The sequence below is a fragment of the Arachis hypogaea genome, chromosome 18, assembly GCF_003086295.3.
Source record: "Arachis hypogaea cultivar Tifrunner chromosome 18, arahy.Tifrunner.gnm2.J5K5, whole genome shotgun sequence".
NCBI classification, from domain to species: domain Eukaryota; kingdom Viridiplantae; phylum Streptophyta; class Magnoliopsida; order Fabales; family Fabaceae; genus Arachis; species Arachis hypogaea.
This window is the reverse complement of record NC_092053.1, coordinates 23,265,062-23,337,150: the sequence shown is the minus strand read 5'-3', so window position 1 is coordinate 23,337,150 and position 72,089 is coordinate 23,265,062. Positions and strand designations below refer to the sequence as shown.

Below are 72,089 nucleotides of genomic sequence, written 5' to 3'. Positions count from 1 at the left end.
ATGTTATATTATTTTAATTTATTATTTAAGAAAAGTATGTTTAATATTATTTTAAGAGTAAACATATTTAAAAGAATAGAAAAAATGAATTTTATTGATATTTTTTTAATAAATAAGCTTTTAAAAATATTTTTGTATTTTGCGGATATATCCGATATCCGATATCCGATCCGATCCGCAAATGTGCGGATCGGATCCAACCTTAAAAGCTGCGGATATTGGATCCGATCCGATCCAATAATTTTAATGCGGATCGGATCGAATTTTTGGCCATATCCGATCCGATCCGATCCGCGGACACCCCTAACTCCTCCGAATGAAATTCTTAAGTCAAATTCAAAACATAAGCTCTTTTCATATTTAAATCAACTTTAAAACATAAAACTCTTTTTTCTAAATAATTTAAAGTCGTAAAATAATTCTTTTCAAAATAAATCGAACTCAAAACATATACTTTTCTTAAATGAATTAAACTCGAAACATAAGTATTTTCTTAATAAATCAAACAATATAGCTTCTCAAATCCAATCTTTTTCTAAATAACATTTCAAACAAAGTCTTAAATTTTATAACAAAACTTCGACAGCATCTCCCCTAAAACTTGGACTTTGCCACCCTTCTTGAGTCCCATCCTAACTATTTCTCGAACTCTTTCAAATTATTTCCAATAAATCAAAACCATTTCTAATATCAAAACATTTATAAAATCAAACCAATTAAAAATTAAACCGCCTCCAAAATCAAACCATTTTCATATCTTAATCATATTATCAATTCATCAATTTATTTCTTATTAAATCTCAATGCCATCATCAAATTTCACTAATTCTACTTGATCACTAACAATATTCCAGTTCCGAATTCATCAAAATAATTCGGTTCTTGGCTGCATTTAAACCGACTAAATCCCAAATTAATCACAAATATCAATATATCACAAAATTCAACATAAATTCAGTCAAATTCAATCAACAATCAATCACAACATCACTTCACTTATCCAACACCAATTTAACTGATGATAAATTACCAAAACCATACTTCCGTATGAAATCAAACCAACGGGACTTTCGGAAAAATTTTATGACCGAGCTGCTAAAGAAGAAAACGTCAAGAATCGTCTGTGCCTCCTAAAACTTCGATTGACCGAATTCAAGAGTAAGGAGAGCTACATCACCGTCAATTTCTACTAAACAAAAGTGACACCAACACGTAGAGGAGAAAGATACAAATATTTTTATCAGATTAAATTTTTTATTGGAGTTACGAATCGCAAAAAATCAAAATCGAAAGCTCGGAGGTTTTACCGTTTTCCTCACCCACACTCTCGGTCTCTCTCTTTTCTTTTCTCCTAAGGCTCGGTTCCAAGGGAGAATGAAGGATAATAATGATGATTAATATGTAAGAGGTGGTTTAGTGTCATTGTTTTACATATATGTTTATATATATATTTAAATTCAAGCCACTTGTTGGCTTTCTTTCTTACTACTTTCTTAATATGGCCTTCGGCCAAATTAATAATAATAATAATAATAATAATAATAATATTATTATTATTATTATTATTATTATTATTATTATTAATTTTTATTTTATCAAATTATTTTTTGATAAATAATTCAAATTTAATAGAATAAGTAATAATTTGATTAAACATTAATATAATATATTAGTTCATAAATAACTAATTATTTAATTTTTAAAAATTCGGGGTCTTACATCTATCAATTCTGCTGTGATAATGTTGTGTTCTTTGAGTTTCACTCTAATAAATATCGTGTCAAATTCCAGAGAACCAGTGAAGTAGTTAACCAGTGAAGTAGTTATTCAGAGAGAAGTTGAAAATGGAATATACAAATTCCTCAATTTCAAACTGATAAACCACTATTTTATGGTTTATCTTGTGCTCAATTGAGTGGTTTTTATCAACTCTTTACCCACTTATTCATACTATTTGCATGGTTTCACATTTACCTTCCTAATTATGTGCTTTGATTGAAAACATGCTTCTTTGGCCTTAAGTTCCCTATGTTTAATCCTCTCTTATTACCATTAGATGCCTTGATATGTGTGTTAAGTGATTTCAGAGATTACAGGGCAGGAATGGATCAGAGGATGGAAAGGAAGCATGCAAAAGTGGAAGGAATACAAGAAGTTGGAGAAATCGCTAAGTTGTCCAGCCTGACCTCTTCTCACTCAAACAGCTATAACTTTAGCTATAGAGGTCCAAACGACACGGTTTTAGTTGCGTTGGAAAGCTAACGTCCGGGGCTTCCATTTGATATATAATATGCCATAGTTGCCCTGACTCTAGGAGACGCGACCGCGTGCTCCATGCGGCCGCATCGCAGTGACAAAAATCAGCGTCTTTGAATTCGCAACCAGCAAATTCTGAGCTGTTTTTGACCCGGTTTTCGGCCCAAAAAATACAGATTAGAAGCTATAAAGTGGGGAGAATGCATCCATTCGAAAAAAAGGCTTTCATATTCACAATTTTAGGAGTAGATGTAGTTTTTAGAGAGAGAGGTTCTCTCCTCTCTCTTAGGATTAGGATTTAGGACTTCTCTTAGTTTTAGGAGTGACTCACAATCCCAGGTTCAATGTTCTTTTACTTTATATTTATCTCTTACTTTCAGATACTTTAATGCTTATATTAGTTATGTTGCCTATTTGGCTTATGCTACATTCATGTTATGATTTTCTTTGAATTAATATTATTTGAGGTATTTCAGTTATTATTGCTTTCTTTTATTGACATGATTATTGCTTCCCATCTGAAGGCATTTTTATTCCAGTAGATTTACTTTTTCCCTTTTGGTTTTGGTTAAGAAATTAGTAACTCAGGAGTTATCCAATTCAACAGCATAATTGATAATCGTTATCTTGCTAATTAAATTGAACTTCAATAATCCCAACCTTTTCTTAGGAAATAAATAGGATTCGAAGGTCAGACTAATTAGTCCCTTGACTTTCCTTTGCTTTAGTAAAGGTCAACTAAGTGGAATTAAGATTCAACTTTCATTATTATTGATAAGAATAACTAAGTCTGAACTTCCAATTTCTCATACCTTGCCAAAAGTTTGCTTTACAGTATTTATTTATTTTTAATTGCCATTTAAATTATTTGTCATATTTGTTCCTCGTTCTTGAAACCCCCCAATTTACAAAATCCATAACCAATAATAAGAACATACGTCCCTGCAATTCCTTGAGAAGACGACCCGAGGTATAAATACTCGGTTATCAATTTTAAAGGGGTTTGTTACTTGTGACAACCAAAACGTTTGTATGAAAGGACTTTTGAAGGTTTAGAAACTATACTTGCAACGAGGATTTATCCGCAAAATTTCTAGACCACGCAAAAGTTCCTCTCATCACAAACCTTTCATCAAGTCTGCATATGCTTTAACAATGTGCAGCAAGGATAGCTTCTTGCTCTGGCACAATAGGTTGGGACATGCCTCCAATAGTGTAGTGTCAACTATTCTAAAATCTTGTAATATTCATCTTGATTCAAATAAGTTAGCCTGTGAAGTATGTTGTATACGAAAGTCACACCAGCTACTTTTTCCTATATCTGATTCTTCATACACAGCACCATTGTAATTAGTGTATTCTGATATTTGGGATCCTGCCCCCACCTCTGACACTAATGAAAATTACTACTTTGTTTTGTTCATTGATGCATATTCAAAATTTACCTGGCTATACCTTATAAAAGCAAGATCTCAGCTTAAATCAGTATTTAATTATTTTCAACATATGGTTGAGCTGCAACTAAATGCAAAATTGAAAATGCTACAAACTGATAATGCTGCTAAATATACCAGTTTGTCCAAAGCATTGTAAGCACAGGGAGTTGTACACAGATTCTCCTGTCCTTATATGCATCAACAAAACGGCACAGTGGAGAGAAAGAACAGACATGTAGTAGAAAAGGGACTTGTAATGCTTGCTGGAGCTGGTATGTCTACTAAGTACTGGGCAGAAGCTTTTATATCAGCAGCAAACCTGATCAACCAACTCCCTACACCAACTCTTGGGAACTGTTCACCCATGGAGAAGCTTTTTGGAAAGAAGCCGAATTATGATAGCCTAAAAATATTTAGTTGCCTCTGTTTTCCTCATCTAAGACCCTACAATAAGCATAAACTAGACTTTCGTTCTGTCCATTCCGTATTCATTGGCTATAGTTCAGCTCATAAAGGGTACAAATGCATTACTTAAAGTGGCAAAGTAGTGCTGACTAGAGATGTAATTTTTGATGAAAATAGATTCCCGTTCAAAGAAGAAAAATTCCTTATCACTTTATCAGAGAAAGGTCACTCAGAAACCAACAACCATGTTTCACCAAGAATACCTCTTCTACCAAGAGTCTTATCCTAAGAGCACCAACCTTCATCAGGTACCAACCGAAACCCAACTACATCTTCTAACAATTTAGCCTTACAGCCGAACTCCCTGATAAACCACTATTTTATGGTTTATCTTGTGCTCAATTGAGTGGTTTTTATCCACTATTTACCCACTTATTCATACTATTTGCATGGTTTTACAATTGCCTTCCTAATTATGTGCTTTGATTGAAAACATGCTTCTTTGATCTTATATTTGCTTATTATTAATCCTCTCTTATTACCATTAGATGCCTTGATATGTATGTTAAGTGTTTTCAGATATTATAAGGCAGGAATGGCTTGGAGGATGGAAAGGAAGCATGCAAAAGTGGAAGGAATGCAAGAAGTTGGAGAAATTGCTAAGCTGTCCAGCCTGACCTCTCTGCACTCAAACGGCTATAACTTTAGCTACAGAGGTCCAAACGATGCGAATCTAGTTGCGTTGAAAAGCTAACATCCGGGGCTTCGATTTGATATATAATATGTTATAGTTTCCCTGACGCTAGGCGACGCAACCGCGTGATCCATGCGGCCGCGTCGCAGTGACGGGATTCAGCGTATTTGAATTCTTCTCCAGCGAATTCTGGGCTGTTTCTGACCCAGTTTGTGGCCCAGAAAACACATATTAGAGGCTATAAAGTGGGGAAATACATCCATTCATAGGAGGCTCACATAATTCACAATTTTAGGAGTAGATGTAGTTTTTAGAAAGAGAGGTTCTCTCCTCTCTCTTAGGATTGGGATTTAGGATTTCTCTTAGTTTTAGGAGTAGCTCTCAATCCCAAGTTCTTTATTTTTATTTATTTTTATTTAATTTATGAACTCTTCCGTGTTACATACAATTTTCTTAATTAATGTTATTTGAGGTAATTCAGATTTAAGATTGCTTTGCTCTATTTATAAGTGCTTTCAATTTAACTTACACATTTTCTCTTTTGGCTTTGGTTGAGACCTTGATAACTCTTGAGTTATCAAACTCATTGTTGATTGAAAATTGGAATTAATCTGTCCACTTAACTTACCTTCATAGTTAGAGGTTAATAAGGTGGGGGGAGAATCCAATTCTCATCACAATTGATAAGGATAACTAGGATAGGACCTCCAGTTCTCCATACCTTGCCAAGAGATTTTATTATTGTTAATTTATTTTACTTGTCATTTAAATATACATGTGCACATTGCCCAAGCTCCAAATTTCTCGAACCCCCAAATTTACAATCTCCATAACCAATGATAAGAACATACCTCCCTGCAATTCCTTGAGAAGACGACCCGAGGTTTGAATACTCGGTTATCAATTTCAAAGGGGTTTGTTACTTGTGACAACCAAAACGTTTGTACGAAGGGATTTTTGTCGGTTTAGAGACTATATCTACAATGCGACTGTTTTTATGACATTCTTTACTGGCAAAAATCCTAACGTCAAAATGGCGCCGTTGCCGGGGAATTGCAAACGTGTGCCTTATTATTGGTTAATGTAAATATTTACTTTTTGCTTGTTTATTTGTTTTTATTTTTATTTTTATTTTTGCTTTTCCATAAATTAAGAGGTTATTTGTTTTTATTTAGTTATTAAAAAAAAATTCAAAAATTTGCCCTTAGTGTTCATCTTGATCTTCAAGTTGTTCTTCACGTTCATCTTGACCTTCAAGCTGTTCTTAGTTGTTTTCTTCGTTTTGATCTAAAAATTTGAAATTTGGTGTCATTTTATTGTTTTAAAATATTTTTAATTAATTTTTTTCAAAAAAAAATTTCAGATTTTTATTTTTAAAATTTTTATCTTATCTTATCTTATTTCAAAAATCAAATTTCAAAATTTCAAAATTTCAAAATTTCAAATTTAATTTTCAAATTCAAAATTTAAATAACCTTTTAATTTCAATTTGTTTTTATTTTTATTTTATTTTTTATTTTGCTACTATGAACTCTCACCCCTTTGGCTATGAGTCTGGTTACAATTATGTTGCAGGAAGAAGAAATTACAATGAGAATAGGCATCAAGGTTGGAACAATCAAAGATGGGAGGAGCCACAAGGATTTACTCAACCCTCATGGCAACAACCGCCTCCAATGGACTATCAACAACCATTCTGTGATGCATATCAAGGCAATGGCTATGGTGAGCGCTCTTTTGATTATCAACAACCACCACCATACGCCTATGAACCCCCTCCTCAACAGAACTTTGGACCACCAAACTCACAAGCCCCTTTCCACCATTCACCTCCATATGACCTCAACCCTCATCCACCATACCAACCACCTTATGAACCAAATGAACCCTCCTATCTACCCTAAACCTCCATGGAGAAAGCACTTGCCGATCTAAACTCCACTATACAAGCTCTCGTCGCCCAAATCAAACCACCAATTACCTTCAACAATCAACCCTCAAGCTCTAGTGCACTTCCTTGTCAACCACAGAATAATCTCTCCATCCCATCACCACCATCCATGGAAGAGCACCCACATCCATCAATCCAAGAGCAAGATGATCCCAATTATGCTATTGATATGGAACAGGAAAGAAGGAATCATCTTCGCGAATCCATACTTCATAAAGAGCTAGAGGAGGCCCTACGGGTAAGGGTAGGAGAGACCCTTGAAGATGAAAGAATAGTTAAAAGGAGTTGTCATAGAAAGAAAAATATCGAGGATGAGTACGATTTTATACTTAAACAACTGGACAAAGCAGCAATTATTAAAAAGGAAGAAGTGGTTGCGGACTTAAGAGATGCTGTACCTCCATTGGAAAGTCCAGTCACAGAGCCTCCTTCCACGATGTTTGATGTTGATGTTGAGAAGAGCGTACAACCTCCAAGGTAGATCATAGTTGAAGATTTTGTAGAGGTTGATCAAGAGGTAGAAGATGTCAAAGAAGAGCACAAGGGAGTGGAGCTTGAAATTACCTTGCCAAAGTTGTTGGAAACCCCTCCCCCTAAGTCGCCATCATCCTTCACAACATTCAAGTGGGTAAAATTCATATACCATAGCTTTCTAATCCCACTTGAATATGGGCTACTGGAGACGGATGGTCAACTTAGAGCTCTTTGTGGCATTAAGAGTAAGAGGAAGATGGCCAGTGGTAAGAATTGTCAAGCAAGGTTCAACATGGTTGTGTGCTCAAATTTTAAATGCAAAGGTTGGTGTAAAGCTCAACTGAATGGGTCTAGAAAGTTGTTTGGCTGCTTACGTGAGAATTCAGACTGCTTGCCACCCAGATGGAACAATATTGCTCAATCAAAAGACGGGTGCAAAGGCAAGGTCTGGGACCCCGGAATTCAATCTAGAAATCAGCACTCTTGGGGCCTTGTCACTTGCTTCAACTTGCTTGAAGGCTTTCTGCGCCTAGTTTGGGACCCCGGAGGTTACTGGAGATACAAACATTGGTGGAGATTCTTGGATGAGTTCAAGTACAAGCCACCATAACAGGAAGCTCACCAAATGTCCAACTTAAGGACTTTAACTAAAAGTGCTAGGTGGGAGACAACCCACCATCGTATGATCGTCCTTTTTCATTTTTATTTAGTTTTATTTGTTTTTGAATTTTATTTTATTTTGTTATATTGAACCTGGAGATTTGCATCACATTCATATCAACACTGCATTCTGCATTTTTCAGATTAGAAAAAAAAAAGCGAGCACGCGACGCGACCGCATCAGCGACGCGTCCGCGTCGCAAGGAGATGGGAGATAATATTAATATGAACAGAGAGTTACGCAGGAGCAGCGCTGGAGGCGTGCCAATGGCACAAATCGACCCACGCGACCGCGTCGCCGACGCGTCCGCGTCACCCACGCGGCCGCGTGCCCTGAAAATCGACGTAAAAAGGGTGCTTAGCCGAAAGTTGTACTGGAGTTGGGCTGGACTCGTGCTGGAAGCCCAAGCTTCCCACGCGAACGTGTGCCCCACGTGTCCGCATCATATTAAAGATAAGGCCATTCACGCGATCGCGTCGACCACGCGATCGCGTCACCCAGAATTTTGGCAAAAAGAATTTCGAATAGAGAGTTGTGCGACCGCCAGGTTGCACTCGTGCCACTAGCACAAATCGAGTCACGCGATCGCGTGCCCCACGCGTCCGCGTCACCCAACCTTATCGCGCACCACGCGACCGCGTCACCCACGCGACCGCGTCGCCAGCGTCGCACAACCTATCCATATTAGTGCCAATTTTCTTATCTTTTCTCTTCTAATCCTAATTTCTTCCTTCTCTCTCCTTTCTCACTTTCTTTTTCTACTTCTCATTCTTTTTCACTTTCATTTTATTTTATTTAATTTATCTGCATACTTTCATTCATTGCATATTTTTATTTTTCTAAAGTTATTATTGGTGTTCAAATATTCTTATTCAACTGTTACATCTTTTCTGGTATTTTCTTGGTACTTGGTGACTTGTTTAATTCTGATTGAGTAATATTATTTAAATCAATGTCAATCTTTTATATTTGTATTACTTTTGTATTGATATGAATTTATATTATCTCTCCTCCCCCACTCTTTTTCCCATTGTTGCAAATTTTGCACCATTGGTATGCCATGGTTTCTATTGTTTTCTCACTTACATGTTGAAGCTTCCATGTAAATGAGACCCTTATCATTTGGCATTAACCCATACTTCTTTTATTTTCTTATCTCTATTTCTGGGTTACTCCTCTCCCCTTTTTCTTTCAGGATGGCCACCCGGAAGGGAAGCGGAAGACATTTTACATGGGGAGACAGACAAGTCCATCTGCACAATCCTTAGAGAAAAGCAACAGTTGAAAAAACCCATCCACCTGCAAATCTCAGCATGCACTGAGGACGGTGCAATCTTTAAGTGTGGGGAGGTCGATACCGATCTCCGTGGGTTAGTACTTTCTTTTCAAACACTAATAATCTTATTTTCTTTATTTGTTCATTGTTGCATCTGCATATTTATTTGATTTTGTCCATTTAGTTACTAGTTGGTTAAAATAATAAATCTCTTTTTAAGATCCTATTTTTGAAAAAAAAATTCACTGATTTAAATAAAAATTTTTAAAAAAATTTTTTTATGTGTTAAATTTGTTTGAAGTTGTATTTGGAACATGGTTTTTGAGCTAAAAAACACACAACTTGTGAGATTTTGAACTTATTTACATGGTTACATTATTTAACCATAAATATTTTATTCTTATGTGTTTACTTTTCTATAATTGTGATCTTTACTTTGTTTCAGTCTATATGTCCATTATTTAGTGTATTTACATGCTTACATATGATTAAGGCCATTATTTGATTTTAGCTCACTTATCCCAAATAAGCCTACCTTTTAAATCACCCTTGTCAGCCACTTTGAGCCTTGAAATCCCCATTTGTTCTATATCTTACCACATCACTAGTCTTAAGCGGAAAACAAATTAATTATCCCAATTGAATCTTTGGTTAGCTTAAGATAGTGTATTAATTAAGTGTGGGGAAACTGTGGGAACATGGGTTAATAAAGGAAAAGTATAATGTTTCTAATTTATTTGAATATCAGGAATTCGGGAACCTACTCATAAAAAACCAAAATAGAAAAATAATAGAAAATCCATGTGCATTGATAAGGTATGTTTGTTTCTCTAAATAAAAAAAAAGAAAGATTAAAAAAAATTTTAAAAAAATTTTGGTACATGAGTATGGAAATTATACAAAAGTGAGAATTATGGGTAGCTAGGCATGAATTTAAAAGTATATAGAGTATATGTATATTAGGTGAGAGCTTAGGTTAATTGAAGATTCATATTATAGCTCACTTGGCCATACATATATCCTTACCTTTACCTCAGTCCCATTACAACCTTGAAAAGACCTCATGATGTTTGCATTAGTACATTAAATATTTGTTGATTGGTTAGATGAAGAACAAGGTTTAGAAAGCATGACTAGAGAAGAGTAGAGTGAATAACCCTATACACTTGAGAGATTAGAGTGATACACACTACCAGTGAGGGTTCAATGCTTGATTCTATGTTCCCTGCTTTCATGAGCTGTCTTCTTACAAGTTTACTTGCTTTTTATTGTATGATTTGAATTAGTGAAATCTGGTTTATGTTTGTCTTGAAGAGCTTATTTACTTTTAACCAAGTAGGTAGAAACATTTGTTGCATGTAGTTGCATTCATATAGATAGGTTCCATTTCATGCATTCTATCATTCCTCTTCATTTCTTTATAGTTTCTCTTGAGCTTAGCATGAGGACATACTATTGTTTAAGTGTGGGGAGGTTGATAAACCACTATTTTATGGTTTATCTTGTACTCAATTGAGTGGTTTTTATCCACTCTTTACCCACTTATTCATACTATTTGCATGGTTTTACAATTGCCTTCCTAATTATGTGCTTTGATTGAAAACATGCTTCTTTGATCTTATATTTGCTTATTATTAATCCTCTCTTATTACCATTAGATGCCTTGATATGTATGTTAAGTGTATTCAGATATTATAAGGCAGGAATGGCTTGGAGGATGGAAAGGAAGCATGCAAAAGTGGAAGGAATGCAAGAAGTTGGAGAAATTGCTAAGCTGTCCAGCCTGACCTCTCTGCACTCAAACGGCTATAACTTTAGCTACAGAGGTCCAAACAACGCGGTTCCAGTTGCGTTGAAAAGCTAACGTCCGGGGCTTCGATTTGATATATAATATGTTATAGTTTCCCTAACGCTAGGCGACGCGATCGCGTGATCTATGCGGCCGCGTCGCAGTGACAGGATTCAGCGTATTTGAATTCTTCTCCAGCAAATTCTGGGCTGTTTCTGACCCAGTTTGCGGCCCAGAAAACACATATTAGAGGCTATAAAATGGGGGAATACATCCATTCATAGGAGGCTCACATAATTCACAATTTTAGGAGTAGATGTAGTTTTTAGAGAGAGAGGTTCTCTCCTCTCTCTTAGGATTGGGATTTAGGATTTCTCTTAGTTTTAGGAGTAGCTCTCAATCCCAGGTTCTTTATTTTTATTTAATTTATGCACTCTTCCGTATTACATACAATTTTCTTAATTAATGTTATTTGAGGTAATTCAGATTTAAGATTGCTTTGCTCTATTTATAAGTGCTTTCAATTTAACTTACACATTTTCTCTTTTGGCTTTGGTTGAGACCTTGGTAACTCTTGAGTTATCAAACTCATTGTTGATTGAAAATTGGAATTAATCTGTCCACTTAACTTACCTTCATAGTTAGAGGTTAATAAGGTGGGGGAAGAATCCAATTCTCATCACAATTGATAAGGATAACTAGGATAGGACCTCCAGTTCTCCATACCTTGCCAAGAGATTTTATTATTGTTAATTTATTTTACTTGTCATTTAAATATACATGTGCACATTGCCCAAGCTCCAAATTTCTCGAACCCCCAAATTTACAATCTCCATAACCAATAATAAGAACATACCTCCCTGCAATTCCTTGAGAAGACGACCCGAGGTTTGAATACTCGGTTATCAATTTCAAAGGGGTTTGTTACTTGTGACAACCAAAACATTTGTACAAAGAGATTTTTGTCGGTTTAGAGACTATATCTACAACGCGACTGTTTTTATGACATTCTTTACTGGCAAAAATCCTAACGTCACTCCCTCACACAATGCTCAAATCCCTCAACCTTACCTAGCCAAATATCATCACCTACAGCACAACCTAGCACTCAGCAACATCACCATCAACATTTGTCACCAATGTCACAGCAAACTACTTCACCAGACATTCTACCAGTACCTACATCACCAATACCTGTAGCTCCATCCAGCATTTCAATTCCAATACCTATCTCTGATCTAGAAATTGAGATACCTGCAATATCAGATATAGCTCCACCTCAGCCAAGCACCACCAACATGCATCCAATGATCACAAGAAGTAGACACGAAATCTTCAAACCAAGAGCACTACAAGCCACAGTTGAACCAAGAAATGTTAGAGAGGCACTAGCTCATCCTGAATGGAAGAAGGCCGTGGACAATGAATATGAAGCTCTAGTGAGGAATCTAACCTGAAAGCTGGTACCATTGCCACAAGGAAGAGAGGCCATTGGAAGCAAGTGGGTGTTTAGAGTCAAGTATAATGCTGATGGCTCCTTACAGAAACACAAGGCCAGGTTAGTAGCACAGGGATTCTCGCAGAGACCTGGATTTGATTTTACCAAAACATACAGCCCAGTAATCAAACCAACTTCAAAAGAGTGATCCTGACAGCAGCACTTACAAATGAATGGAGTATTCGCCAATTAGATGTCAACAACGCATTTTTTCATGGTGACTTCAGTGAAGATGTGTACATGAGACAACCTCAGGACTATGAAGTTGGAGATGGAAGTTTAGTCTGCAAACTTACAAAAGCATTATATGGGTTGAAGCAAGCACCCAGGGCTTGGTATCACAAGCTCTCCACTGCGCTCAATCACTTAGAGTTCACTGCAACCAAATCAGATGTTTCGATCTTCTCAAGGTTCACAAAAGGGGCTAGCACTTTTGTTTTGGTGTATGTGGATGATATAATCATCACATGATTCTTAAATACAGAAATCAATCATGCGATTCACCAACTAAATAGCAAATTTGCACTCAAGGACTTGGGTGACTTGCACTATTTCTTGGGATTTAAGTCTCAAAAATTAACAAGGATGGGTTGCTACTCAGTCAAGAAAAATATGTCAAGGACTTACTCATCAAGGCTAGAATGGTTGGATGCAAGTCTTGTCAAAACTCCCCTTCCCTCATCAGTCAGGTTCTCTGCGTTCGGGGGAGCTAGCTTTGAAAATCCCAAATTGTATTGGTCAGTAGTAGGAAGCCTGTAATACTTAACTATTACAAGACCTGAATTAACCTATGCTGTAAGCAAAGTCTCACAGTTCCTTCAAAACCCCCTGCTTGAACATTGGAAGCTAGTGAAAAGAATTTTAAGGTATGTCAATGGAACCTGTAGCTATGGGTTACACCTGCATAAGAGCAGCTCCATGAAAATCACTGCATATAGTGATTCAAACTAGGGTGGTGACCCAGATGATAGAAAATCTACAGAAAATTTTTGTGTGTACTTAGAAAAAAATCTCATTTCCTGGAGTGCAAAGAAACAAACAGTTGTGGCAAGATCCGGCACTGAGGCTGAATATAGAGCCTTAACAGACCTGGTAGTTGAATTGATATGCGTAAAGAACTTGATGATTGAGTTGAAATTTGTCATTCCAACCCCTCCTTTGATGTATTGTGACAACCTTAGTGCAGTCCTGTTGGCAGCAAACCCCATTCTACACTCTAAATCAAAACATTTTGAAACTGACCTTCACTTTGTCAGGGACTATGTGACAAAGAAGATAGTCACCATCAACCATATTCCTGGCTCAGTACAGATAGCAGATGTGTTGACAAAAGCACTGCCAAGCACTCCATATTTAAAGTTTAGAATGTTGCTAAATGTAGTAGAAAATGGGCCTAGCAGTGAAGAGACAAGAAAGAAGTTACAAGAGTTAGAAGATGGGAGTCATGCAGCAAAAGTAACTTGCAGAACAGACTTAAAACTGGCAGAAGAATCAGAAGAACTTGAAAGCAGGAAGCATGATAGAGTAATGATTAGCTTTCACTGGTTAAGAAAGGAAGTTAGAACTCTGGTTAGCTTTCACTCAAGGAACTCAGAATTCTGTTAGGATTTAGTTAAGCAGTTAGTCAAACTAGACTTCAGATTAGTTAGCAACTTAGCATTCAGTTAGTTAGCTTAAAGTTTATATATATCATTCAGTGTAACTAATCCCCGTTGATGCAATTCAATCAATACCAGAATTACTCTCAAGATTCTCTCTCAACCTCAACTCTTCTCTTTCTTTTCCTCTCTCCATTCTCTTCTTTCTCTGCTTCACTGCTCAGAAGCCAGATATCTTTTGATAAGAATTTGGAATGTAAAATTTGAAGATGACTTAAAATTTTGTGTGATGTAAATGTGACTCAATAACAATTTTTAATCTAACTAATATTATATAAGAAATTAAATAGACCTCACTTATCCCAAAATCCAATTCAAGAAATAAAAATAATCTCACACTTATAAAAACTACGGAAATTTTTTATTTTAATCAATATAAGATATGATAAAAGACTTCAATTACCGTACTCATAAAAATGACATTTTTATGTGTGATTTGTGCAAAGAGGATGCAAGAAATTTAATCTTTTGACCAATAGTTCAAATGCAACATTTTGGTGGCTCTCAAAATACTCAATTCATAGTTCAAATGGCTGTTTTCCGTTTTCAGAATGAAGACTTGGCACCCATTGTGATCTGAATTTCAAACTAAGATGAGAAAAGGGAAGTGGTGGTAGATCTTGGCCATTTATGCTTGTTTGTTAACCTGGACCACAAGTCCACCAACCCCGTCAAAATATATTCACTAGAGAATATATCAGGGGAAACTAATATAAGTTGTGATAGGTTAATTAAGGTGATAACAAATGTATCTCTTTGATATATATTTCCGATAGGGATTTGGATCCTCTGAAGTTTGAATTTTACTTTAGAGAGTAAAGTGTGATCTTCTATCCTTAAATAGTTTCTCTTTCATATTTATTATTGGTCCCACCTATGAAATCAATGGTAAGAAATCACACTTTACTCTCTAAAGTGAAATTCAAACTTTAGAAGATTCAAATCCGATGATTAGAGCTCTCTAGTTCAAATATATAGAAAATTCGGTAGATTTTTATGAGAACTTTGTCGGATCAGACCAAATTCATTATATTCTTAGTAATAAAAGACCCTAGTGTTAGTATTTTTTTTGTTGTTTACACAGGAAACAAGAAGAAAAAAAAAACAAAAAAAATGAAAAAAGAACAAAAGAACTAATTTAATTGGCTTAATTCCAATCTAAGTATATAAAATAATAAAATTTATTTTAAGGCTGAAGTTATTTTATATGTTCTTTCATATTCGAGATAGCATTTTAGTCATAAAATTAATTGTATAATTAACTATTTTTTAAATCAAAATTATACAAATCTTTTAATTTTACCAAAATTTTATATATTTTTTTAAATGAGATGATGCAAAGGAAAAATATATATTTGTTAAATATCCAAATATCTTACTCTAGTCTATACATAAATGTTAACATCGTTTCATTATTTTTACTATGGGTGTCACCTCTTAATAGCCCATAATATATATTATGACATCGTCATAATTTTTATGATTGATCAAAAGTTTAGAGTTTCATTTTTATTTTTTTTTTAAAATAATACAAGATAAATAAAAAAAATATTTATACAAAAATTTAAATAAATACAAAAAAAAAGTTTTTGTTTAAAAAAATATATTAAAATTATAATTATTTATATATATTTTTTATCAGTTTAAATTTTAAAGGAAAATGATACATGACAATATACCTCATAAATTTTTAACCTCTAACATTGTGAGTTGTGTTATAAACTCTTGTTTTGAATGATGGTAGCAAAGCATTAATTAATAAGAGAAAGCAGAAAGTAAAGAAGCATTAAGATGAGTGGTAGTGGAGTAGTGGCAAAAGAGTAAGTATAATGCCCCAACAAGTTGAAGTTGTCGTTGCCAACTTTCTTTCTATTAATTTCTTCTTCTTCTTCTTCTGCCACCAACAATGCTACCACTTCCATTATATTATGTTCCCTCCCATCTCATCTGAAATAACGCCAACCCCATATCTTCATTTCTCAAACAAAAATAATCAATACGCATGTATATTTTTTTTGAGGTGTCTATACAATAAAAAGAAACACAAAGCAAAACACCTATTCGAAATTAAATATAATAATTTACTAGAAATTTTCACAAAACTCAGACTAAATAATATAATTGGAATTTCTTTAATTTTAAATTTAGCTATTAAATCTGTAACTTTATTTACTTCTCTATATATTCAATTAAATTGCATGTACTAGAATTTGGATAATAGTTTCTGAATTTTATTAACTAAATCAACAACTTTAGCTTTATACCTATTAAAAAAGTCATGCAAAAGATGAAGAATATCTAAACAATTTGTTTTACACATTATGTCTCTCAATTCGTAATTTCAAGTTAAAACAAGGCGGATTTTTTTCTTAAATAAAATATAAAAAAATAAATATTTCTCCAAACAAGATATTTTAACTTTATTTTCGAAAATACATTTTTTTTTTGTAATAACGGCAAGTTCGCCATACTCCCGGCGAACTCTATAATTTATAGAGTTCAGGGAGTACGACAAACTTTGTAACATCCTTACTATCAGAAATCACGCTTCTGGCTGCGCTACTCTTATAGCAGGAAGTATTACGACTACTTTACTTACTAAATATTAAAATAGGAGCCTGTGACTCGACACTGTATCGCTGATTCCTTTGAAAACTGGAAATAAATACTTTATCTTAAGAAAAATACAAGCAGACATATATTCATATACAAGACTCCTTACATAATATCTCATAATATAATATACATATAAAACATACAACTCCTATCCCTCTTACAAACTTGTAATAACAAAGACGAGGGAAGAAAATAATCTAATTAACACAACAATATATAAACCAAACGCAATATAACTCTTCTTAACGCTTCTTCATCCGGTTCCTGAAAAGGTAAAGCTGTAGGGGAGGTGAGAACCTAACCACACGGTCTCACCACGGAGTTTCAAAGTTGTCATAAGAAGATATTCAATAAGAAAACTGTTTTCAAGCTCAGTGATTATCAATGCCTTATGAATCTTTTAAAAACAAATAGGAAATTGTTCAAAACCTTTTCAAAGAAACAATGTTTAATCTTTTAGAAATCCGAAACATTTCCTTTCTTAGAAAATCTCAATCAGAAACCAACCACGCAATTAAACAACACAATCATTAATTCAGCACCAAAGTTCAATCTCAAATGTAGCACTTCAGGACAAACACAGGTAAGGCAGACAAGGAAAGCACAAGTAGGTAGCAGTTACGAACAGTTTAGCAATTAGGCAAACCAAAACAAGTTCAAACTCAAGCAAAGCATACAAATGCATATGATGCATGCCTGTCCTATGGCTGATGAGGCTCATCTGTCAGTTATCCAGCCAACCCGACAAGTCTGAATTGTACTTAGACTGTCCTCCGACGTGCATCCCCAAGAGTCTATGCATAACTCTTTCTCAAATAATCAATATTACTCAATGGGGGTAACATTCCCGAGAATTTATATAGTGCCCGGTCACACACTTACGTCGTAGGGTCAACAGAGTATCGAGTTTTTAACCTGGTACACGTGGTGGCAAGCCACGACACTTAATCCAGGGAACCTCGTATCTCAGATATTTCAAATTCATAAGCCATGTGAATAATTCAAAGTTCACATCTCAACATTCTCAACATCATAATCATTCATCAATCCAAATCTCATTTCCAAGTTCATTTCAAAGCCATATTTCAAAGAAAATCCTCATCATCCTCTTTTTCATTCTGTTCGTTAACAATCTCAATTCCAAAACAAAATTCTTTCTTTGATAGACAAGTCAATCTTAAAATGTATAATGCTTAAAAACAAATCATATAAAATTTTTATTATTTCATAACTACCAATTTTATAATTTAAATATAAAAAATAATTCAATAATTATAAAATTAGGTAAAATTCTAATTAATTATCAAAACTTGATTTAATTTTTAATTTAATTAACTTTAATAAAATAATTTCTAAGAATAAAATTTCTAATGAATAAATGAATTGAAATTAATTCATAATAAGATTTATTTAAAAATTCTGGGTCTTACAAACTTGCCGTTATTACAAAAAAAATTGTATTTTAAAAAATAAAGTTAAAATATCTTGTTTGAAAAAATATTTATTTTTTTATTTTATTTAAGAAAAAATCCAAAGCAAAGCCCCTCCAAACTGTAAAAAGCTCACATCGGATGATGGAGCAGAGAAGAAAACTACCAGAATAAAATAACACGCAATCCAATCCCATTAGAATTTTTAATAAGACAATTAAATCCATCCAAGCTCAAATCAGTAAACAAACTAGCATCACAATTAACTTTAAAATTATTATCTACAGTAAATTTTCAAGACAAACGGTTCCTGAAGGTATTAAAAGAAGTATATCTGTTCGTATATAATTTTAGATTCATGACTGTGCTTTTGATGAGAGCAACTACCTTGTGATCTGTCCAATGATTTTTAGCATTGAAAATGTCATTGCACATGTGCCTCCACAACCACTACACTCTGACCCTAAAAGAGCCTCTTTACGAAACATGACCTTCCGAAACCAGGCTTCTATAGAAAAGCTTCCAACCGATCAATAACCTGAGGATCTAATATATGCCAAATAATTCTGGAATATACACAATCTCTAAAGTAATTTTCTACTATCTCCGGAGTCGCATTGCATCTCTGACACATAACCGAACTAGCTAGATGCCGCATGAAACGGAAGACCTCTGTCGGGAGAGCATTATGAACTCCAAACATCAATTTGAGTTGCTATTTTCATTCCAATTCAATTTATTCATTAACAATCAATGATAACCCTCTCTTGCACTACACCTTTTTGTTCTTGCAGGCCACTAACTCCACTTTAGTTCCATGTCAGCCAAAGTCAAATAGTACAGACAGTAAATGAAATACTTGACCTCAAGATAGAGGAATTGTCGATGCAAGTCTCTCCACCTCCCAAGATCTATTATGCCACAAATCTGCCACTACAAAATCAGACTCAGATATGTAAACATAGGGAACAAGATCACAAAGTCTTCTAAAAGAAGTCCACTCATTATATCACACAGATTGCTGCACATTCCCAACATTCTATCTAAACCCATCCTTGAGAACATCAAATGTTTTGAGAATGTTCTTCTAAATGGTTGAAGCCTTTTGACTGCTGTTCTTGTCAAAAAAAGTTGAATTCTAAAAATATTTATACATCATAATTTGAACCCCAACTTGTCTCTCTTATTAAAACAATTCCAAAGTAATTTATTAAGAAGTGTCATATTAGTTGAGTAGGTATTTCTGATATTCAAACTACTCGCTCTTTTAGGAATTATAGCAGCATTCCATTTAACCAACAACAATCCTCTCAATATGTATGTATATACCATTGGAAGACGTTAATTTTAGTTCTATATATAAAGTAAAAATTAAATCAGATTCCAAGTATAGAAATATGTGTTTGATATTTTATAAAAAATTTATTATATTTTTGTAAATGAATTTGATTAATTTTTTTAAAAGAATTGATTATTTTAGTTATTAATTATTTAATTAAAAAATATGTGAATGAATATGTATAAATAATGATTGATCCAAAAAATTTTGATTGTGAAGCAAAATCTATATAATATGACAATGATTTTTATAATAAAAATAGTATGTGTATATAAAAAATTAACTATTAAATCATTTATTAATCACTATGTATTTGTCTATAAATATATGCATTGTTTAACTCATTTTCAATATATATTTCGTATTTCAATATGTATTTTATACGGGTAGTTATTTTTTATGTACATGTAGCTAGGGCTGCACATGGATCGGATAATATATGTATATCCGCGGTAATTATTCACATCTAATCCGAGTTTTGCGGATATTATCCGATCCGCAGAACCATTGGATTGGATCAGATCCGATCCGCACTATCATCGTAGGATCGGATTGCGGATTTGGTAGTGATATCCGCAGATCCGTATATCCGCACGTCTCATATAAATAGCATAGTTTAAGAAAATAAATCCTAATGTGATATGAATTTTAGTGTGTTGTTTTATGAATTTTATGATATTTTGTTTTTATTTTTTATTTTGTACTTCAACTTAGAATAATTAAACTTAGATCTTGTATTTTTTTTTTGTTATTCAAGAGAACTTTTATTGATAATATCTTAGGAATAATAGACTTAAACACGTGAAAAAATGAATTTTTTAGATATTTTTTTGTAAAAAATCCAAACAGGGCCTTAAAACAGTTTTTTTTAATTATGCGGATATATTTGATATCCGATATCGGATATCGGATATCCGATCCAACTTGAAAAAAATGCGAATATCGTATCTGATCTAATCGGATAGAATTATAGACTATATTCGATCCGATTTGATTCGTGTGCAGCCCTACATGTAGCATGATAATGAGTAATTTAAATAATAATATATAATTTAGAATTATATATTTTTAGGTTTTATAATTTAAAAAATTAAGTAATTTTTTCTTAACACTACAATCGAAATTTTTCTCTTTTTATATATATTACTAAATAATTATTTAAATCACTTCCCGATACATTTAGAATCTGACTTTTATTGATATTCATAGTTAGAAAAGTTCTTTCAATTAATGTAATTGCTATGCAAAAACTAAAGCTAATTTTAAAAGAAGATAAATAATATTCTTTTGAGTTGATTTCTAAGAAAGAACACTAATTTTGTTTAAATCTGATGATGACAAACAGACAAATATCTAATATAAAATTCTTAAATTGACTGTTAAGCATAAAAAATTGAACAAAAAATTATTGTGGAATCAAATTTAATAATCTAATGATGACAAAAAAATATTATTATCATGTATTATACTCAAAAAAATTTTAAATTATAATAAAAACACTTAAATTACCCTTATAATTTTACACTTAGAACCGTACTTGTGTATAAATATATACAAATAGATAACACTTAATTTAATGATTGGTGGGGGTGTGTGCGTGTGTTTTCACGTTATTATTAGTATAAAAGATTTTTAGAAAGCTATTCATGCGCATATTTTTATATTTATAAGACTTTTACCATAACAAATACTTCATTTTTTAGTACGGAAATTTATGACTATAATATATAGCGTTTATTTATTATATATATTACTAATTTTATTAAAATATATTATATAATATTTTTTTTATTATAATTGAAGTTTATTTATTATATATTATTAATGTTATTAAAATATATTATATATTATTTTTATTGTAATTAAAATTATTTTTTTCAAAAATTAAAGAATATTCTTTTTTTATCAATTTTATTTTTCTTATATATTATTATTAATGACTAATTATAAATTTGACAATTAAAATATGTAATATAATATTTTTTTAATTATAATTATAATTAAAATTAAAATATAAATATAGTTATAATTTATATTACTAATTTAAAAATTAAAATGTATCACATGATACTCTCTCGTTAATATTGTGATCAAATATTTTTTTTAAATTAATAAATTTTCTTCCTCCATTTTTTTATCTACCTTTCTCTCTTTTTCTATTTCTCTCTACCTTTTTCGCTCTATATATAACTTATAATTTATATTTTATATTACTAATTTGACAAATCTAAATGTGTCACGAGATATTCTTTTATTATAATTAAAATAAAATATTTTTTCTAAAATTAACAAATTTTCTCTCTCCTTCTTCTTCTTTATCTTTAATTTTTCTCTTTTTTTTCTCTCATTTTCTATCACTTTCTACCCTTTTTATCTATAAAAAATAAAATTAATAAAATAATATAATTTCATAAATTCATAAAACTATAAGAAGTTTATTAAATTTATAATCAAATATAATTAAAAAATAATTTCGTAATATTATTTACATAAAAAAATATTATTATTATATACATATTTTTTTAGTTTTAAATTTTTACTGCTTATCTTTATAGTTTATATTTTTACTTCTCTTCCTTTAAATATTCATTACATATAATTTAAAAAAAAAATAATGTTATGATTAATAATTAGAATTAGAATTTAATTATTTCAGAAAAAAATTGATTTTAAGTTAATTTTATAACTATTAATATAAATTTTTTATACTAATATCTAATTATATTTTTATATATATAGAGAGAGAAAAAAATATTATTTTTAAATAATAAATATAAAAATTAATTATTTTTATTTGTGTAACAGACTTAATATTTAATCAAATATAAAAATATATACATTAAATTCTTCCAAGTTTTAGGTAATGAATATTAAAATTAATTATTAGTAAAAAAATTAAACTCTTTCATATAAAAATAATAATTATAAAAATCATTATTTAGTTTTTTTAATCTACAAAGATTCTAGAGACTTTTTAGTCAAGGAGACTTTTATCCTCTACGAATTTTTTGTAAAAGTAATTTAATTCTATAAATTTTTTGTGTCATAATTTATAATGTGAAGACAAAATTAACGTAATTTTAAAAAATTTATATTTTCATAATGTTAATAAAAACAAAAGGCTAGTTGATTTCATATCTTTATGAGATTTTTAGCATTTGACAATATCTAATTGAAAAAAAAAGGAGAGAAATATATAATTATATTCAATGTGTATTTAAGATATTTTTGTATTAACATTACATTAAAATTAGACTTTAATTGCATATATATGGATTACCAATTTTGAGATACAGCTATTATTGTTAAAGTAAAAGAAAACAAATCTTAATAAGAAAATACTATGTAATTAATGGCCGGATAATGTTACTTGCAAAGTACATCATAATTGTGGATATAATTTAAAACTTTGCTGTTTTTAGATTGTGTCAACAAATTCAGTTGAGGAAAAAGAATTAATGAAAGGAGAAGATAGGTCCACAGTGGCAAATTGAATGAACACATATATATAATAAGCATATAAAACCCACATTTAATTAAATAGTGATTTGAACCTTCAACTACTGTCCTCTAATGTCTCAAGTCTCAACCCCTTCCTTAGTAATGGTCCTTGATGATTTTTTCTAGGTTATTACTCTCTTTATGGTCCCCCTCATCTTATTCAGAGCTACTTTATCCTTCATGTATGAAATTATTATTATTATTTTGTGAAAAATTACAAGTTTCATATATTTATATATGTGACTGTATTTGAACAATTAAATAGAAAAAACAAATTGAGTACTATTAACCAGTAATTAAAAGATGTGTGTATTTTGTGAGACCTACACATAATAACTTCAAATATATATGTCTATTTTTTTTCTTTTAATTTGTGTGTGTAATAACATGATTGTTAAAATGAGTTATTTATATAGCATTTTTGAATTACTAAACTATATATATGAGAGATATATCTTGCACTTTGGAGTATATGTAACTAATTAAAATTTAGAATAGTTTAATTTTAGCTACCTTAATCCACTCATCTCAAGTGGAGAATTACCTTACGAGAATATATATATTCACAATTTTATTATGACTCTACAACAAATTTTTTAAGTAAGAGTTTCTTTTATTTTTTTCTTATTTTGCATAAATTTTATAAATTTTATAGTTATAAAAACTCTAATATCATATCATAAAATCAATCATTTTAAAATTTTCAATTGATAAGCAAAGACATAATTATATCACACATTTAAAATCTTTAAAATAATAGCATCTAATTAAAGCTATTGAAACATAACACCTTAAAAAATATATATGCATCAAATACAAGCAAAGTGTGAAAATTAGTACATGTTGCCTCTCTCTTGTTTAGAACTGGACTTCTTATTCATCTAATAAATACAAATCGGATTTTAATTTTAAAAGCTTGCTTAATGGAATAAAAACGAAAATATTTGATAACAAAAAGAAATTAGTCAAAAATAGTTATAATTTGTCATAAATATTAAATAAGATAAGTTCTAACTCCTTTTTTTGTCTCTCTAATATTACCGAAATAAAAATTATATCTAACGCTTATTATTATATGTTCACATATAATAATGTGAACTTCTGGCTAATAATATATAATTTTTGCATATACAATTAACTTATGATTTATTTACTCCCCAACATATAAAAGTTTTCTCTTTTTTCTTCAAGAAGTCAAATTCCATTTGAAAAACACTGATATGGAAAGTGTGACAATGGTTTAAAGCCTTGTTTCTAGCTAATTATGCTCTGGATTGCATTAATAAAGTTAGGATTTATTTTTTAAAAAAACAAATTAAAATGCTATCTTCCTCTCCCCCCCCCCCCTAACTTTCACGTACCAAAAAGAAGGAAAAAAATTACACCAAATTAAAGAGGTTAATTAATAAGTTTTATATATGGCGTGTTATTATAACTATGCAAGGTTTTAGTTTGATCATTATTTTTAGTTTTTTACGATATTTTTTAATTTAATAGAATAATAACTAATTTGTTATAGATTAAACTCTATTTAAATATATATTATTAATTAAAATTGTTGTATATAAAAAATAAAATTCGAATTTCAATACTTACCTAATGGACAAGTGACGTAACCAATAACCCAAATTTAAGTTTGATAATTATAAACTACAAGAAGATAAAGTCAATTATATTGCATGCATGAGCCATGACATATGCAAGCTAATTAAGGGATATAATATGTAACTATTAATTAGGGACAATAGTATGGTATTTATTTAATATTCCTTAATTTTTTTTTTTATTTTTTCGCCTATGTAACCATTTACCATTGATATGGAAATGCTTTTTGGTTTTGGAAGACATTGCTTTCAGTTTTTGCAAAGAGGGAACAAATAAAAACAAGTTAGGCAGGCCTTTCCTTTTCTCTCTCCTCAACATGTTATCCATCTGTTATTGAGTTGTATAAATTACTATTATCATCATCAATCAAATGACGTCTAATTTAATTAACAAATAATTAAACTCTAGCTTGTATAATTATGTATTGCTATATGTGTAATCACTCTTCTATATTCTCTATGACCTCACATTTCATAGCTTGGATGATCTATAATTGTATAAATATTGTTAAAATTAAAGTTATATTTTTTTTTATATTTTGATAATTTTTTTTAAATTTTAAATTAAAAAATATTATTAAATAATAAAAAATTATTATTTTAATTTTAACAATTTTTTTAAGACATTATTATCATCACTATAACATACACATCCTAACATATATATATATATATATATATATATATATATATATATATATATATATATATATATATATATATATATATATATATGAGATTTTAATTTCTTTTTGTATTAGGTTAAATTAATCATTTGGAGTTTTTAATTCAACCAAAAAGAATTATAGTATTGATAACGAAAAAGGTCCCGACTCTTTTTCATATTCGATGTAAAAAATTTGATCAGATTCATTCATATAAGATAAAAACTACTAAAGAAAATAAAATAAAAATTTATTTATAATAATCTTTATATGAAATTAATAATAAAAAATAATAAAATATTAATTTAATTAAACATGTCAAATAATTATTTAATAATTTTAAACAATGAACTATACATAAAAAATAACTGCACGCAAATTTTCATTCAAAAATAAACTTTTGTCACAAAACTTTTGTATAGATATTGTAAATAGGAACAATCAAAATATCAAATTACTTTATCAATTGTATGTACTATGCAGTATACACAATGATTAAAATAGATATATATTCTATAAATATATTATTGTACTAATCAAACTGAGTATATAGAGCTAGTTCAATTCAACATATACAGAGTATGAAACTGGTTGTGTTTGGCTTTATTCTGATTTTTCTTTGAGGGTTTTTGAGTAAAGTAAGATTCTTCATTATTCTTGACGGTGCAAGAGCAAACTTATATATGAAACAAAAGATAGATCATTCTTATTAAGGGATGAAAATTAAAATAAATTAATTAAGTATAGAAATGTGACAAAGCAAAAAAAGAAAAATGGATGGAAGGAAGAGGCAAAGAGAATAAATGTCAGCTATATATAAACTTATTAGAAGAAGTCATATTATTAATTATTAGTTGGAATATAATCTCAGCATGTGTAGATGTATTTTTGCACTTGTTACGCCTTGATTGCTCAGAGTTATGTCTCCATGTTATTGATGATCTGTAAAGTTTTTAAATTAATGCTATTTGTAATTTCTTTTTTTTTTTCCTGCTAACATACCCCTTTAATTATGGACAAAATAAGCTTATTATATAACACACAAGCTGCTTAATTTCTGTCTAACATCATATATTTTATATATCCACTAAATATATATAACAGAAGCTGCTTTCTGTCATAACTAATTTTTCTTATTGTTTTATTTAATTTGGGATGACTAGTGTTAATAATTACCAGTCAGTAATGGAAATGTAAATTAAACACATTTACTACATTAATTCCAGCAGACAGAAACAGCTTTTAAAAGATTTAGTGACGGTTTTGTAATATCAAATAAGTATTTAATTTTAAAAATAATGAATAAATATTTTTTGTGTTTCTGATTATTTATTCAAAAAATAAAATAGTTTTTGACAATTTAAAAATCATATTCAATTTTTAACTATTCAAATAATTAGTTTAAACGGTACCTGATACATTAGCAGTTTACTATTTAAAAAAACTATTTAAATCAATTCCTTCAATAATTGAAATATCTCAAATTTTAAATGTTAATTAAGAATCAAATTTAAAAATATATGCAAAGAGCTGGGCCTAAAAAAAGCTAAGAAATAATTCCTTGTAAAATCACTAGGGTTTGAATGAAGTAGATAGCTAGCTAGGTTAGTAGATCTCCTAATAAAAAGATTCATTAGGGTTAAAATTAAAAGGGAATATAGCTGTCACTTCCCCTTCTTCTTGTTGTATATAGGGTTTAGTAACAATATAATGACCCTATGATCCATTGGACTTACAATTAGCCATCTAACCAAACTTGCATATTACTATAGGAAATTTTCAAGTATACTAATATATCTGTGTTTTAATAATTTTTAATTATTAATTTTAATTATATATTATATATATTTTTTATAATTAAGATTAACGGTTAAAAATTATTTAAATACTGATATACTGATACACTTACAAATTTTTTATTATTATATAACATAAAATGTCAAATCCTTAACTTAAATGTACAAGAATAAATATAATGAAAACTTAAAGAAAATATATTATTAATATTTATTACTTTGATTCTAGTAAATAACAATAACAATAACCTTTAATTGAAAACCCTTTTAAGTTTTGACATATATGTAAAATAAATAATTACCTCTCTTTAAAATAGTCATATGCATCCATCCTTGAATATAAGTTCACAAGAACTGATGTGATCAGAAGTTTTATTGTACACTCAATAATACTCACCAAATTAAATGTACCAAATAAAGGATTTCATAAAAAGTGGCGGCCATAAATAAAGAATGCAAAAGAGAGATATATAGATGTGTAGTTTAATTATTCTAAATTAACTTACATCAAACATATATATTTTATTTCTCATAAAAATGAACCAATCATCAATACATCATACACATCATTTTAGAACACCTAAGTAGTTTATATATATAATTTTAAAAGAAAATAATAATGCACGGCACATGATTAAGGTAATTCTTTTCCATCCTAGTCAGTGCCTAGAAAAAGAATTCAACTTTAATAGAATATCATCTCTCTTTTATTTTATTTTATTTTTAATCCTAACATCAAAGCATGCATTGAAAATCAATAAGAGATTTAAGTATAATGGTAAGCAAGTTGTATTTGAAAAATGATCAATTATTGGAAGAGATTTATTTGTTATAATAATACTGAGTTAATATTGTGAGAATACACATTATTCTTCCATTATTGTACATATACATAATATACTGTATTTATACATGTGTAACAGATTTCAGTTAGAGCCCAAAGTTAGTTAGAGACTTAGAGTTGACAGTTAAGTTAGTTACAAGCTTCTCACTTGGACAGCTATTAGTTAGTTATATATAACAATATTATTTTTATACCAATCATATTTTGTGAACGTAAAAAATTAACTACTAATACATATAGAAATATGTATTTAGCTATATCTCATAAAAAATATTACATTACTGTAAATCAATTTAATTATTTATCTATTGCATATTTAATTATTTTTATTATTGATTATTTAATTAAAAATATATAAATTAATAGGTATATATAGATAGTTAATTTTTATTGCATATAGAACATTTTTGTTTTCATATTGTGAGTTAGAACTTTATTAAGATATGTAATGCTAACCTTATTAATATATTATCCCTTTTCCCCTTCTGTTTTAAATTTTACAATAAATATATATAGAAATAATAAAGATCATGCATGTTATTGTTTGATTTGGACAATATTTCCATCCCTTCACGTAGTCATGTCAAACAAATATTACCGACACAAGTGAGAACAAAATTTATGATAAAGGGTATGTGACTCATGACTCATGAAAATAATAATTATATCAAACATTTGGCTTTTGGCATTATACATGGGTTCATAATTAGTGATTTATAATAATCATATTCAACAAACGAATAATAATCTTCAGTAATAAGTTAATTATTATTATTATTATTAAAGTAGTAAGGACACAAAACTATGATTAGGGAAAAAAAAAAGAATAATGCATTATGAAAATATTGTAATAAAGAAACTTACTTGATCCCTACCTATGCATGATTCAGGTGAGCCTTGAAATGAAAACACTAGATAAATATATATATAAATATAGTTACCACTTTTCAAAGTTACATTGTTTATGGCATAATGACCCAACTTTACCTTTTTAATTTGTCCCCAACTTAGGTTAATCAAGTGTCCCTAAAATACCTACTTTTAATGACTTTTATTGTGATGGTAGCTTTGAATTTAATTTGCCACAAAACAAAACAAAAAAATAATGTTGGTGAGTGATGATCAAAGTTCAAAGACATAATTATAATGCCTGATTAAACCCAAACACACTTTGAAAGTAGCACAACTATTTGAGGGACAATTTGAGAGACACATAAAACTTTTGTTGGTTGGAGAGGTTATAACTACACCATTGTTAGTTACTTTTGAACCCTCATTAATCGTGTGAAATCATGTTTAGATAAATTCGGTTAATTTAATAATGTTTTTACATGACACCTAACATCAAAATCATTGAAACAAATGCTCCTCATTTTCAACTATATATTATAATAATAATTATCTAAAAATAAAAAATGAAAAGTTGATGTATATAATATATTGCAATTTGCAAAACATAGAGTATCAACATACAAGCATGAAACATGTTGAACCATTAGAACATATAATACAACTCTTTTCTTGCTTTCAAAAATAAATAAAAAAATATAAAATAGAGAAGAACAAAAGGAAGTATTTTAGTAGATTGATCACTATTATTACTTTATTAATAAAATTTAACGTGTCAAACTTAACTTCAAATAGAAGTTAGTTAAAAAGAGAAAAAAAAGGCGTCCAAAAGTTAGAAAAATACACACACATTCATTTTACATGCTATTTTAGAAATTTAATTATAGTGGAAGATTATATATATATATATATATATATATATAAACAAATATATATGAAATTATTAATTTTTTTATCAATGATTATGATACACTTTACTTTCGAAGCTACAATTTCTATATATGATAAAATTATGCAATTATTTTGTAAAAATATATATTGAAAATTAGAGACTATATATATATATATATAATCATTTGTATGATTTTATTATATGATAGATCTAATTATACACATTTTACAAATAAAATAATTATAGTATAAATAAGATAAGTCTTTATTATAATAATTTTTTTTGTTATTTCTTAGAAATAATGAACCTTAATTTTAATTAAAATTCAACGAAAAGCTCTTATTCTAGGAAATCAAATTTCATAAAATGTTTTAAAAAACAAATCAAGAAAAATAAAGTAATATAATGACATAATATCACAAGAATGTCAATCTTCCAAAGTTTTAAACATTCTAAAACAACTATAATTAATAATATTAATGAAATTTAATTTTGAGATGTTATCAAAATTTTCTACCCACGTAGGAATATTTCATCTAAAATGACAATTAATAATATTACTTATATATAAAAAATTAATCATTAATTAATTACTACTTATAAAAATATGTATTTAGTATCTTGTAAATTTTTTATTATATTACTATAAATAAATTTAATTATTAATTATAGAATTTATTTTATTATAATAAATTCAATTATTTATTAATAAATAATTATTTAATTAAAAATATATAAATTATTATATAAATATACATAAATGTATAGTAATTACTTTAGTAATTGAGGTTTAGTTATTCATATATTTTTTATTAAAGAATGAATTTTGAGAGGACTTGGAGTGTTGGAGCATGTAATGAAGCGGGAGGAGGGAGTGTGAGAGAAATTGTTTGTATTCGGCGGTGAATGGGATGCGGTGATTTCTCGAATCAACAAAATCATAACATATTTCGTTTCCACTTTCTCGGACAATTTTCTATTCCCAAATCCAACCATCACCAAAAATAAATAAATATTTAATTCACCATTGAAAAGCTTCATATATATTTGCAGAAAGCCAATTGTTTTGGTATTTTCAGAATTAAAAGATAAATTATTCTTTTTTACATTATTTTATTAAAGATTTATTATATACATTTTTAAAGTTTAATACATTGTGAAAATATATATATATATATATATAATATTATATTAATAAAAATAATTATTTTTTAACAATATGAATAATTAATCAAAAGAATAAATGTGATTGTACGAGTTCTATAACTATTAACATATTAAAATTAACTCATAAAATTATTACATATTTAATCAATTTAACTTACAGTATAATTAATATATGTATTTAATTATATTATGTGTATATTAAAAATTAATTATTTATATAAAATATATATTAAAAATAAAATAAATAATAAATAATAATAATATGACTGTATTAATAAATAAAAATGGTTAAATAAAATGAAAGAAAAAAAAAACCTCTCTTTCTTTTGTTTCTCTTTCTTCCACCTCTCTCACACACACAGAGAGAGACACAGACAGAGAGAGAGAAAGAGGGGAAGAGAGAGAATAAACGTTGCCCCCCGGACAAAAGCTCAAGTTTCTCCACACACACTAAACACGAACACAGAGAGAAAGAGAGAGAGAGAGAGAGAGAGAGAGAGAAGGAAGCAACATAGGGCTTCGTTCCCCCCCAAAACCCAATCCCTAATTGGATCTCAACAAAACAAAACAAAACAAAGAAACAAACCAATCACTCTTTCTTTTCTCTTTCCTTCTCCAATCCCATCCATGGGAATGCTGCTGCTTCTTCCCGGACAACCATGACCTACGCCGCCGGCCACCACCAAAACGACACCGCCGACCTCTTCTACGAGTCCCTTGACAGGCTACTATCCTCCTCCGAATGCTCTACCTCCACCACCTCCGACACCGAACAAGAACCGCCGCAACACCACCACCACAAGCCCGACGACGGAATTTACAATTATGCCCTCGCACTCAACAACAACTACGACCTCTGGATCTCTCATCCTTCCTCCGTCTCCGAGCGCCGTTCCTCCCTCCTCCGCCACCTCGGTCTCGCCGCTCCCTCGCCCCGCGCGATAATGGGGACTCTTCCCGCTCCCCGTCGTCGGATCAGTTGACTGGACTGCGTCAGGGCTCCGCCGGAGGGATGCCCCGATCGAGCTCTGACGGTGCCGCGGATCCTCAGAATTCCGTTGGTGATGGTGTTGATGATGATGATGAAAAGCCTTGTGGTTCTTGTTCGCTTTCTCGTTCTTCTTGTCGTTGCTGTCGTTCTTGTTCGTCTTCTTCTTCCATTCTTTCTATTCGTTCGGCCGTACCGGAGGCCGGAAAATATGTAAATAGCCGGAATCGTCGCGGGGGCAGTGTTGGTGGTGGCGGTGGAAATGGCGGGTCCCCCTGGAAGCCTCCTTCGGGGAGGAATGGAAAAAGTGTGGATTTTGGGCAGAACGGGTCCATGGTACCGGAGAATGTCGCCGGTGAGGTGGTTGCCGTGGCGGCAGAGGCAGTGGCTAGTGGGGATTATAATGAGGTCAATGAGGAGGCTTGCACCATAAGGGATCTTGACAATGGGAAAGAGTTTGTGGTGAAAGAGTTTAGAGAAGATGGCATGTGGAACAAGTTCAGGGAGGTCGGCACTGGCCGGCAACTGACAATGGAGGAGTTTGAAATGACGGTCGGTCACTCGCCGATTGTCCAAGAGCTCATGAGGAGGCAGAATGTGGAGGAAAGCCATGGAAAGGACAATGTGGATTCAATTGGCAATGAAGGTGGCAAGGGAAACAATGGTTCCAAGTTGAAGAAGAGAGGGAACTGGTTGAGGGCCTTAAAATCCGCGATGGGGACACATAAGGAGCGGCGAAGCAGCGACGAGAGGGACACCTCTTCGGAGAAGGGGGGGAGGAGGTCAAGCTCCGCCACGGATGACAGCCAGGATAATGCCTCATTCCATGGACCTGAGAGAGTTAAGGTTAGGCAGTATGGGAAGCCATGTAAGGAGGTCACAGCTCTTTACAAGAGCCAGGAGATTCAGGCTCATAATGGATCTATATGGAGTATTAAGTTTAGCTTAGATGGGAAGTATTTAGCAAGTGCCGGCGAGGATTGTGTGATCCATGTGTGGCAGGTTGTGGAGTCTGAGAGGAAGGGGGAGCTGCTGATGGAAAAACATGAGGATGGGAATATGAACATGTTGTTTGTTGTCAATGGATCTTCGCTGGAGCCGAATCTGCTGTCCCCTCTCATGGACAAGTCACCTCTCTTGGACAATCATCATCCAGAGAGGAAGAGGAAGGGGAGGACATCCATTACCCGGAAATCGTTGAGCTTGGATCAATTAGTTATCCCGGATACCGTGTTTGCGCTCACCGAGAAACCCATTTGCTCCTTTCAGGGACATCTTCATGATGTGCTTGACCTCTCTTGGTCCAAATCTCAGGTTAGCTACTAAGACTAATTAATTTTTTATAAGATAGGTGTTATTATATTCCTTTAATTCCAACTTCTTGTTCAATTTTCCTCTGCATACTTGTGATGTTTGTTATTTGCTATTCTATTGGCATCAATTGATCCTTTATTGGATACACTGATTACACTCCTACTCTGTATTGCGCTGTTAACTGAAGAATGCACTTATACTAAACAATAGGAATGAATTTTCTACTTTGTAACCATCTACAGCACAAATATATGGGTACTCACTGTAATATTGGTTTGATTAGGAGGGTTTCGAAGTGGCTGAATAAAGGCATCAAGGGACAGATATGGATTTTAATGCAATAATGGCTATGCTATTTGAGGGTAGAGCTGAGACATTTTTGTTTAGTGTTTTCTGGTTGGTACATGCTGTAAGATATTTGTGCACATGGGACTAAACCATTTCTAGTTTTTGGGTCAAGTATTCTTAGTTTGTAAAATTTAAGTAAGAATTGTAAAGACATGTAGATATAATCCTGTCTGTGAAGAATTGCTGGATCTTTCTTCCTTTCTCCCTATTCCATCCATATCAAGATGATTTTCCAGGATAAACTTCTGATTTAATGGGTCTACAAACTACTTTTCTAAGAATTAGGATGTTAGTCATGGTCTCCCCGGGAATTGAATAAAAGAATATCAGTTTTGAGAGGTTAGCTCACAAAAACTGGATTGCAGTAGGCATTGAGATTTATTTTGTACCTAATGCTTGCTTTGATAGTTGGGGACTGTATAGGTATATCCATTCTTCAAGCAATTACTATACTGCATATTTTATATGGAGTTAGTTGGCTTGGCTGTAATGAAAAGGGATCCAAAATGTCCTGTTAAGAAGACGAAAAGAATGTTGGTAACTTGCTTAGGATGCTTTGTTTTGTAACTCAGGAGTGCTTCTTAGGTGGTTTGTTGATGTCTGTGTCATGAATGAACAAGAGTTTATCTTGTGTTATGATTAACTTCTGGTCAAATCTTCTTTATTCCCTATGTTAACTTTAAGAATGTGTTTGTTAGACTTGTAAAACTAGGAACTATTATTAATAAGGTACAGTGGAGCTGGATTCAGGATCTTGTCTTGTTAATGACTCAAATTTTAAAGCCCATTTTGAACCCAAGGGCTTGAAGATTGAACTGTGTTTATAGTTCACTAAAGTCTAAACTTCTGCCAATTATATACATTAGAGTGACCACGTGATTGTTTCAACAGTTTATATTCCTATTTGAGTTGTAATTTAGCAACACTATTCAGATGTGGATGAGCACATTTTTGGAGTGCCTAAGACTAAGAATCAACTTTAAGAGCAGATAGTATTTTTTTCCCTCTGGGGACTACAATAATGATAGACAGTATTGAAAACTCTTAATATTCTTTTGATAAAGCCTAAATGGAGCTTTTATCTATTTTTTTATGTTGTGATCTTCCATTTATTGTTTGTTGAATGAACCTTCAAATATTTTATGTAAAGCATTGCTGTTTGCTGTTAGGTGCATGTGGTCTTAAATCATTCTTCTAATCCTTTTTCCAATTTTTCTCAGCACTTGCTCTCATCTTCAATGGACAAAACGGTGCGGTTGTGGCATTTGTCTAGCAACTCTTGTTTGAAAGTTTTTTCACACAGTGACTTTGGTGAGTAAATGCAGTTATTAGCTCTTGTTGTTCTTCCTTCATCTGACTAGATGTCATATAGACCACTCCTATCAGCTCTCTATATTCAATTTAATGGCAGATCATTTATGTACCTTTATGTGTCTATATCATAGTAGTCTTCTCCCTCTTCACAATAAAATTTGGATTAGTTCCCAGTGCATCATCATATCCTTACCAAACAAACCCAATTTGCCCTATAATTGTGCCAGACAGGTACAATTTTGTCAGAGTATCTGTCTTTGCTGCATATAGGATTAATTGTACACAAGTTCTCTAATGTGTAATAGGATGGTTAAGTTTATCAGTGAAAGCAATTTTTTTCCTCCGCCAACTTTTTGTTTTCTTTTGCTAATCATACCTTCTGCTTCAATCTGTTTTCTGTCTGGCACAGTAACTTGCATCCAGTTTAATCCTGTTGATGATAATTACTTCATTAGCGGATCCTTGGATGCTAAGGTTCGCATATGGAGCATTCCTGATAGGCAGGTTGTTGATTGGACTGATATGCATGAGATGGTTACTGCTGCTTGTTATACACCCGATGGTCAGGTTGGTCTAAAGATTAATATGCATCCATTCACAACATTTGGAAATTCAACTTTTTTAGTTGCATCTCAATCAAATTTGCTGGTTCCTGCAGAGTGCACTGGTTGGTTCTTACAAGGGCAGTTGCCACTTATATAACACATCAGGTACCATCGCTGAGACTTTATTTTCTAATAATTTTTATAAACTGTGCCTGTCCATGTACTATTTTCCGGTGATTGCGGGGGCATTGATTGTTATATTTTTACTTTTTGTTCAGAAAATAAGTTGCAACAAAAAAGTCAGATCAATCTGCAGAACAAGAAGAAGAAATCACATCTAAAAAAAATTACAGGTTTCCAGGTAAAACTGCTGTGCTCCTATATGAGATATGCTCCTTTTTTCACGTAAAAAATGTTGAACAAAGGAAAAATAAAACCAAAAGGCCAAAAAAGGGTGCCTGATTAGTTTGATATGCTTTTACTTTGTTACAATGCTTATTCAATTATGCTAATCTTTCTAACCGAAGCTCATGAACAGTTTGCCCCAGGAAGTTCATCAGAGGTACTTATCACATCTGCTGATTCACGAATTCGGGTTGTTGATGGTGTTGACCTGGTTCACAAGTTTAAAGGTATTTATTTAACCAACACTAGTTATATATCAATTGAATTTTTTAGAAAGATAATATAACTAGTGAATACACTGTTTGATTAACTACTTTCTTGTGTATAAAATTTATTATGTTAATTCTATGGTAACTATTCTTTTTCATGTATCTTTGTATATGGTTTATTTAGGCAGAAAGACATTGTAAATTTGTTTGAACACACGGAAATACAAATTTTGTTCCTGTTTCCTCTGCAACTTTTGCTCAAATGGGAACAGGTCTTCTGTATATTCATTTTCGAGCTGGCATCATTTCACAGTAAACTGATGCGAGTTTTCTACAGGGTTCCGTAATTCGTCAAGCCAAATTTCAGCCTCTCTGACAGCCAACGGTAAATATATTGTCTCCGCGAGTGAGGATTCCCACGTGTACATATGGAAAAATGAAGCGGATTGTAGGCCTAACAGAAGCAAAGGTGTAACTATCACAGGTGCATACGAACATTTCCACTGTAAAGATGTTTCAGTGGCCATTCCATGGCCAGGTATGGGCGATGCCTGGGACATGCACGATACACTTTCTGGAGAGCAAACTGAGATTGATAACAATGTGGATGAGGCCTTGTCCGCCAATCATCCTCCAACCCCCGTTGAGGAAAACTTTGGCTCCGAGGGTTCACGATCCACATCGGTTTACAGCAATAGTCCGCGCCAGGCAACCATTGCAGGTGCCACAAACAGCTACTTTTTCGATAGAATTTCTGCAACATGGCCGGAGGAAAAACTTGTCGTGGCAGCTACAAAGAATCGAAGCCCTCGTATCAGTGGGGATTACTCAAACACAGGAAGTCAAAACATGTCAGCCTGGGGTATGGTGATTGTAACTGCTGGCCTTCGAGGTGAAATTAGAACTTTCCAAAATTTTGGATTGCCACTTCGGATATAAGAGGTGATAAGAATGCATGCTTTTATCATTTTATGGGCATGGTGGAGTTGAGTTGATGAAATCAGCTCTTGAAGGGAAAACCTGTACAGAGAAATGGGTGATATTTGTAATATTTTAACGGGTTGGGGAGGTTCCAATTCTTTCCTCGTTCATTGTGCTAATAGGGTTGTTATTCCAACCAGGCACAGAGGGGAAAAGGGTTGAAAATTTGTCAAAGAAAAAAAGAATTAAAAAAAAAGAGAAAAAAAAAAGAAGGTACACCAGGAATTTAGAAACCGATGGGTTTGTTTATGTAATCGGGAATTGTAGAGTAACGCCAGCATGGTTAAAGCTTATTGAAATTAGAAATGATGATTCTTTCACAATTCACACAACTTGCCTTGAGTTTTGTCATTGAATTATTAAATAGTCAATACCTTACCTTAATAAGTTTATCGATTTTAATTTTATACCATGGCACCACAATTGTAGCATTACCTGGTCTATAAGTCGAACTAAAGTGGTGATATAGGCTCAAAATCTCAACAATCTAGTTGAGTTCCTTGTTGGGTTATGACTTATGAGTTATGACATGTGAGTGTAAGACTCTTGCAACTTGCATGCAATCTGAAACTTTCTAGTTTCTTCTAATTAAAATAATGAAAGATCTCCATTGACCAAAAAAAAAAAAAACCATTGAATAATTTCTTATCTTTTGAAAAAAAAAAAAAAGTAAAAAAAGCCTGCCAAAAATAGCATGTACTTCACCTCCTATCCAAAACATGTACCTCCACTCTCCTGTCCCTTTCAGCACTGATATTTAGACTAATAATATTATTTGAATATTTAAAATTATATCATTACGAGATACTAAATAAAATTATAAAACCTTATTAAAAAAAAAAGAATTTGAGTATTGTAGACTTGTAGTGCACAACAGGCATCACAATTGGTGGGGTCAGAGACATGGAATGGCTCTGATTACCAACAGTCTCCTAAGTGAATATTATAGTCATGAAAATATCATTGGAAATCTCAAGCCATTTTTTCATTGGTTGGTTAGAAAACACGTGGCAGGATCCCATGCTTCCAATTATCTTATCCACTCATATATATTCATATATATTAGAACAAGCACTTCATCTATGTATAAATTCGTTCGTTCACTTTCAAGTACACAAGCACTTCAACTTAGATTTTCTTGGGTGAGGGGAACATTACTGAAATAACAATAACAACCCCATAAAGAAAAGCATATACTTTTGTTTTCCAAGGTTTCAATGGCTCTGCAAGCTGCTTCTTTGGTTCCTGCTTCTTTCTCAATTCCTAAGGAGGTTGGTATATACTTCAGTTTTCATTCTTGTTATGTAAGTATTTTTCAACTTGAGTGATGATAATTGAATTTGAAAAAAATTGGGAATTGTTTCTTGTGTTTGCAGGGAAAGGGTAGTGTGTCTCTCAGAGACTCCACTTTGTTTGGTCTTTCATTGTCAGATTCTTTCAAAGCTGACTTCAGTTCTTCTGCATTAAGGTGCAAGGTAACTGCAAAATGAGCCTTAATTTTTTCACTTGTGAGCTTTCTATGAAGTTTAATTTTACTGAAATAGTGAAACATTTGACTCTACATGTGTTAATAGTACTTGGTCAAAACAGTAGTTATAGTTCTATTCATTTTTAGCTCTAGGATTGAGAATCCATTAGTTTCTCTGATTTTTTTATTATGTTGAGAATTGTGCTTACTGAAAATGTGTTATGGATATTTATCCTTTTAATAGTTTCAGATTTTAATTGCAAAAATACAATGTGTTATGTAATTCCCTCTAACTTATATAATTTACCACTCCTTAAAAGAGGGAATTCCAACAAAGCATTGGTGTTGTGAGGGCTGAGACAGCGGCGACTGCTACTCCGGCGGTTAGCAAGTCTGCTCCAGAAGGCAAGAAGACATTGAGGAAGGGCAATGTTGTGGTCACCGGAGCATCTTCTGGACTGGGACTCGCCACTGCCAAGGCTTTGGCCGAGACCGGAAAGTGGCATGTAATAATGGCCTGCAGGGATTTCCTAAAAGCTGCAAGGGCCGCAAAATCAGCTGGCATGTCTAAGGAGAACTACAGCATCATGCACTTGGATCTTGCCTCGCTCGACAGCGTTCGCCAATTTGTAGATAACTTACGGCGATCCGAAATGCCGCTGGATGTGCTGGTTTGCAATGCTGCTGTTTACTTGCCAACTGCCAAGGAGCCTAGATTCACTGCTGAAGGCTTTGAATTAAGTGTTGGGACAAATCATCTCGGCCATTTTCTACTAGCTCGCTTATTGATGGATGACTTGACCAAATCTGATTACCCCTCGAAGCGCTTGATCATTGTAGGCTCAATCACAGGTATAGTTCATTACTAAATTTCTTGTTGTAATAAACAACCAATTTAGTGTTTGAAAGATTGAAACATTAACAATTTAGTTTCAACAAAAACAGAATTGAGATGATACACTTTTCAAGTATTGCAGGCTTGTTTAGGGACTAAATTTTCGGTTACTCAATCTTTCATGGATGAATTGGTGGTCTACTTTCCTTATCGGCAAAATTTTCGATACATTTTTGTGCTGATTGTGGAGTTTAAACAGGGAACACAAACACACTAGCTGGAAATGTACCTCCCAAGGCTAACCTCGGTGACTTGAGGGGACTTGCTGGTGGCTTGAACGGACTAAACAGCTCGGCCATGATAGATGGTGGAGACTTCGATGGGGCCAAGGCATACAAGGACAGCAAAGTATGCAACATGCTAACAATGCAAGAGTTCCACCGAAGATACCATGAGGAAACCGGAATCACATTCGCTTCCCTGTACCCCGGTTGCATTGCTACAACAGGCTTGTTCAGAGAGCACATTCCATTGTTCAGAACTCTGTTCCCTCCATTCCAAAAGTACATAACCAAAGGCTATGTCTCAGAAGATGAAGCTGGGAAGAGACTTGCTCAGGTAAATAGCAAAAGCACTTCATAAAGATAACAATAAAATGGGGTCGACAATATGATCAAACTATTTGCAAATGCAAATAATATCGCGACGGAAATTATATTAACATACAAATCATTACAATCTAGATATGATAATGCATTATTTTCTGATGTATAGAACTGTATATATGGCTTGCAATGCAGGTTGTAAGTGATCCAAGCCTAACAAAATCAGGTGTATATTGGAGCTGGAACAAGGCCTCAGCTTCATTTGAGAACCAGTTATCTCAGGAAGCAAGTGATATTGAGAAGGCACGCAAGGTTTGGGAGATCAGTGAGAAACTCGTTGGTTTGGCCTAAGTGGTGGACCCTCCACCATCCTTAGTTGATTAACAAATCTTGTCTTGGAGTAAAATTGATGTTTCCACAAGAGTGAAGATCCCATGATGGATGATGAGTTCCTTAGTAAGGAACCTTTTTCGTTTTGGCTTTTCATGTAGGAGTCAATAACTTTTGTGAATTAAGATTTTGTCAACAAAACATCAAAGTGCGGGGGGGTGTTAACTGCATATCTTGGACATGCTTCTGAAGTTTATCTTAAAACATTTGTAGTAATATCAACTTAAGGGGAAATCAATATAGCCTTAGAGCCTAAATCATGTATTTATGTGTTTGGGTGGGTATAAGATAGTGGTGAGTTTAATACATTTTAATATATCAGCTTAATTCCCTCTCCATTTTAAGATAAATATCTCTTTAGACAATTAGACAAATTTCATGAAATGGAAGAAACAAATCACAAGACATAATGCACTAACAAACATCATGAGAAGCTACATGAAGTGCACTTAGTATCATAATACTGGAGTTTCCATTTTACTTTCTCTCATATTTACAAAAATATCTTTAGGCTACATCATTATTCATCATCAACATCAAAAGCACTTCATTTATTTACAGTAAACAAAAGCATCTTCTCTTTTATGTAATGACTCAAAAGTTCTGGAAACATCTAAAATACAACTAATTGGAGTGTTGGACTTAGTATATGATGCTGAGTTAACTCTCTAATGTGTATGAAGTATGAACTACTACTACTCATAGTTCAGATACATAACACTGAATTAACTTGGTGCATGATAAAACAAGTTTTTATCTGTACATCATAGCATTTTCCCTCAAAGTTCATAACCTGGGAACTTTGCAGCTTTTGGATCATTCATGTCTAGGAATGTGCATGCCATTCCTCCAAGACCTTCAAACAACGAATAAGGTCGATCTCCACCATGCATCTTCCCTTCTGAGGTCAATCTTTCTGCTCTATCAAGAAGAAAGCAAGCAAATGCTTTGGCCATGTATAAGTACTCCGCATTCCCTGTCAATCTATAGAGGGAAAGAAAGACATAGGCATTCCCGCTGATGCCGTGACAGATGCCGACTCGCTTGAGAAGTCCCCTCTTCCATACTACTTCCCCTGCCTCTGTAGCTGCTTGCAAGAATTCCTTATCCCCATAAACCTAATAATGATAATGGATTTATGGTAAAAAGTCTAGTCATGAGATCTCAATGTTTGAATTAAGACTAGTACCAAGAATTATTGTAAAAAATCCGATGCATTAAATAAACAAATGCTTTTATAGAACAATGCAGAACTTGACTTCAAAATTCAACTTCTACTCAAAATGAATCCTTTAAAATTGAATACATTGACATTATTTAGTAACTGAATAGCCTACTTTCCAAGTGATGAAACAACGACCCCAACATCCACCATTTGTCAATTTTTTTTTACTATGTTTAGTAAGTGTCTCATGATAGAAATACAAAGACATAGACAAGACAAAAAATTTATCATTGTTTCTATCTCCATTGTCCCCTCACCCCTTTTCTTTCTTTCTTTCTTTCTTTCTTTCTTTTTTCTGGACAGAAAATTAAGCAAATTTCATCCTATCACATAGACATTTACATGTTTCTATATTTATCTCCTTGCATCCTATCGTTTTGCATCAAAATTTTGGAAAACGAAGAAGATTACCTCAGCTGCCTTTACAAGAGTAAGAGTGACTCCGGGAGCACCATGACACCAATGCACTAGCCGGTCATTTTCACTTCCTTCACTTGAAGGATAATTGCCACTAGGGAAACGATTCTTGATCATGTAGTGTAGCGTACCCTTGACATCTTCCACCTCATCTGGCTTAAGTTCCATGTCCATCAAAACATTCATAATTCCCGCAAGCCCATGGGCAGCACCCCAGTATTTTTTCCCATGCCATTCATACATCAAAGGACATCTTCCCTTGTGACCCATTTGTCTACCAGCTGTCATAACTTCATCGACAACCGGTCTCTATAAAAGTTAAAACCACATGTCGATGACAAGTTCACATGATTTCGGCAATATCAAGGCTCATGAAGCATATAACTTACCATTTGCATAGTAGGTATTGTGTCTTTACCAATATGCCTGTTTAAGAATGAGCAAGCCCATAAGTAACCTGCTCGTCCATACAACAGTTCATGCGGCGAATCACGAGGTATCCTGATCTGTTTTCAAATCAAGGGCACAAATCCAGGAAGCAGTTAAACACACGCATTTCATCTATAAATTGGAATATTTACAAGGATCAAAACTCAAAAATATATAGAGACCATAATAAAATACCTTTTTGAATTGTCTTAGGTAATAGTTAAGCATTTTTTCATCACCAGCATGCTTAGCTATGACAGCACCAAGAGCACAAACACCAGCACGGCCACAGATGAATGTCACACGGCTGCAACCAATACATTAGCATATTAAACTAAAATCATCCTATTTCCACATATGATATTGGGTAGTAAATAAAACTGAATTTAGTTTAGGATTTTCCAAACAAAAGTTCAAAACCTTGTTCTCGTAGTTCCATCTACAATTGTAAAGAGCAAGCTTTAGCAATTAACAGCATATAATTGAACATATTTTGAACCAACCCTTCAAATAAAAAATAAATTCAGCACCAGTCCCAGACTCCCAGTATTACCTAGAATCTTCTGAAGCAGAATCACAAGCCTTAACAATATCAGAGCATAAGCTAAGATCAATGCCATTCTTGGTGACTTGATAAGCCCTGAAAACCAAGAATGCTGTCCCAAGAGCCCCAGTGTAAAGGGTATAGTCCCTTGCATGCCTCTCACTTGAACCCCATGTCTCCTTTACAACCTGAACACATTCAAAGAGAAACAAATTCACAAACAGTTGGTGAGCAAAATGCAAAAAACGGTAAAGTTGCCAACTTTGATGCTACCCAACATCATAAAAAAGAGAATTGGAACCAAATTTACAAAAATTAGAGAGAAATGAAAGATGGGGTATTGATAAAAATATGAGTGTACCGATTGCTTGAGTTGGAGAGCTGAAGCTTGAAGTTTGGCGATGAGAGTTTGGAAAGGAAGAGAGAGGAGGGTGGTGAGTGAGTCGGTGGCAGATTCTTGAAGTGTGGTCTCTGCCGCCTCTGCCACAAAGCGTGGCATTTCGTTCGGAAAGAAGCGATCCGCCATGTTGCTCTCTGCACTGCAGAGTACGGAGTACGGTTGAGAGTTGGAAAGTACTCCAAGTAGAACAGCATAACACTAAAACATGCTGTGTTCCTTGTTTTTTTCTTTATCTTAAAAATTAGAACTATTGAACTTGAACATGCTGGACCTGCTTTCTACGAGTTAATATATATGGATGTTTTTTTTGTTAATAATCAGAATGTTTCTTTTTCATACTAAATGGATGTTCTTTTATATATTTTTTGAATTTTTTTGTATTGCAAATGTGAATGTCTCTATTTCTTTAAGAATTTCATAATTTTTTTAAAATTTTATAGATATTAAATTATTTTTACTAAAATATAACTGGTGTTACGGATCCGACCCACGGATCCCGCATACCCGGTTATCCAGTGACAACCCGTTTCGACCCGAAGGCCCAAAACCGGCCCTTCACGGCTCCTAACCAACTTCCGAATTCAAATATCTCTCTTATCCTAATCAAACAAGATAAGATAAGATAACGGCCATCACCTATAAAAGGAGGACCCAAGTCCCCTCAGGTATCATTCATTCCACACACCTCATACCTCCCAGACCCATTCTGACTTGAGCGTCGGAGTGTCTTTGCAGGTACCGCCCCCCATCGCTCCAGTCAAGCAACCCGGCTCCAGCCTTGCCCGCGGGTTCCCGATCCACCCTTCAAATCCGTACCAGAGACATCTCGTACATTGGCGCCGTCTGTGGGGACCCTGCGCCAGCTGGGCCCGATGGGGGACGTCCTAGAGGAAACCCCCTCAAGCCAGGATGACTCTCAACCGATTAACCCAACCCCCGAGCACCGTGAAGTCACAAACCAAGCGAGAATAGCGAGTACTATCCAAAACGCGAACGATCACGACGTCACGGACCGACGACATCCTGAGAAAGCCAGCGACAAAGCAGCGCAGATCATCCAGGATCTCTGCCTCCGGGTTCAGGAACTCGAAGGCAAGATAACCAATAAAGGAAAACACAACAACGAACACGGAAGCCATGCAACCTCCAGATCAAGATCTCGCCGCGGTAGGTCGCCAACCCGACGGCACGACAGAAGAGACGGTCGCAGCTCCTCACGCGACCACAGACACGAGAAATCGCCAGAACGGCGATACAACAAGAAACATAACCGCAGCGCTTCTCGAGATCTGAGTTACCAACACTACTCAGACGAAGATCGGAGGGACCGAAACACCAAACGCACGAGAAACGACCATATAATAATGGGAGCTACACCCTTCACAGAAAGAATCCTAAGAGCAAAACTCCCCAAAGGCTTCGACAAACCTACCGATATGAAATACGATGGAACTAAGGATCCCCAAGAACACCTAACGGCTTTTGAGGCCAGAATGAACCTAGAAGGAGCGGCCGATGCGGTCCGATGCAGAGCCTTCCCGGTAACCCTCGCCGGGCCAGCGATCAAATGGTTCAACGCCCTCCCAAACGGGTCCATAGCCAGCTTTCACGATATTACACGAAAGTTCATGGCCCAGTTCACCACTAGGATCACTAAAGCCAAACACCCCATCAGCTTACTAGGGGTCACACAAAAACAAGAAGAATCCACAAGAAAATACCTCGACCGCTTCAACGACGAATGCCTAACGGTCGACGAACTCACGGATTCCGTCGCAAGCCTTTGCCTGACCAATGGGCTAATGAACGAAGATTTTCGCAAACACCTCACCACCAGACCGGTATGGACCATGCACGAGATCCAGAACGTCGCCAAAGACTACATCAACGACGAAGAAGTCAGCCAGGTCGTCGCCGCCAACAAGCGGCAGCACGGCAACACCCAGCGCGGCAATTTGGCTTCTCACCAAAACCCAACACCCAAAGAGAATCAACGGGACCACCCCAGGCCGACTAGCCGACCACCGAGAATAGGCAAATTCTCTAATTACACGCCCCTGACAGCACCAATTGCCGAGATATACCACCAAATAGCAGATCGAGGCATCATTCCGAAAGCCCGACAACTCAAAGAAAGGACAGGAGGCAACAAAACCCTCTACTGCGAATACCACCGAGGTTACGGTCACAAAACACAAGATTGTTTCGACCTTAAAGACGCCCTTGAACAAGCCATACGAGACGGCAAACTCCCAAAATTTGCCAAAATCATCAGAGAACCGAGACGCACGGAGAGAGACAGGTCATCGGAGAGAGAAGGACGTAACCCGAGAACCCAAAAGCAACCCCCCAGGAAAAGCCCAGAGGAAGACCCGACCATCATAGTAAACGTCATCACAGGCAAGGACGTATCAAGCAAGTCAAAACTAACAATGAAGAAGGACCTCAAGGTAATGGCTGTAAGGAACCAAGCCCCAATCTCCGGGACCGACAATACGATAACGTTCTTACCAGAGGACTGCCAACACGGCACCTCAGCTGAGGATGCCCCCTTCGTCATCTCGGCTAGAATCGGAACATGACTCGTACGAAGGATACTGGTAGACACCGGGGCAGACTCAAACATCCTTTTTCGAGGAGCCTTCGATAAACTCGAACTCCACAACGACAACCTCCAAACACACCGCCACGGCGTCACGGGACTCGGAGATAACTTCCTCAAACCAGATGGCTCAATCACACTTCCCATCACCATAGGAACGAGCAGCCAGAAGAAGACAATCCTATCTGAATTCGTAGTCCTAAAAGACTCCACAGCCTATAACGTGATCCTCGGAAGGAAAACAATCAATGACTTCTCCGCAGTCATCTTTACCAAATACCTCCTTATGAAATTCAGAACCGACGACGGCTCCGTCGGCACAATCCACGGGGACCGAGAAGTCGCAGCCGAATGCGACAACACCAGCCTAGCCCTAAGAAAGAAATCCCGAGATGCGGCCGGAGTATTCCTAGTCGATCTGGACGCCCGACAAGACGGCCAACCCAGGCCAGAGCCAGAAGGGGATATGGAAAAACTACAAATAGGGCCAACCAAGGATGAATACACCTTCATTAATAGGAACCTCCCATATGACCTCAAAGAGGAGCTCTCTCAACTCCTGAAACAAAATAGAGACCTATTTGCATTCACACCAGCCGACATGCCGGGAATAAACCCCGACCTAATGTCTCACCGTCTAGCCGTGGACCCCAAAGCTAAACCAGTAGCACAAAGGAGAAGAAAAATGTCGCCAGACCGAGCCACCGAAGTCAAAAAACAAGTTAAAGCCCTACTTGAGGCCAACTTCATCCGGGAACTCCCCTACACAACCTGGCTAGCCAACGTCGTACTAGTGAAAAAATCTAACGGGAAATGACGAATGTGCGTCGACTACACGGACCTCAACAAAGCTTGTCCGAAGGACGCCTTCCCCCTACCAAACATCGACGGATTGGTAGACGCTGCATCCGGTCACCGATACCTCAGCTTCATGGATGCATATTCCGGATACAACCAGATTCCGATGTACCGACCAGACGAAGAGAAAACAGCTTTCATCACCCCAGACGGGACGTACTGCTACACAGTAATGCTCTTCGGTTTGAAAAATGCTGGAGCAACCTATCAAAGACTGGTCAACAAGATATTTCGAGACCTGTCCGGTAACAAATTAGAAGTCTACATAGACGACATGCTCGCCAAGACCGAATCCGGCGAACAACTAACCGACGACCTCAAGGTCATAATGAATACCCTACGAAAGCACCAAATGCGACTCAACCCGACAAAATGTGCCTTCGGAATGGAGGCAGGGAAGTTCCTCGGCTTCATGATCACGCAACGCGGAGTTGAAGCAAACCCAGAAAAATGTCACGCCGTCCTCGAGATGACGAGCCCCATAAACCTTAAAGACATCCAAAAGCTTACCGGCCGACTGACGGCATTATCGCGCTTTCTCAGGGCTTCGGCCCAAAAAGCGACCCCTTTCTTCAAACTAATGAAAAAAGGAGCCCCTTTCAAATGGGAGACGGAATGTGAAGAAGCATTCCAACACTTCAAGAGGGTCCTAGCGGAACCACCAATCCTCGCCAAACCCCAAACAGGGGAGACACTTTACTTATACCTCTCCATAATGGAAGAAGCACTCGCAGCGGCACTCGTCCGTGAAAACGATAAAAAGGAACAAAAACCCGTATACTTCATAAGCAAAGTTCTACAAGATGCGGAAGCTCGCTACTCACGCTTAGAAAAGCTAGCTTTCACACTCCTTACAGCCTCCCGACGCCTACGACAATACTTCCAAGCTCATCCCGTGACGGTTCGAACCGACCAGACGGTCAAACAGGTGTTGCAGAAACCCGACCTAGCGGGAAGAATGCTAGCGTGGTCCATCGAACTATCTCAATTCCAGATCAAATTCGAACCCCGAAATGCGATCAAAGCACAAGCTATGGCCGACTTCATTGCCGAGATGACCCCGGGAAAGCTCACCCCCGAATCATGGAAACTACACGTCGACGGCTCATCAAACTCCACCTACGGAGGCGCCGGAGTCATACTCGAAAATCAAAATGGAATCACGATCGAACAGTCGGTACGATATGAATTTCCAGTATCAAACAACCAAGCAGAATACGAGGCCCTCTTGGCGGGCCTATCCTTAGCACGGGAAGTCGGAGCAAAGGTCCTAGAAGTAAATACCGATTCACAGGTAGTCAGTTCCCAAATTAACGGAGACTACCAGACACGAGATCCCCTACTCCAACAATACCTCGCCAAGGTAAACAAACTAAGAGAAGGATTCGAACACGTCACCATACAGCACGTCCCTAGGGAACGAAATGCCAGAGCTGACCTACTCTCCAAGCTAGCTAGTACCAAACCCGGACACAGTAACAAATCGTTAATCCAGGAAGTCGTTAAGATACCCTCCGTGTCAACAACGACCAACGCTCACCTGACAATCTTAAACCAGGGATCTTGGACCTACCCGATCCTGCAATACCTCCTCGATGGAACACTGCCACCAGACCCCAAAGAGGAAAAATGAATAAAAAGGGAAGCCGCCAACTATACCATTGTCGCAGGACAGCTATACAAACGCGGATTCTCGCAACCCCTGCTCAAATGCATCGAACCCGAGAACACGGAGTACATACTCCGTGAAATCCACGAAGGCTGCTGCGGTCACCACGTCGGAGGCAAGACTTTAGCCCAAAAAGTCATCAGAGCAGGCTACTTCTAGCCCACGGTTATTGATGAGCGGATAATTTATACGCTTTTTGACACTGTTTTTAGTATGTTTTTAGTAGGATCTAGTTACTTTTAGGGATGTTTTCATTAGTTTTTATGTTAAATTCACATTTCTGGACTTTACTACGAGTTTGTGTGTTTTTCTGTGATTTCAGGTATTTTCTGGCTGAAATTGAGGGACTTGAGCTGAAATCAGATTCAGAGGTTGAAAAAGGACTGCTGATGCTGTTGGATTCTGACCTCCCTGCACTCAAAGTGGATTTTCTGGAGCTACAGAACTTGAAATGGCGCGCTTCCAATTGCGTTAGAAAGTAGACATCCAGGGCTTTCCAGAAATATATAATAGTCCATACTTTGGCCAAGAATAGACGACGTAAACTGACGTTCAATGCCAGCTCTCTGACCAAATCTGGCGTCCAGCGCCAGAAAAGGATCCAAAACCAGAGTTGAACGCCCAAACTGGCACAAATACTGGCGTTCAACTCCACAAATGGCCTCTGCACGTGCAACACTTAGGCTCAGCCCAAACACACACCTAGTGGGCCCCGGAAGTGGATTTATTCATCAATTACTTACTCATGTAAACCCTAGTGACTAGTTTATTATAAATAGGACCTCTTACTATTGTATTAGACGTCTTTTAGACCATCCTGGATTGTATTTTGATCCTGTGATCTCGTTTAGGGGGCTGGCCATCTCGGCCATGCCTGGACCTTTCACTTATGTATTTTCAACGGTAGAGTTTCTACACTCCATAGATTAAGGTGTGGAGCTCTGCTGTTCCTCAAAGATTAATGCAAAGTACTACTGTTTTCTATTCAATTCTTCTTATTTCGCTTCTAAGATATCCATTCGCACCCAAGAACGTGATGAAGGTGATGATTATGTGTGACGCTCATCACCATCTCCCCTATGAACACGTGTCTGACAAACACTTCCGTTCTACATGAAATAAGCTAGAATGAATATCTCTTAGATCTCCCAACCAGAATCTTCGTGGTGTAAGCTAGAATGATGGCGGCATTCAAGAGAATCTGGAAGGTCTAAAACTTGTCTGTGGTATTCCGAGTAGGATTCAATGATTGAATGACTGTGACGAGCTCCTAACTCGCGATTGCAGGGCGTTAGTGACAGACGCAAAAGGATAGTAAATCCTATTCCAGCATGATCGAGAACCGACAGATGAATAGCCGTGCCGTGACAGGGTGCGTGAGCATATTATTCACTGAGAGGATAAGATGAAGCCATTGGCAAGGGTGATGCCTCCAGACGATTAGCCGTGCCGTGACAGGGCATTGGATCATTTTTCCGAGAGATGACCGAAAGTAGCCATTGACAGTGGTGATGTATCACATAAAGCCAGCCATGGAAAGGAGTAAGACTGACTGGATGAAGATAGCAAGAAAGCAGAGGTTCAGAGGAACGAAAGCATCTCCATTCACTTATCTGAAATTCCTATCAATGAATTACATAAGTGTCTCTATCCCTATTTTATTAATTAATATTCGAAAACACCATTATCACTTTATATCTGCCTGACTGAGATTTACAAGGTGACCATAGCTTACTTCATACCAACAATCTCCGTGGGATTCGACCCTTACTCACGTAAGGTATTACTTGGACGACCCAGTACACTTGCTGGTTAGTTGTATCGAAGTTGTGACAATTATGAATTAAGATCAGAGCACCAAGCTTTGGAGCCATTACCAGGATTTGTTCGAGCCTGGAGATCACAATTTCGTGCACCAGTTATCCGGGATTCCATACAAATAGTTAAAAACTGCGACAAATGCCAAAGACACGCCAATATCCACCAAGCCGCACCGCACCAGCTCAGCACCATATCGGCAGAGCGGCCGTTCGGCACTTGGGGCATCGACCTCGTCGGACCCTTCCCTACGGCACCCGACCAACTTAGATACCTCATCGTCGCCATAGACTACTACACTAAATGGATCGAAGCCGAGCCCCTATCCTCCATAACGGCAACCCAATGCCGAAAATTCCTCTGGCGTCAGATCATCACCCGATTCGGGATCCCCGAGATCGTTATCTCGGACAACGGAACCCAATTCACTGACAAAAAATTCAGAGAATTTTTAGAGGGGCTACGTGTATCCCACCGTTTTAGCTCGGTAGAACACCCCCAGACAAATGGACAGGTAGAATCCGCAAACAAAATAATCGTCAAAAGACTTAAAAAGCGGCTCGACGAAGCCAAAGGGCTATGGGCCGATGAACTCGGGTCGGTCCTATGGTCATACCTAACCACACCTCAAACAACAACGGGAGAAACACCTTTCCGACTAACATACGGGATCGAGGCGGTCATCCCGGTAGAGATCGGAGACCCAAGTCCCAGGAAAACGGTCGGAGGTAACGACGAAGAAGCAGAACGAGACCTCATTGACGAAATAAGAAGCATAACCCATCTCAGGGAGCTAGCCCTAAAGCAAAGAATCAGCCTGAGATACAATCACGGAGTCATCCGGCGAGAATTCGCGGCCGACGACCTCGTCTTACGACGAAACGATATCGGTCCCCCGACTCCGGGAGAAGGGAAGCTCACCCCCAACTGGGAAGGACCATACAGAATCAAGGCTGTAATCAGAAAAGGAGCGTACAAACTCGAACGGCTCAACGGCGACGAAGTCCCGAGAACATGGAACGCCGCCAACTTACGACGGTACTACGCCTAGACCAACCTACAAAGGTCGCACCCTTGCCATCATTTCTATTTTTGTACTTCTCCTACCAGTTTACAAATTCTAAGTTTTTATTTCTCATCTAAGTTTCAAACTCGGGTACTCTTTCCCGCCACCAACGGAGGGTTTTAACGAGGCCCAACCATCAATAAAAATTCCATTAAAACAGCTATTTCTATTTTCCTTAGTATCCCAAATACGGAACAAAAACACGGCCGCAACTGGGGGACTGATCACCCCCCCGGGCCCAAACACACGGATATCCACAAAAGAACCCGACCAAACGACGGTCCGAGGAAACAACCAAAATACACACGAAATAGCTTAAAACGGAATACATGATAGGCCTGGACGGCCCAAAAACAAACAACGGAACATACAAAAGGCCCGAACGGCCAATAAAGTACCATTAAAACGAAAATAAAGTGTTCCAAAATCAAAATACACGGCCCTTGGCCATCCGAAAATATCCAAAAACACAGTTCAAAGAAAAATTCAAAGAGATAAAAATAAAAGCTACTCAAAGATCAACGATCTGACCATCGCGAACAGTCTTGAAGGCCCCCATCACGGACATATCCATACCAGGAGCCAACACTGAAGCTTGAGCCCTCATCGTTTCCTCGGTAGCCGCAATTGCATCCTTCACATCAGCTAGTAGCTCCGTCTTCTCCCTCTTCAAGGCAGCAACCTCGGCCTTTAGAGCCTCCGACTCGGCGAGAAGCATGGCAGCCTGAGAACCCACATCGGAAGCCCGCTGCCGCTCCTCTGCCAACTGAGAGAGAAGCGAAGTTTCAACCTCGACAAGTCGGAGAATCTCTGACCCAGCCTCCTCAGAAGACTTCACAGCCCTCTCCCTCGCAGCTTCGGCAGCCTTAAGTTCCCCCTTCAACTTGGCTACCTCAGCATGAGAAAGGCGAAGCTTCTTATCCAGCAAACCGACCTGAGCCATCATAGGCTCAGCCTTCCGAACAACAACGGCAGACCGGAGGAGGGCACGATACACCGACTTGGCCTGGAACGAAACATCGCAGCCATAAAAAAATGGCTCCGTTCCAGGCATCAAGTGTTGATCAATAAACCCCGGGGTATCGAAGCATCGATCCATCACGCTGGGCACAAGACCCTCATCCTCAAAAGTCTCACTGCTCGGGTCCTCAGGCCTCTTTCTCTTCCGAGAAGCCTCAGCAGCCGTCACCACGACGACTTCAGGAGAGTTCGCGGGGCCAGGAGAAACTTGAGCATCGGCCCGCGCACCCGAGGAAATCACCTCCTGAGAAACCGGCTGAGACTCCACGGCAGGATTAGAAACAAGAGTAGCCGGGGACGACGACCCCTCCTCCTGGGCCATCGCCGCCTTCAGCCGCGCCAAGGATGTCAAGCCACCAGCCATCTCAACTGCAAGGAAACAAGAAACAAAAATCCCAAGTTACGAAAACGGGAAACAAAACATAAAAACAAGTAAAGAACGGACACACACGACACACACCAACATACGACCGGCAAGCAACCGGATCACCCATCACGTCCCGAGGATTAAGAGGACGCTCCCCAAACAACTGCCATAGAACAAGAGCGATATCCCGCTCCTCCGAGGACAAGAACTCTTTCGAAACCCGAGTAAACACGGACGGACCAGCCTTAAAGTTCCAGTAAGTGGGGAACCGACGTTCACCCTCCAGTGTCAACCAAAAAAGGTGATGCCCCCTCACGGGACGAACTTTAAAGTAACCACTCTTAAAACCATGGAAGGAGTCTTCATACAAACCGAAAACCCGACGATGAGGCTGAGCTCGGAAAGATACATACCCCTTCTTATGTTTCCCCTCCTTAGTCGGAAGAGTACACAAGAAAAGGAAAAGAAAAACATTTACTGAGGCAGGTAGCTCTAAATAATCACAAACAAGTTCTAAAGACCGTATCGCCGCCCAGCTGTTCGGATGTAGCTGGGACGGCGCCACAGAGCACCGGTTCAACAACTGCTGAACAAAGAAAACGGAAGCCGAACTCCAAGCCGGGTAAACATAGCCTCATACACCCACATCCAATCCGGCACTGTCGGGGAGTCGAGATTGGTATAGCAAACCCTCTCGTCAATCCCAGGGAGGGCAAGCTCGTAGTGGCGTTCGGCATCGCCACCCCCACAAACAGCCCCTTCATCACGGAGCCGTTGGAGGTCCGCCTCCGTCATCCGCGACGGTGTCCCCCAAACATCACTGGTGACCCAAGAAAAAAGGTCAGGGACACCCCCCGCCGGGGCCACCGGAGCCCTCACACCCTCCGTCCGTCGGCGAGCCATACCTAAAATGTCGACGAGCACCCCCGTCAGCCAAACCTCACGGCAGAAAACGACGGCGGGTAAAAAACCAAAAACAAACACCGCCACCGCACACCACCAATTATACGGTGGCACTCTCGCCAACCCCTTTCTAAAAACCCAACAAAACTATCTAACCACCATACAAACACCACAAAACTACTCTAAAACTACACTTAGCAAAAACAAAAACAAAACACTGCAGAAAACAAAGCAGAAAAAGCAAAAAGAAACAAGAGAAATGCTAACCTGATAAATCAAAGGAAGAAAACCCGAAGGAAAGGTGCCGCAGGAGAAGACCAACCGAAACCACAAAAAGCAAAAATGGAGAGTAAGGAAATGCTTTGGTTGGAAAAAGAAGCAATAGAGAAGTAAAAGCAAAACGAGGGAACTGAAGGAGGAAAACCAAAACGGTTTTGAAAAAACAAAACGACGAAAATACCCTCAGAAAGCAAAGCAAACGCGAGGGCAAAAAAGAAAAAACGCAGCTTGCAACAAATACCCCCTCGAAAAAAGTTAACGCCTCGAAGAACGCAACAGACGCGACTGATACGGAAGAGTCACGTCAGACCTAAACGGTCAGACGAATCTTCCACGATACGAAAACCGAGAAACCGACCTCACCTCAAAGAAATCACACGGGCAATAGAGAAAAAATCGAGCCCATAACAAACGTCTCCCAGCGACAGACCGACCTCGCTCACTCTCCCGCTGCGGGGGCAACTATTACGGATCCGACCCACAGATCCCGCATACCCGGTTATCCGGTGACAACCCGTTTCGACCCCAAGGCCCAAAACCGGCCCTTCACGGCTCCTAACCAACTTCCGAATTCAAATATCTCTCTTATCCTAATCAAACAAGATAAGATAAGATAACGGCCATCACCTATAAAAGGAGGACCCAAGTCCCCTCAGGTATCATTCATTCCACACACCTCATACCTCCCAGACCCATTTTGACTTGAGCGTCGGAGTGTCTTTGCAGGTACCGCCCCCCATCGCTCCAGTCAAGCAACCCGGCTCCAGCCTTGCCCGCGGGTTCCTGATTCACCCTTCAAATCCGTACCAGAGACATCTCGTACAACTGGATATTTCTTTTGTTAAGTATTAGGATGTTTTTTTTTCATATTAAATGAATGTTTTTTTATGTTCCTATAATTGTTCAAGGACTCCTTTTGGCTAAGATCAAGTGTGTAGTTTGCAGTCTCTTTAATCATTAAAACGGTACTTAATATCCCAAAACGCAGATGTCAGTGATAAAAGACATGGACATGTGTGCAAAAGGTTGTTGAGCCAAACTTTGTTGAACTGGTTGCAGAGTAGGACGGTGGTTAATTGGGACAGGTTGTTGATTGGGATTATAAACCGGCTGCTATTGGATAGAAGGGGTACCTTGGCCTTGAACAGGTGAAGCCAGGTGCAGTCTCTGTAATTGCTTCCGGTCGAAGGAGCGAGTGGAGGTGACGAAGATGTGTAGGGAGATGAAGAGGATGGTACCGGAGATATTGGAGGTGGAGGTTGATTCGAAGGGAGGGCCAGGGATAGTGGACGAAGATGCCAGGGATAGCGCCGTCAATGATATCTATAGAGAACCATGCATTGCGCCACCGAAGGAAAGAGGAAGTTTGAGTCGGGCTTGACCAAAGGGAAGAGGAAATTTGAATCAGGCTTGATTTTGTACTCCGTGATCCCAGGAGTGGTTTTTGGGTTTTTGAAACATAATAGTCAGGGGTGATTTCATTTAGCACGGCAATTAATAACAAATATTAAAATTAAATAAAATTAAATTAATTAAAATTACGGAAAAGCTCTGCATACAAGCTATTAGGGCTTGTATGCTTTACAAGTTCATTAAACAATAAAACCAAAATACGCGCTGCTCCACATACGTTGATTACACGCGCTATATATATCTAACTACCAAATTTAAAATAATTGTTTCCTTCTTCGTTTTCGTTATTTTGAGATTTGGTTGTTCTTCTTCTCGCGCGTCTTCCCTCCTTCTTCTCCATCGTTCTTTTCCTCTCATTTTCTCACTGGTATGTTCTTCGTTTACGTTACCTTTTTCTCTCTCTACAACTCGAGCTTCGTTTTCTATTTTGATTTGTTGTTTTCTGAAATCAAAGTTTGAACTCGTTTTCTTTTTGAAGATAATGGATCATTCAACCTCAGATTGTCAGCTGAATCCAGGCGAAGTGGATTATGATTTTGAATCTAACGAAGTTCCTAAGGTTTGATTTACATAGGATTAGTATGAATTTTCTTTCAGTAATTTGTATAGCATTGTGTAGTTGAAAAATTGCTGAACATTGACTGTGAAACTAACACGTTAACATGAATCTGTCGATTCAATGTATTAGTTGTGATTAATTATCTGGAATTTGTAGCAGACGCTCGGGTGTAGATCAATTCCATTTTGGGTGTATTTTTGCTAGAAGTATGGGTGTATTTACACTTTACTGGTTTTTTGTTATTTTAATTGAGTTGTTGTTGTTCAGGTGTATTATATCAGACATGATTGGGTGTGTTTTTAGTTGTTGACATGGTGTATTCTGCAGCCTGTGTATTTACAGTTTATGGCTTTAAAGGTCATTTTGTAGTTGAGTTGTTGCGGTTCGGGTGTATCATATTAGGCATGATTGGGTGTATTTGAATCATATCTATGAGTGTATTCACAGTTCTGACACGGTGTATTGTGCAGCCTCTCTCGGTTGTTGATGACGAGCTTGTTCCGAAGGTTGGAATGACCTTTACCACCCTTGAAGATGCTGGAAAATTTTACAAGAACTACGCCAAGGCTGCAGGTTTCTCTACAAGAGTTCGGTGCACAAAGAGGAAGGGAAACGAGATTAAGAATCAACTGATTACATGTAGTAGAGAGGGAAAATGGAAATCTAAAATATCTCTGATCGAGAAGACCAATCCGACAGCAGGTTTAAACTGTCCAGCAAGAATTTATATACACACATTGAAGGATGTCGGTGCTTGGATCATTTCAAAGGTTGTGCTGGATCATTCACACCCCTGCTGTCCAAGTAAAGCAGAGATGCTCAAACAGCACAGGGAACTAAGCATGTCCATTCGTCGTACGATAGAGAATAACGAGGAGGCCGATATCAGACCAAGCAAAACCTACCAATCATTTGTTGCGGCTGCCGGGGGTCACCGCGAGTTAAATTTTATCGAAAAGGACGTGAGAAATTACATTACCAGGGAAGTGCGGAATGTTTCCGAACAAGAAGATGCAAAGGAATTCGGGAAATATTTGTTGAGAATGAAAGAGAAGAATCTGAATTTCTTTTTTGAGCTCGAACTCGAGGAGGATCAATCGATTAAGCTGGCTTTTTGGGCCGATGCAAGAAGCAGAGCTGCCTTTGAGTATTTCGGAGACGTCATTTCATTCGACACCACCTACAATACAAACAGGTAACTAACTGTCCCTCTTTATGATGCTAAATTAATTTATTTTTACGAATCCGCAGTAGAGGTGTATATTGGCTGTTTCATTGGGTGTATACGAAGCATTTGTTGGGGTGTACCTAATGATTTTGCATTCTGGACTATGGTAATTTGTTTCAGGTATAATTTGGTCTGTGGTTCTTTTGTCGGGGTGAATCACCACGGTCAGTCAACACTTCTCGGATGCTCTTTGATGAAGAACGAAGAAATTGAATCATTCAAATGGTTATTTCAATGCTGGCTTCGTTGCATGGGAGGAAACGCTCCGAAAGGGTTTCTAACCGATCATTGCGCATCAATGAAAAGGGCTTTAGAGGCCTGTATGCCAACAACAGTTCACCGTTGGTGTATTTGGCACATCATGAAGAAGATTCCAAGAAAATTAAACGGGTACAAGGGACATGCCGATATTGAACAAGAAATGAGCCAAGTTGTTTGAAACTCTCACAGCAAAGACTCATTCGATAGGAATTGGAACGATTTTCTGCTGAATTTTGGTCTTGCGGACAACAAGTGGCTTTCAGGTAATGTCTTTTTAAAATCTGCAGCAGAGGTGTAAATTGCATGTTCCCTCGGGTGTATTTACAGTCTGTGTTTGGGTGTATTATGCAGATCTGTATGAACACCGTCACATATGGGTTCCTATCGATCTGGATCACCACTTCTGGGCAGGGATAATAAGCACACAAAGGAGCGAGAGCATGCATTCATTTTTTAACAAGTATATCACCCGGAACAGCTTGCTTATTCAGTTCGTCAAACAATATGATAATTGCCTCGGAAGCAGGGAGCAAGCAGAGAGAGAATCAGATGCTGCAGATTTTCATACGGTCATACTGTGTGCAACCAAATCCTCCATTGAAGCTCAGTTTCAAGATGCGTACACTCATGCAAAGTTTAGGGAAGTCCAAGCGCGATTCAGAGGAAAGGCGAATTGCATCACCAGATTAAAGAATTCCGCTCTAGGCTATTCAGTATACGAAGTCGGAGAACAAGTTTCCAGCTCAATATTCAACAAGTTCGTGGTTACTTACGACTCAGTTGCAGCCGAGGTAAAATGTCAATGCTTATTATTCGAGTCGAGAGGGATACTGTGCCGTCACGCACTAAGCGTGTTAAGCTTCGAACAAGTAAGCCAAGTGTCCCCTAGATATATACTGGAACGATGGAGCAAGAAGGTAAAGAGGCGACACACACACATCAAGAGCAGCCACGACGAGCCACTGATGGAGCCAAGAAGCAAGAGGTTCGACCAATTAGTTTTTCGTTCGCAAAATATTTGCGAATTTGCATCCGAATCGGAGGAGCTGACTGCAATTCTGCACCGTGCGTACGATAACGTCATGGCCGAGATGGAATCATTAAAAGCCAAAAGGAAGGGGACGTCTTCTTTATCCCACGAAGACGCCAACTTGGAATCCGTTAACGAGCTTCAAAGCCCGCCAAGGATTCGAACAAGAGGACGTCCAAAAAATAGGCTAGGTTCAAAGCTGGACAAACAGATTGCAAATGCCACAAAGAAGAAGAAGACGAAAGTTTTAAGCAAGGTAAAAGTAATGTTCTTTAAATTTGTGGCGATTGAGTTTATTTTTCTTGTTAATAGTTTAGCTAATGTGTGAGTGTTATATTCAGATAAACCTGTTTGATGCTGCATCAGTGGTGCATTCAAATTCCAGCCAATATCAAGGACACGTTATGAATTATTAGTTCAGGGTACCAGCAGCAGGGGATAACTCTTTGGGTGTATAGTTTTAGAGAATATGGGTGTAAAAGCACTGTTCTTTTGGGTGTATTTTTGTTCATTGACAATTTACATATAGATACATATATAGATACATATAGAACAAAAGCTGTAAAAATTCGCAGGTTATGGGTGTATATTTGATTTGATGTTTTTCTTCATATTTTAGTACTTGTAATTCATACATTTTGAATACAGCACAGACAGTTTGGGTGTATATTTTATGCAATCTTGGGTGTATTATTAGACCTGCGTTGTGTGTAACAGTTTATAATTTGCGTTTATATATGCCTTGATTTTTTCCTTCATATTTTACCACCTGTAATACAGCTTTTGAATACAGCACAGACAGTTTAACAGCACAGATAGTTTAACTATGGAAAAAAATATACATGGAATAGAAGTTGTTGATAAATGGCAAATATTTACATCATTTGTTCAATTTACAAACTACCCACAGTTGGATTACGCAGTTTCTATATCAGCAGAATTTATCTGACAAAACGGACTCAATAATACAGAGGATGGCTTCGACAGCCTTATAGCACTACTCTCTCTAATTGCCCGATCTCTCTGTTTATTCATCTCACTGAATAGTATCCGGGAAGCATACTCCACTCTATAGTAGTCCACCTCCTCCTACAATTAAAAAGTATATTCTGTTTAAACAGCAACATTAATTCAGTAAAGTAATACATAGTTATATAGTTCTAAAGACAGTTACCTGTTTCCAATTATCCCATTTATACTTCCCCTTTTTAATGTTTTCCGGCTCAATTAACTCAAGCCACTTCATAACGTAGATAGCGCAGTCATAGCTGAAAACGAAGAAAATAGATTACAAATCTCATTTAGGAAAGTTTAATGTTCAGAGTCACAAATTTATACCTTGTTTTTTGGCCTGATATTTTAACATATGATGCTTTAATTTCCTTCTCCTTCTCGTCTTTCTGCAGAGGTTCCCCGCCGGCATATGCTCTCAATCTTAAAAATACATATCCCTTAAATACCAAAACAAATCAGTAATACACCCGAATGAATGCACAAGATACACCCAACTGAATGGACAACATACACCCAACACAACTAACGAAATGGACTTATCTATTAAAGTAAAGAAGACAGAGGCAACTTACAGTAAATTTATTAATCTGCTTTCTCTCTTCGCTTGGAGCTTTTTTGTGTAGCGGGTCAAGTATATGACATTTCCGCTTCGTTGTATTTATCAGCCATAACCACCAATGCCCCGAGTGGCAAACAGGTACAAAAATCTGAAGGATTGCCACATTTCAACAGTGCGTTATTTTATTTGGCATATAAGTAAATAAGCGTACTAACAAATTTAGCAAACAAAAACTTACATATGGATGCGAAGTTAATTTTTTTCTATCTATGAAGGGAATAAAACTCGGGTAGTCTTCCACCCTGAATTCCTTATTCGTTTTCGGTGATATGAATTCCCCCTCTGGGTGATCCGAAAGTGCCATGCTCTGCAAGAATTGCGAAACAAGAAATGAAATACTGAAAATACACAACTTACACCCAATCGAACGTAAAAAATACACCCAATTCAATACAGAAAATACACCCAAAGTTCGTAGAAGTAACACTTACCACAATATCGGGGGGAGACAATATATTTGTTCTTGAAACCTCTCTTTATTTTTCTGGTTGAGGATGAAGCAGATGCAGATACAATCTAGAAATATATGCCGAAATCAATTTTACATTAATAAACATTGCAGTTGACTTTGGTGTAAAAACATTAATGTTATTCTAATATTACCTGAGATTCTATATCACTTTTTGCCTGGAGGGATGCAAGGTGCATTCTCATCAAAATGTATTCATCTTGGGCAATGAGAGTGCACATCTCCTCATACTCGTTAGTATTGCCATCTGCGTCTTCCTTCAGTCTCGTCCCCCAGATGTAGCACCTTTGTTTCATATCATCCGTAATCTGATTTATTGCCCCAGGAGTTTCAAACTTCGCAGAACTTTCTCCCCCAGTCTCCCTCTGAATTTGTGGACTTTTGTTTTTTCCCTTCGCCGCACTGCTTGCTATTTTTTGGACCAAATCGTCCATTTGTTCTAGCAAATTTGCAGCTTCAGGAGATTTTGCCCTTTCTGTCTCCTGCGTTGATGCCCCCTCCTGGCTTGAATCAGTCAATCCAAGGCTGAATGATGGCACCCCTGGATCTGTTTTAGGAACATAGGATGTTGTCCGTGCCATCATCAACAGGGCAGCAGCGTCTTCTGCGGCTAGATGACTGCGTCATCATGTATAAGAATAAGAATATACGGATGATAAGCAAAGATTGATTTTAGTCTGATGAACTTGCATTTTAGTTGGAGCTGGGGGAAGCGTGGGTGTGGTCTCTTGAAGTTGTTTGGGGGTTTCAGGAGTGCTGCACAGTTCCAAAAATTAATCATGGCGTAAAAAAACTAATCAGGAACAATATACACCCAAACTGTTAGCAAATATACACCCAAACTCTAAACAAATATACACCCATTACTATTTCTTACGTTTCTATAGTCCCTTCAATCTGTAGCATAGGGGTTGGTTCAAAATCTGTCTCAGTGGTTGTTTGGGATGCCGGCAAAAAAACCTGAATTGGGACTCTAAACAAGAAGAAAAATGAAAGGTTAACAACGCCTTTAAAAATAATAAGGTTATAAGGTTGAAATATTCTTGGAAAACTCACATTGCAAGCGCATCCGACGGTGTCTGTTCCCTCACAACCATCATATTCGAATCAGCGGGACTCAACCTAAAATACACCCAAAGAAAGTCAAAAAATACACCCGAACAATTCAAAAAGAGGACAGGCTTTGTTTTTTGAGAACTTACATACTTGCAGTTTTTACTTTTTTTTCCTGCCTTTTTTTTCTTGAATAAAATAAGAAAGGGCTTTTTTTTCTAAAAAAAAATATATATAGAATTAGAAGTAGAAGTTAATAGAAGAACAAAAGTAACGGTTATTTGAAAGAGAAATTACATGCTCTCTGATGGCTGGTTTACACTACTCTGTTCTGTGCGTCCTTGAGAGGAAGGATCATCACTTCCCAAGTTCACAGCCCGTATTCTAAAACAGATTTCATGTTATTCAGACAAAATAAGATACAGGTATAAAATACACTCAAATGAATGCACAAGATACAACCAACCAAATGGACAATATACACCCAACACAACAAACGAAATATCCCAACTTAATAAACAACATACACCCAACTTGATCAACACAATACACCCAAATGGTTCCACAAAATACACCCAAATCATGATAACAAGATTTTATTAAATAAAGCTTCTTACGTTTCAGAGGACACATAGCGACCTTCTGTCGATCGCAGGTCAGCTTGGTTTTCCCTGCGAAACAAGAAACAATTATTAGCAAACAAAACACACCAAAATCTGAAATAGACAGCCCAGCAAGACATACCCCTCTGTAGCAGATTTATTAACGTTTTCCCTTAGCCATTCTTCCAGTTTGTCACTTGATATTTCATATCTCTCACTACATTCATAAAAGAAGATGTTAACAAAAATAATTACGATGATAGACGGTAATATAGCTTACGAGGTACTGTACCCATCAAAGTATTGATCTTCTTCAGGAGGTGAATCCTCCACAACAACTTTTTTCTTTTTTGGTTGTGTTCTGGGTGGAAAAAAAAGAGTACCAATCAGAAATAAAAAATTAATTTTATCACAGAATATTATCCAAAGAATTGCTTACTTTTTTGGTGATGTTTTTGTCTTTTTCTTTTTCTTTTCCTTCTCCACCGGTGATGATTCTTCGCTCCTATAAGTTAATAATAGACACTTCAGTTAATACACGAAATCTTTATAATGAAGCCAAAAGAAAGGAGTAATAATTTCAGGACATTACTCATCACTTGATTCAGATTCAGATTCTGAATCAGAATCTGACTCCTCTTGCCTCTTCTTTCTTTTTCTGGAGTCCATTCTGGAAGGCAAACAATCATCATTTAGAACATACTAAAAAATACACCCAAATGAATGCACAAGATACATCCGACTGAATATACAATATACACCCAACGCAGCAAACGAAACACACCCAGCTTAGTAAACTACATACACCCAACGTGATCAACAAAATACACCCAACTCGAAAAAGAAATTACACCCAATTATGGTACTTACTTTTTTCCCTTTTTGCTGCAGTGTTTTCTTCCTGAATCCTCTGAGTCTTCTTGAGTCTCAGACTCAAAGGTAGAAGTGTCACTGTCAGTAGTTTCTGTCTCCGAAGACGATGTTGGACTCGCCTTCCTTTTTTTTGTTTTTTTTTATTTCTTGTTTTTTTTTCTTTTTTTCTTTTTTTTTTTTTCATTTTTTCTCTTGTCTCCGCCATCTTCACAATCCCCTGAAACATGAGATATTTTAGTTAGCAGCATTCAAGTAAATAAAATACATCCAATATATTATGTTTACTTACCAAAATTTCCTCTCTTTCTGCAGTCATTCTTTCCACCAACTGCTCCTTAGTCCAGTTGGCAATCCAGGGCTTTGGTGGTCTTTCAGCCCTCTTCTTGCCTTTGTTTTTTGAAAGATGAAAGTAAATTATCATCAGGGTGAAGAGGCAGCCATCAATTGCCTTCTTCTTTTTCTCCTTGTAGTCTGTGATGCCCTTGACCATGAAGGTTAAAACATGCCCCCCCAGTTTCTCTCCGATATGCCGTCCATCTTAAAAATTGGGGCCAAGTGCACAGGCGATATTTTGTTTATCGTCGTTGGCAAAAAGAACGCCATCTGTATATAGAGGATGAATATCCTCTTGAACATCAGGCGTTCCTCTTCGTTGCCAACGCCGATTTCCATCATTTCATCGGTAAGACTTTTGAGGGTCTTACCCTGGAATCTTCTAAAAATTATTTTGTCATCATCAGAAAGTTTCTTATACTCAACTTTCTCAGGAAATAGATCTCTTACAAAAAGGAAAACAACAAAGTATCCAAGTCGGTTCAAATACACCCAAGCATCAACTTAAATACACCCAAGCAACAACTTAATATACACCTATAAGTTTAAGCTAGTTACCTATTGCATTGATGCCAAGCGCATGACCTATTGTTTTTGGTGTTATTTGGAAAGAACCATATCCTGTTTTCAGTCTGTTCTCCTCAAGTTTGAAGTTGTTTGCCAGCTCCCTTAACAGCTGGTGATCCACCCTCAGTGGTGGGATGTGCATCAACCCACCGAATCCGAGATCCCTCACAATCGCCTTCTTCTCCTCACTCATGTTTCTGAACTTATCACTTAGGAGATGTGTGGCACACTTAAGGTCTTTTGTTTGGTTTCTTGCTGCCATTTTCTTTGAAAAGAAAAATACACCCAAAGATATCAGTAAGATACACCCATATGTATGAGTCAGATACACCCATTAATAACAGTAAGATACACCCATTGATAACAGTAAGATACACCCATATGTATGAATCAGATACACCCAAGATATCAGTAAGATACCCCCATTGATAACAGTGAGATACACCCATAGATATGATTCAGATACATCCATATATATATCAGTCAGATATCACTCAAACATGCTTCAATATCAAGCCACATTACAAGGTCAAGCAGTATACACCCCCCAATTTACGGAATAAACCCCCAAAAATCAGTTACCAGAAGATCTAGAACAACAAGAATAACAGGAGAACTTAGAACAACAACGTAGATGAACAGTGTAACAAAGAAGCAAGAATAACAGTAAACCCTAGAACAACGACGTAGAAGAAAAGTAAAACGTAGTTTGTAATCTGAAAAATATACAGAAATCTTAATGAACTTACGTTGAGTATTGTTGCTTTGTTTTTTCTTCAGATTCTTCACGGAGAGTTTGATGGTGTTTTGATGGAGGTTTCGAACAACGACTTGTATATTTTGAACTTTGATTTTCGCTCGAAAATGGAAGGGTTTCCTTGTTTTCGAAACGCTTTGAGAAGTGGAAGGAGTGGAAGAGTCTGCCATACGTAACGTTTGAGTGTTGAGCGCGTGAATGTGACGCTCCATGTTATCTCTCTTCATGCGCGTGAGTTGTATTTAGGCTGGGCCAACTTGTAAGCTTGTAAGCTTGTATGTGTAGTAGGCCCGTTTTTTTATATAATAAAGATCCAACTCTAATTTTTTTCTATAAAATTTCTATTATACGATTATTTATCTCAAAAATTTAAAACAATATAAAAATACATAAATAATCATACAGTAAGAAATACAATACAATAATAGCAGTAATATGCATTTGTAGCTAATTTTTTTTACATATAAGTAATTTTAACGTGAAATACAAAAATAATTAATCATTTTAATGTTTTATATTGTTATGGTAACAATACAAAATATTAGTGACATTTTATAATAAAAATATTTTTTGATTATAAAAAGATAAAATATCACTAATATTTTATAAAAATAATATTTTTTTAATTATAAAAAATCAAAACGTGACTGACCAATTTCATATACCAATAAAAACTTCTTGTGCCTAATATAGAAAAGGCGATCATGAACTTATGTGCAAGGTGATAGTATTATTATTACTAACAATTAAGGAAGAAGAGAGCGAGGTGATATTTCAAATGTAAAAATAATAATCTGAAAAATAGAAAAGAAATTGTTAATTGATTTTGTTCATATCTAAACCGATATTACGAGTTTATGAGATTCAGAGATTTTATTTGGTGTAGCATTGTGTTCGGTAGATCGGTTGCTGAACGGTTCGGGTTATGATCCAGGAGGATGGTAGTGGCTCGTCAAGTTACGGACTACCAGCCAACGGTATGCGAGGTCCCGAGTACTTCGCGTGAGAGGGGGGGTGCCACCTGCAAAGACACTCCGACGCTCTTGTCAGTAAGGTATGCAGGCGGATAAGGTGATAAAGTATGTGACGTACCTTTGGGGGAGAGCAAGCCTCCCCTTTATATACCTGTCAGAGGTGGGCCCGATGAGGACAGATCCATGTTTCCAGGGAGGTTATCCCATAGCTGTACATGAGCTGTCCTGGACGCGTGTCCGGGTCGTTGTGGGGCATGTGTCCGGTTCGGGTGGCGTCCGGGTCGGGTCGACCCGCAGGGACTCTGGGCCAGGCCGTAACAGTGCCCCCGACGCGCCAGTGATGTTCGTGGGAGACATCGATAGCGCGTGATTTCCTCGTTCGTGTGTTGTCGTCGGATCGGTTGTTCGTGGGAATGACGTGCCCCCTGCGCGCGTGTCTCTTGGTTGCCAAGGCGACCGTTTCGTCGCTTCGTTCTTCGCGCTGAGCATTGAATGCTCATAATGGGTCACTAAAATCCCGCGTGCAAAGACCATTTTACCCCTGGCCTTTTCGCGCTTCGTGCAGCAGTTTTTAAACAATTTCTTATTTCTTTTGTTCCCACTTTTGCTATTCCCATTTTCTTTTCTCCCTGATATCCAAATTTCCTCCGTTTCAAGCGTTTTTGTGCCTCTTCAACCACTTGTTCGAGCGTCTTTGTGCTTCTCCAACCACTTTCAAGTTCCTTCGACTAATTCAGGTATTTCTAGAATCCTTCTCTTTTCTGTTTTGTTCTTGCATGCTTGTTGTATGTGTTTGCTTCGCCATTTTTGCTGTTATGTTGCTACATGGCTTTCTGATGATAGGTAGAGTATTGGGGCAGGGGTACCATTCCAAGGTAGATTTTTAGGTGGGTTGCTTGGTTCATGCTTGATTTTAACTGTTCAGTAGGACGAATTATAGCTTCTGGATATTTTCCGGGCTCCCGATCTCGTAGACTAACGGAATGGTACCCCGCTGTAGGTATGCCTCGTGTCGTCTCCTGGGCTTCCCCTTCCGCGGCGAGCTATGATCCGTACGCTTGGGTAACCTCGGATGTAAAGGATTCGCCAAACCAGATGGATCTGGCAGAGTTGACGGAGTTCCGGCAGGCCGGGTACTTGTGCGGGGGAACAGACGAAGAGGCCAATTATGAGACCTTTGTGCCTGCCCCCCATGAGCGGCTGTACGAGGTCAATCTTCATTCTCCCCGAATTGCCGACTGGATTTGGTTTTATAAATCCATGTTCACCCAGGTTGGGGTTCGCATTCCATTTTCCGAATTCCAGATGTCGCTCTTGAATCGGATATCCGTGTCTCCGTCACAGCTCCATCCGAACAATTGGGCTTCCATCCACTGTTTTGAGATGGTTTGCGAGTATCTCGAGCTGCTGGTGTCGGTGGATGTCTTCCTTTTCTTCTTCAACTTTACCAACCCTTCCAAACAAGGGAAGGCGAGGAAAGGGTTCCTTTCTTTCCGGTCAGCCCAGGGTAGGAGAATATTTGGTCTGTTCGAAGACTCCTACCATGGGTTTAAAGATAAGTTTTTCAAAGTCCGTCCCGTTAGAGGTCGCCATCCCTTTTGGTTATCCTTGGAGGGGGAGCGCCTCATCCCCACTTACTGGAGCTTTGGGGCGGGGTCAAATTCTTTTATTAAGGTGACATATAAGAGGATGTCCTCGGTAGATAAGCAAATAGCCGATGTGCTATTTGCTATTTTTGAAAAGAACCCTGTAAATCCTCATCTCCTTATGGGTGAACGGGAGGCCGCCAGGAGCTATATCCGTGAGTCGTCTTGTTTTCTATTTTTGTGTTGTTTATTATTGTTTGCTTTACACGATCTAACGGCTGATGTGTTTTTTTGTTGCAATGGAAATGTCTGCTACGGTGACGGGTCTCGAGAACCTGATGAAGACCTTCTTTTTAGAAAGCGATGACGAGAAAGCTGAGGAGAAAGATGCCGGGAAGTCGGTTGGACCTTCTGGGGAGAAGGAGGACCAGACTGAGCCCCCTCCCTAGGATACCGATATGTCCGGTGTGAACCCAGAGGGGGCGCAAGTTTCTCCCCCTCTCGAGGTCATCGTTGGCGGGCACTCGCCCTCTGCTCCTCAGGTAGATGACGATGTGGAACTCATTCACACCCCTAAGAGGCGGAGGGCGTCTTCGAGCTCGGAGGGGGCTCTTACCATCATGGAGAGGAATTTCGATGCCACAACTTTTATTGACTCGCAGCTGATCCCTGGGACAGAGGAGCATTTCCACGGGACCGACCTAGCCGGGCAGGCGAGATGGATGTACCGGACTTTGCTCCGGGGGGCCGTGATAGCTCGAAAGGCTGAGTTCGAGTTGTCGGGAATGTAGGCCCTCCGGAGGAAGCTCGAGTCTTCTGTCAAAGCAAATAATGACTTCAAGGCACATGTTGAGCTGCTTCAAAGTCAGTTGTCTGAGATGGGGGAGAAGCTCAGGGCATCTGAGGAAAAGACGACATCTGCCGAGGAGAAGTTGAAGGCTTCCGACGAGACGGTGGCCCGTTTAGCTGAGCGAGAGATGACCGTGGAGAGCCAGCTGAACGCCGCCCAGGGGCGTGTGGCAGCCTTGGAAAAGGAGCGGGACCAAGCCGTGTCGTCGGCTAAAGCCGATAGGGTCGAGGTCGAGGGGCTTAGGAAGAAGCTGAAAGCGACCAAAGAGCAAGGGAAGAATGCGATTTCTATGACTGAGGACGCCGTGAAGGCTCAGGTGAAGATCGTGGCACTGGACTTTGACACCTCGGCTATTCGGGTCTTCAAAATGATCCAAGACGGCAAGATTGTCGACATGCCCAGGAAGTGACTTCTTATAACTTTAAACATTTTGATGTGGATTTGTTGAACGTTTGTTACGTGTTTTGTAATTTGATACTCCGTAACATTTATGTTAGGTTAGCCGTTTGGCCGATTGGCCGTTACTATCTTTCGCCTCCGTAACATTTATGTTAGGTTAGCCGTTTGGCCGAGTGGCCGTTACTATCTTTCGCCTTGCTCGTCGTATTATTTTTGTTACCGCCTTTTTCGTGGTGGGCTTATTGCTTGTGCCCGTTTGTCGTTTTCACGTTGGTAATGATTCGGACCAGTTTGGTCGTGTTGTCGCCGTGTTAATTATGGAAATGGTCCGCCTGGCTCTCGGGGTGATCAGTCTCGGGCTGCCGTTTTAGGACGCAATTGTGTGAAGCGCGTATTGGGAAGTAACAGATAAGTAGGAGAATATTTTGACAAGTGAGAATTAATCGTCAGCTAGGCAAGCTTGTTAATATGGTGAGTATTCAATAAGAGTAAATAGCTAGAAAGTGATTAAAAATTAACATGTGAACAGAACAAGCATGCATAAGTCCGTTAGGCCTACTGATCGGCTTACCCATGTCAGGAGTAGAACATTCTCAGGTTACCTGCATTCCATGTTCTAGGAATTTCTTTGCCGTCAAGTCTCTCGAGCTTGTAGGCACCCTTGCCAAGCACTTCTCTAATTCTGTAGGGACCTTCCCAATTTGCCGCCAGCTTTCCTTCCCCGGGGTCGGCAGACCGACGTCGTTGCGTCGCAGAACGAGGTCTCTTTCCCCAAAATCCCTCCTGAGGACTTTAGCGTTGTATCGTAGGGCTATTCTTTGCTTCAACGCTGTTTCTGACAAATGGGCCATCTCCCTTGTCTCCTCTACCAGGTCCTTTTCTACCGCTTCGTCCACACCTGTGAGCAGTAGCCGCGGGCTCGGTTCGCCGATTTCGACGGGTATCACGGCGTCGACCCCGTACGTTAGGCGGAAAGGGGTCTCCCCCGTAGCGCTTTGCTCGGTCGTTCGGTAGGACCATAGGACCGAAGCGAGCTCGTCGGCCCATGCACCTTTCTTGTTATCTAGGCGTTTCTTGAGGCCGAGTAAGATGACCTTGTTTGCGGACTCTACTTGTCCGTTTGTCTGGGGGTGTTCTACTAAGGAAAATTTTTGCTTTACCCCTAGGCCGGTGAGGAACTCCGTGAATTTCTTGTCAGTGAATTGTGTTCCATTATCTGAGATGACGACCTCCGGGATGCCGAACCGTGTTATCACCTGTCTCCACATGAACTTCCTGCAATTAGAGGAAGATATGCTGGCCAACGGCTCAGCCTCTATCCATTTGGTGTAGTAATCGATGGCCACTATGAGGTATTTGACCTGTCCTGCACCAACCGGGAAGGGTCCTAGAAGGTCGATTCCCCATTGAGCGAAAGGTTGTATAGTCGTTAGAAGGCTCAGCTCGGAGGCCGGCGCCTTGTGGAAGTTGGCGTTTTGTTGACATTTTACGCACTTTCTAACGAATTCGGTAGATCGGTTGCTGAACGGTTCGGGTTATGATCCAGGAGGATGGTAGGGGCTCGTCAAGTCACGGACTACCAGTCAGCGGTATGCGAGGTCCCGAGTACTTCGCGTGAGAGGGGGGTGCCACCTGCAAAGATACTCCGACGCTCTTGTCAGTAAGGTGTGCAGGCGGATAAGGTGATAAAGTATGTGACGTACCTTTGGGGGAGAGCAAGCCTCCCCTTTATATACCTGTCAGAGGTGGGCCCGATGAGGACAGGCCCATGTTTCCAGGGAGGTTATCCCATAGCTGTACATGAGCTGTCCTGGACGCGTGTCCGGGTCGTTGTGGGGCATGTGTCCGGTTCGGGTGGCGTCCGGGTCGGGTCGACCCGCAGGGACTCTGGGCCAGGCCGTAACACATTGTCTCTGAGTCAGTGGGCTACCTGCAAAAATATTATGATAATTAAATTAGTAGTGCTTTTTAGGTACCAAAATGATCAGATACTTACCTGCTAGGTTCCCTTTTCTTTTTATTCTGTTTTTTAGGTGTAACGCTCATAGACATTTATCGTCTTCAATATACGTTTTAAATGCCATAGTGTGACGATTAGGCGAGATTTCAATGTTAATTTCTTTTGAAATATACCCGTTATCTTGTAACATATTATTGTCAGGTTAATATGAATTAAAGTCATGATTCTTGTCCAGAAGAGTGCCCCAACTTGGATTTGTTGACCTTATCAGCTTGGTCACCAACACCCGAATTTAATGGATCAAACTCGAATATAAATTTAATTCTCTTATATATATATTTTATCGAAAAAAGAAAAAAACTTTTCAATTTTTCTTGGGCAGTTAAACATACTTCAATTTTTGAACCGTCGAATGACACCACTTTTCATCAATTAATGCCACTTTAACTTATTACACTTCATTTCGACTTCTTTTTTGAAAATTTCACTCTACTCCCGTTTCTTCAAAACTTTCATTTTAATTTCTCTCTCTGCACCTCTTCGCCTCCTTCTTTTGGGATTTTTGCGAAGTAAAGTACCATCAGTCAATGGCGCCATTTTATCCTTCCTTCCTTTCTAATTTTTTTAGAGATTAACGGTGTAATCTTTATAGTTTGCATTTAGCATTTATAGAAAATTTCTCCCTATAACGTAGTGGTGGTTCTCCTGTAGGTTTTTTTGTGATGCCAAGAAAGGTTATCGCCAACTGAGAATGCGCTAGTCCCTCCAGGCAACCAAGATCCAGCATCAATCTAGCCGACGAAGTAGACTTATACTCTTGGATCTCGGAGGAAGTGAAGTCTACTCCCTCTACCATCACTCAAGAAGAGCTGGATAACCTTCGAGAGGCTAGAGTTATTTTTAATTCAGACATCGGGAACCTCTATGTTCTCACCGTTCCCAATCAGGGAGACCGCTTATGCCACATAAACGAACATGCGGGTTTCTGACTTGATTGATTATGGATGTACGAGACTGAGTTCTCTCAACTTGGTGTCCGACTCCCTTTTTTAGAGTTTCAAGAAAATGTCCTGAAGTAGTTTACTGGATGTGCACGTTCCCAACTTCATCCAAATAGCTGGCTATCATCCTTAGCTTCGAACTTCTTTGTTCTTTCTTCAATATAGAAGCCTCCATTAGGGTCTTCTTTTATTTCTTTACCTTAACTATACCTTTCAGTTCTCAAGGTCGCGGGTTTATCTCTTTTCGAGGTAACCCGAATAGGAAGATTTTTAATCTATTTGAAGAATCCTCTCATGGGTTCAAAGAAAAAATTTTCAAAATTAAAAGAGTATAGAGTACTACCCCATTTTTCATGACCTTAGAAGATGAAAAAAGGTTCAATTTATACTAAAATTTCAATGTTTTCTCTCTGAAAATCCAACTTAATGGAGTCAATGCTTCTGAACTTATTAGCATTCGCATGCTTCTAGAGCTGTGGAATGAACGACCCCTTAGTTTGAGAAATATATTAGCTGATCAGAACGCAGCTCGTAATGCCATAGGTAACTTATGTGCTTTTTCATATTATTTGCATATTTTTGTTTGACCTTATCACTTTATGAATTTTTGCCTTTAATATATATATATATATATTTCCATTTGACATGGTAGGAGAATTGAAGCCATAATCGCAATGAAAAGGAGATTGACCACACGGAAGTTTTGGGAACCGTTACACCTGCTAACATCGGTGGAGGTGA

At 37.1% G+C, this 72,089-nt stretch overlaps 4 protein-coding genes across 4 annotated transcripts; 2 read left to right on the top strand and 2 right to left on the bottom strand.

The window, feature by feature from the left end:
* The first annotated feature begins 31,124 nt into the window (after positions 1–31,124).
* On the top strand, positions 31,125–37,237 carry LOC112770810 (2-deoxy-glucose resistant protein 2). The gene is given in 8 exon segments (XM_025815218.3): positions 31,125–31,772; positions 31,775–33,103; positions 34,672–34,762; positions 35,175–35,332; positions 35,424–35,475; positions 35,589–35,671; positions 35,849–35,942; positions 36,262–37,237. Coding segments are annotated over 8 exon segments (2,721 nt in total). The 5' UTR covers positions 31,125–31,460; the 3' UTR covers positions 36,864–37,237.
* A 682-nt stretch (positions 37,238–37,919) lies between these two features.
* On the top strand, positions 37,920–40,344 carry LOC112770812 (protochlorophyllide reductase, chloroplastic). Its single transcript, XM_025815220.3, has 5 exons — positions 37,920–38,176; positions 38,282–38,380; positions 38,694–39,225; positions 39,468–39,826; positions 40,009–40,344. Exons 1-5 carry the CDS (start codon positions 38,123–38,125, stop codon positions 40,162–40,164), a joined length of 1,200 nt encoding a protein of 399 aa, XP_025671005.1. The 5' UTR covers positions 37,920–38,122; the 3' UTR covers positions 40,165–40,344.
* Positions 40,345–40,656: 312 nt separating this feature from the next.
* On the bottom strand, positions 40,657–43,482 carry LOC112770811 (lanC-like protein GCR2). Its single transcript, XM_025815219.3, has 6 exons — positions 43,180–43,482; positions 42,828–43,006; positions 42,470–42,581; positions 42,235–42,351; positions 41,840–42,154; positions 40,657–41,321 (listed from the first exon to the last, which is right to left on the bottom strand). The coding sequence occupies exons 1-6, from the start codon at positions 43,342–43,344 to the stop codon at positions 40,983–40,985; spliced, it is 1,227 nt and encodes a 408-aa protein (XP_025671004.1). The 5' UTR covers positions 43,345–43,482; the 3' UTR covers positions 40,657–40,982.
* A 15,722-nt stretch (positions 43,483–59,204) lies between these two features.
* On the bottom strand, positions 59,205–59,974 carry LOC140181303 (uncharacterized). The gene is made up of 4 exons (XM_072224839.1): positions 59,946–59,974; positions 59,630–59,725; positions 59,466–59,559; positions 59,205–59,380 (listed from the first exon to the last, which is right to left on the bottom strand). The coding sequence occupies exons 1-4, from the start codon at positions 59,972–59,974 to the stop codon at positions 59,207–59,209; spliced, it is 393 nt and encodes a 130-aa protein (XP_072080940.1). The 3' UTR covers positions 59,205–59,206.
* Positions 59,975–72,089: the final 12,115 nt, after the last annotated feature.

Excerpts from the sequence above, each read along its gene's own strand:
- LOC112770811 (XM_025815219.3), bottom strand. The coding sequence starts at position 43,344 with ATGGCGGATCGCTTCTTTCCGAACGAAATGCCACGCTTTGTGGCAGAG. Across the intron at positions 42,582-42,827 it reads TCTGCTTCAGAAGATTCTAG|CCGTGTGACATTCATCTGTG; the intron begins GTAATACTGGGA and ends TATTGGTTGCAG. Across the intron at positions 42,352-42,469 it reads ACCTAAGACAATTCAAAAAG|ATCAGGATACCTCGTGATTC; the intron begins GTATTTTATTAT and ends ATTTGAAAACAG.
- LOC140181303 (XM_072224839.1), bottom strand. The coding sequence starts at position 59,974 with ATGGCTGATAAATACAACGAAGCGGAAAT. Across the intron at positions 59,726-59,945 it reads AAATACAACGAAGCGGAAAT|ATTGAGAGCATATGCCGGCG; the intron begins GTCATATACTTG and ends TGTATTTTTAAG. Across the intron at positions 59,560-59,629 it reads ATATCAGGCCAAAAAACAAG|CTATGACTGCGCTATCTACG; the intron begins GTATAAATTTGT and ends CTTCGTTTTCAG.
- LOC112770812 (XM_025815220.3), top strand. The coding sequence starts at position 38,123 with ATGGCTCTGCAAGCTGCTTCTTTGGTTCCTGCTTCTTTCTCAATTCCT. Across the intron at positions 38,177-38,281 it reads CTTTCTCAATTCCTAAGGAG|GGAAAGGGTAGTGTGTCTCT; the intron begins GTTGGTATATAC and ends TTGTGTTTGCAG. Across the intron at positions 39,226-39,467 it reads CATTGTAGGCTCAATCACAG|GGAACACAAACACACTAGCT; the intron begins GTATAGTTCATT and ends GAGTTTAAACAG.